General features: G+C 43.5%; 1 protein-coding gene across 1 annotated transcript; it reads right to left on the bottom strand.

Moving 5' to 3' along the window:
• Positions 1–9,742: 9,742 nt before the first annotated feature.
• Positions 9,743–36,240, bottom strand: TNFSF15 (TNF superfamily member 15). Its single transcript, XM_090022391.1, has 4 exons — positions 35,959–36,240; positions 28,550–28,601; positions 25,989–26,030; positions 9,743–18,153 (listed from the first exon to the last, which is right to left on the bottom strand). Exons 1-4 carry the CDS (start codon positions 36,154–36,156, stop codon positions 17,723–17,725), a joined length of 723 nt encoding a protein of 240 aa, XP_089878517.1. The 5' UTR covers positions 36,157–36,240; the 3' UTR covers positions 9,743–17,722.
• Positions 36,241–70,477: the final 34,237 nt, after the last annotated feature.

Raw genomic sequence — 70,477 nt, 5'->3', positions numbered from 1 at the left:
TGTATAGAAATTGATATGGTTGATGTAGGATATGATTTTTCTTGGAACTCAACTAGGCAGGGATTTTACAATAGTGACTCCAGTCCTAACCTGCTTTAGTTAAAGCACCTCTGCCACCATTTTGAAGTGTGGGGCGCTGATACATGACACGTGGAGGCTGGCTGGAGTGCACTAATTGTCATGCTCCAGCAGACTCAGTTAATTGAATCTGCTCTGATGTGCCAAATTACAGCATGTCGTAGCAGCCTTCCCACATGCCTACAGGAACTCTTAGTTTCTGTGTTTAGGTTTTCCGGGGCAGTCCTCCAAGTTTCCATTAGCCACAGCCTTGTAGAGGCATTATAGTTCATTTATGGTGGATTTTTTTACTTGCTTCCAATTACTCACTGGAGTAATAATATTCTCCACTAAACATGAGATGAACTCTGACTTTCCCTGCTTGGAGTCCTGCTTACAGTTGCCAATTATGTTATGTCCCAACATGAAAGGGGAATGAGGGGGAAGGAAATGAGAAATATTTATTCTCATGGACAGGCCAGTTGGGGAATCCCACAGGGGAAAACAGTATTAAGGAAATATCACCCTGGATTAATTCTGTTTTCTTTGTGTTTCACAGATCAGGGGTTAGTTCCATGTGAGAGGTGACTCTTTCTTTCTTTCTTAGCTTAACTATATGAAAAGAGAAAGAATGGAACGAATTTTGAGTCTGTGATGTTTAAGGTAATTCATAAAAGGTTGGGGGAAAAATTAAATACTACTAGAGGGACATAATCTATTTTGGCAAGTTGTACTCAGGGCCCTAACAGGCCCCTTTGTGCCTCTCAGATTCTGACTTCACTTATGGGCTGTTTCAACATCTTGCACTAAATCAACCAGCTGCAAAAGTGTGACAATTTATGTTAGGCTACCCATGACTCTCAAGGGTTGCTTTGGTGGTCAACATGAAACCAAAGGCAACTCCATGCTCACCGCGTCCCATGCAAGCTGAAGGAGGCAAGAAGGCCAGGAGGAAGAAGCGTCGCGTGATTGTCATTGGTGACTCCATCCTGAGAGGTACGGAGGGCCCTATCTGTCGCCGGGACCCCTCGGCACGTGAGGAATACTGCCTACCTGGAGTGAGGATTCAGGATGTGAAAGGGATGCTCCAAACCGTAATCCAGCCCACCGATTATTACCCTGTGGTCCTAGTCCATGTAGGCACTAACGATATGGCCAGGAGGAGCCCTGATCGCCTGATGGAGGACTACCATGCTCTGGGGTGCGTGCTGAAGGAGATGGGCGCACAGGTGGTTTTCTCTTCTATCTTGCCAGTGAGTGGACGAGGCAGACGGCATGAAACATGCATCGTGGAGACCAGCTGGCAGCTGCAGGAATGGTCCTTTGAGGAGGGCTTTGGCTTCCTCAGCCATGACCGGCACATCACGATGAGAGACATGCTGGGATGGGATGGGCTCCACCTTTCCCCTAAAGGTAAGTGTGTGTTCTCTTCTAGGTTGGTGGACCTCCTCCGGCAGGCTTTAAACTAGGCTCATCAGGGGAAGGGGAAGATGAGGGCGGAGGAAACATCAGACTGCCAGACCAAACAGCACCCGCAACTACAGCCCAGCCCAGCCCAATGAGCGAAGCAAATAAACAGGTAAGAGATAGAGGCCAGGGTAACGCTGGGACTAGGAGGTCAGTACACACATCCACAGGAGGCCTCAAATGCCTCTACACAAATGCTCATAGTATGGGTAACAAGCAGGAGGAACTCACCCTCCTGCTGGCTGACACCAGCCCGGACATAGTGGGGATTACGGAAACATGGTGGGACACAACACATGATTGGGCGGTGAATGTCAAGGACTATAGGCTGTATAGGAGGGACAGGATAGGAAAGAGAGGAGGGGGCGTGGCACTCTATATTAAGGAGGAATACACATCCTTGTCAATTAGCAAAGAGTCAGGGGAGGGGCACTCTGAAGTGCTTTCGGTTAGAGTACAAGGCAGTCAAGGGGAAAGAGACTTAATGGTGGGGGTCTACTACAGACCTCCCAACCAGGGAGAAAAGCTTGACCAGGAATTCTTAGGTCAGCTCACAGAGGTAGTGAAGGCTAAGGATGTGGTAGTCATGGGGGACCTGAACTTCCCAGACATCTGCTGGGAAGAACGGTCAGCCAGGTATGAATGCTCACATAGGTTCTTGGCCAGAGTGCAGGACCTCCATCTAACCCAGGAGGTGCACAGCCCCACCAGGGGAGACGCCTTGTTGGACCTAGTGCTGGCCATGGGTGATGACCTGGCGAGGGGGCTGCGGGTGCTCGACCACTTGGGTGACAGTGATCATCGCCTGCTGGAATTCACCATCCAGGGCAAGGCGGCAAAGGCATGCAGTAAGGCAGCGGCCCTAGATTTTAGGAGGGCAAACTTCAACGAGCTAAGGAGGATAGTTGGAGAAGCACTGAGGTCCTGGAGGGGAGGGGAGGGGAGCCAGGTGTCCAAGAAGAGTGGTTGTGCCTTAAGGAGACGATCCTCCAAGCCCAAAGGAAGGTAATCCCAATGAGGATCAAAGGGAGCAGGAGAGCACACAAGCCTCTGTGGCTCACCAAAAGCATCCGGGAATGTCTCCTTGCTAAAAAGGAGGCTTACACCCAATGGAAAGAAGGGGTCATCACCATGGAGGACTATTCTGTAGTTGCTCAGGGATGTAGGGGGGTAGTTAGGAAGGCCAAGGCAGAGATGGAACTGGGACTAGCTTCCCAGATTAAGGACAATAAGAAGTCCTTTTTTAAATACATAGGGGGTAAAAAGAAGGTCCCGGGTAATGTGGGGCCCTTGCAGGATGCATTGGGAAACTTGGTTGTCACACCATACAACAAAGCTAACATGTTTAACGATTTCTTTGCCTCCGTCTTCCTAAGTAGGGACCAGAACAGCCACCTCCCTGCTGGGCCCCCCTCGGGCCCCGGGGGAGGCACACCTGGGCCACGGGTTAGCGAGGATTTAGTTAGGGAGCTTCTGGAGGGGTTGGACGTATTCAAGTCAGCCGGTTCGGATGATCTCCACCCTAGAGTTCTAAAGGAATTGGCACAGGTCATTGCAAGTTCCCTGGCACAGCTTTACGAGCACTCGTGGTGCTCTGGTGAGGTACCGGAGGACTGGAAGAGGGCCAACATGGTCCCCATCTTCAGAAAAGGCAGGAAGGAGGACCCGGGAAACTATAGGCCGGTTAGTCTTACCTCGATCCTAGGCAAGCTGTTCGAGAAAATTATGCTGGCACACATCCAGGAGGGGCCAGCAGGGGACTGCATGCTTAGGGGCAACCAGCACGGGTTCATCAGTGGCAGGTCCTGTCAGACCAACCTGGTGGCCTTTTACGATCAGATCACCAGATCATTAGATGCAGGGGCAGCAGTGGACATAGTCTTCCTGGACTTCCGGAAGGCTTTTGACACTGTCTCTCACCCCGTTCTCATTAAGAAACTGGGGGGCTGTGGTGTCGACACCCACACAGTCAAATGGGTCGCCAACTGGCTGGAGGGCCGCACCCAGAGGGTGGTAGTGGATGGGTCCTTCTCAACCTGGAAGGACGTGGGCAGTGGGGTCCCGCAGGGCTCGGTCCTCGGGCCTGCACTGTTCAACATCTTCATCAGTGATTTGGACGAGGGGGTAAAAAGCACGCTGTTCAAATTTGCTGATGACACTAAGATGTGGGGGATGTGGGCAAACTGGAAGGGTGCAACAGGCTACAGTCAGACCTGGACAGGTTACAAAGGTGGGCAGATGAGAGTAGGATGGGTTTCAACACAGACAAGTGCAAAGTGATGCACCTGGGGAGGAATAACTGGCACCATACCTACAGTTTGGGGAACTCCCCTCTTGTCAGCATGGAGGCGGAAAAGGATCTTGGGGTCATCATTGACTCCAAGATGAACATGGGCCGGCAGTGTGGGGATGCAGTCAGGAAGGCCAACCGCACCTTGTCGTGCATCCACAGATGCATCTCGAGCAGGTCCAAAGAGGTGATCCTCCCCCTCTATGCGGCACTGGTCAGGCCGCAGCTGGAGTACTGAGTCCAGTTCTGGGCACCGCACTTCAGGAGGGCTGTGGACAGCATGGAGAGGGTCCAGAGGAGGGCCACTCGAATGATCAGGGGACAGCAGGGCAGGCCCTATGAGGAGAGGCTATGGGACCTGAACCTGTTCAGCCTCCACAAGGGAAGGCCGAGGGGGGATCTAGTGGCCTGTTACAAACTAGTCAGGGGGGATCAGCAGGCATTGGGGGAGTCACTGTTCCCCCGAGCACCACCAGGAGTGACCAGGAATAATGGTCACAAGCTGGCAGAGGGTAGGTTTCGGCTAGATATCAGGAGGCGCTACTTCACTGTCAGGGCGGCTAGGGCCTGAAACCAGCTTCCATGAGAAGTGGTGCAGGCTCCTACCCTGGGGGTGTTTAAGAGGAGGTTAGATGCACATCTTACTGGGGTCGTTTGACCCCAGTACCCTTTCCTGCCATGGCAGGGGGTCGGACTTGATGATCTGCTCAGGTCCCTTCCGACCCTAGAAACTATGAAACTATATATTTTGGCAATGTCCCCTTGTTCACAGCTGCATTCTTGCATTGAAAGGGGACTAATGGTTGGGTCATAGGTAACACAGGTGGAGCTGGACGGGAAGCAATTGTGCAGTTCACACTGGGACAGAACTGAAATCATTGGAAGTTTCTTTCAAAAAGAGGACTCATTCAAGGATTTTCAGTAATCCAGTGGTCAGGGAAATCCTAGGTGCAGGAGGCCCAGTTTTAATCCCCTGCTTCAGATTAGGCACTCAAGCCTCCATGCGCCATGACCACTGGCCTATAAAAGGCAATTTTCTCTAGTACAGTAAGTAGTTGTTTTCATATTAAATGGAACAGCTCAAGCAGAAGAAATGCAGAGCTGCTTCTTACAGTAGACAATAGTTTGGTGGTTTAAGTGTTTTCCTGGGATGCAAAGACTGGCATTTAAAGTTCTTGATCTGAATGGGGCAAAGTAGGGACCTGAAGCTGCGTGACCTGTTCCTGGCCTGTTGGCTGCTCTGGATCACACAAGTCTCCCTGTGTTACAGGATGGACTTTCTGGTCAAAGCAATCTTCCCCAATAACAGGTTCATTGCAACAGGTAGACTCCTGTAAAAAAATATTGTTTTTGACAAACTGATATTTTCCAAGTGGGAAGGGAACTTTGATCAAATTCCCAACTGTCTCTAGAGAGAGAGCAAGCTCCATGGCTCCACAGTAGCAAGGAGAAATGCAAGGCCCAGATACGAGATCTTTTGAGCTCACAGGCCTTTTGTACTGTCAGAATGCATTTTAGCTCAGTTATAATCGCCTAATCTGAATGTATAATTTTCTACTGAGAGGAGGTGTCTAGACCTGAGCTTTCCAGCTGGCTCCTGAGACTGTGAACAAAATATTTAGGTCCAAGCACCTTTGAACTTCAAGAGTTTAAATCTGGATCAGAACATGAAGCTTTGGGGTATTTTTGTTTGTTTTATTTTATTTTGGGGTTGGTTTTTTTTGTACAGCTGTCACACCTTTGGCTACATCCATATGAACATGGACATTTAGTTCCCTGGGGACAACTAGCAGTGGGACACCTTGTGCCACTGCTAGTTATCCCTGGGGAATGCCCATGGCATGTGCCCTCAGGCACACAGCAGGTTACTTGGGTGGGGTAGGAGAGGCTGGGACCAACAGCCTTACCTGGAGTCCCGGGGGCCAGGGAAGCTGCAGCCGCATCACTTCTGCAGTTTGGAGGCTGGCCAGAAACTGGATCATGGCTCTGGCAAACCAGACTCTGGTTTTGGGCAGTGCGCTCTTCCTTCACATGTACTACCCTGCTTTTTTTCTGTGCATTTTTTTTGACCCCTGAATCTTCATGGGTCAATGTTCCTGCCAGCTGTGCTGCAAGACAGCAGCATAGGAAATGCCTGAATGTGCAGCTTGTGGCACTGCAGACGGGTCTGTGGCACAAAATACCTCACAGCCACACTCATCTAGATGCAGCCTTTGTGTCCAACTAATAAAAAGATTTAAGTACTGGTGGCATTATTCAGATTCATGCCTAATGGAAAAACTACATTTTTTGTTTAAATGCTGCTGCAACAGAATTTCTAGTTTCCTGGACCCAGGTTTTCCCTGATCCAGAATTCACATTTTTCAGAAGTTAAGTCCAGCAGATGATAGGCACACATTCAGCTAGGACCTTGTCCTAACTATCAACAAGTCTCCCTTATCATACACATCCATTTTACTGTCTGTGGCTTATGACATTTTAAATTTTAAAATATTTTAAAACCCTTAAAAAACAAGGAGACACATTTGTACACATCACCTGGAATGCATGTGCCTCAAGGTATTTATACTTTCCTTATCTGAGTAAACAGGGCTCTCTCAGCTGGTCCATTATGGTACTCTTTTAAGAGGAAGTCATCTGAAAAATTCCCAATTGTTAACTGGATATTACTTACCCCAGAAGTATGTTAAATATTTTCTTAAAAACCCAAGCTACAATTCATTCTTTACCACAGGCCTCCTTAAAATACTTTCTATAATGACTGGCTTGGACTCCCCTTCTCAGAAAATAATAAACTGAATATATTATTTAAAAAAAACAGTGAATGTCTTTTTTAGAATTATAGGCAGAGCACCAGGATTTCAGCTGCAGTAAATTGTCATGGCTCCATTGACTTTAGGCACTATTCATCTAATTTGCACCAAACGTATGCTTACGCTTTGCTGAGCAGGAGTGGGTTTGTTCATTTGCTGAAAGTTAAGTGGGTGCTTAAGTTCTATCCTGAACTGAGGTCCTAATCGGGACATTGAAATGTCATGTATGATCTCGGTGTCCAGCCAAAATAGCTTGAATTGTGAGTATTCACAACAGGAGAACATGTGTGAATGGCCACAGACCAAAGCTAAGAGTCTGCTAGTACATGTGTATGAGTGCACTTAATATTCATGTACATGCCCAGAAAAACTCTGCACATAAGCTTAAATGGGAGTTAGTTGCATGATTTGAGGAAATAAATGCTCTTCTACCATGATTTTATTTACAGTAAAAGTTCTGTTATCTGGCGTCTTACAAGCTAGCATGCTCCACTAACTGGCATGCCAGCTTGTAAGATAAAGTGAAACCAGAAGTGCCCACCATGACACTTCTGGTTTCTCCAAGCCCCCATTGCTCGGGGCAAAGCAGCCTGCGCTGTTGAGCCCCCACGGCTCGGGGGCATAACAGGCTGTGCGGGACCTGCCTCCCTGACCTGCGGGGCCCTGTGGGCCCCGTGGGAGCAGCAGTGATGCTGTGGGAGGGGTGGCAATGCTGCGGGAGGGGCAGAGGGATGCCCCAGATGCGGAGTGAGAAGCGGTGGCTGGGGCCACTCAAGTAACCGGCATTTTTTGTTATCTGGTATCCCCCGTTCCTGGAGGATGCTGGATAACAGAGTATGTACTGTATTTGTTTTCAAAAATCACACAAGTATAAAGGAATGGTTTGAATCTATCAGTTTTCAGGTCTAGCAAATGTCAGGGGTCTGGGTTGTGGGGAGATCCCCAGCTGGTGTAAGCTATTGTCTGACTTCAGTGATGCAACACTAATTTATACAAAATGGGGATTTGTCCCAAGGTGTTTCAGCCCTGCTACTTAGGTGCTTAAGTCATCCCCTACCATGAATTTTAAATTCAGTGTTAGCTCTTTACCAGGGGTATTTGATTCAGATTCAGATTCGGCCTGAACCAGGGACAGTGATTTGGATTGCTGTCCCTGATTTGATTCAGCCAAATCTGAATCTGAAGATTTGATGCTGATTTGGAGAGTCAGTGATTCGGACACAGATGCAGCTTTAGAAGTGGGTGCTGCGATTGGCCACAGAGGGACCCTGGATGCCCCTCCAGACCCAGAAGGCACCAGTCACTGAGCCAGGGCAGGGGCATGAGGGGGCCCCCCCGCACACTTCCTGAAGGATGCGAAAGTGGATCAGAAGTGCTACTGTACCACTTTCGGGTCTGCTGCTGAGCACACTGGGAACCCCTCCGTGCTTCTGTGGGACGCTCCATGTGCCCCAGCATTGCAGCACTCATGAGCCATCTGCTACCTAGAGGTATGTAGAAAAAACTTTTAAAACTATGTCTATGTCTGAATTGCTGAATCTTTCCGAATCTCTCCAAATTGATTCGGATGGTTCCGATTTGATTTGGAGAGATTAAAGTGTCCTTTGATTCAATTGAGATTTGCATATTTGGCCACCAAATTGGGCCAAATCTCTGCCAAATTGAATCAGGGACAGAAGCTTAGCACAGCCCTACTCCTTTACCTACCCCCAGATAGTTCAGTAACAATTGGAAACAACTTTATTGCTGTAGCAGTGTGTGAGAATTTCAGTTGTTCCTGCATGGCTGTTTCATATTTTCTTGCCTTAGTCCCAGAAATTCCCCTTGATTTACATGTGGAACTCATGCTTCCCTTTTTTTTTTTTTGGAACAATTACATCATCTTACAACTGGTTTAGGGCACATTTGGTAGTATTGGCGCTACTCCTCTTGGAAAGAACATTGTCTGGCTTCTAATGTCCTTACTCACCCTGCACTCTCAGAAAGTAGTAGGAGTGGTAGATAAGTGATGGGAAATCTAGCTATGGTGGAATAAATACCACGTTTCTACTATGCTAGAATATAACATGCAGAACACAGAACAGTCATAGCCAGCCACAGTATAGCTTAGACGATTTAAGGTCTCGTTCCACTTCTCACTTCGGCATGCAGGATCAAACATGTCTCAAGCTTTCATTCAAATAAATCAATAGGAACTGCACATCTGCATATGTAAAAATTCATCACTAGACTGTTGATCCTTCCTCTTCAATTCAGAAGCACAGTTCTTTCCCACTAGTGCTCAAGAGTAGAAGCAGTACTGGAATAGGATCCTGTTCAAACTTGACTGACTAAAGAAAAGAGGTTAGATGTGCAGAGATTCACAAATTAATTGCATAATCACCTTATACAACACATTCTAATTTTTCATTGAGGATTTTTCCACATTCTAAACACTGACTAATGGAAATGGTCAAACTTTCTGATGTGATACACAAGATAATTTAAGGCTTTTTTTGGTTAGTGAATCCATTTTCAGAGTAATCTTGATGTGCTAGTTAGATATAATCACAATATTACCACTTCCCAGTGTTCAAAACTTGTGAATATGGTCCAAAGAATCACAAGCTGTTAGAGAAGCACCTTTATTCCAAGACTGACTTTTAATTCATTTTCTAACTTAACTATAAGGGTTAGAAATGTTTTTTAAATGGAACCTGAGATTCTAACCAAATCTCATACTTGAAGCAGCTGGGGCATCAAGGCCAAATATTGTATGAGTCACAATGCCATTTGACAACACTGTATTTAAAACTATAAGCCTTTGGAACAGGGGAAAAACACTCATTGCTGAGATGAGACACATTTTAGACACTAAACTAATTTCCAATTTAAAAATCCAGCATATGAAAGTGGTACTTCAGACTTACTGCGTTCTCTCTGGACAAGAGTAAGTTTCTGTCTTTCTGAATTATTTAGGTAAATAATTTTGAAATTATGGGCTTCTAATGAACTGTTTGATTAGTAACTACTCCATATTATAGAGTGGATGAGCAATGTATAATCCTTGTTTTCTCACCTGTTGATATACTTCAGTCATTATAGCAAAGAATATATCCTATACAGTAATTCATGCTAAACTTGATGAAACATTTGATATTTACAGTCTGAGGATTTCAGAATAACAAAACATGATCCCATGAATTATAGTGAATCAAATATATATCTTTTTATTCTTGGAAAAAGTAACAAAATAATTTTTAAAAACTGTTCAACAAACTGTAAATTATATTATCCTGAAGGCATCAAAACTACCTTAAAAGAAATAACGAAATATGATATTCTAAAGTCCCATTTTGTATCATGTTGCCATCGTTAAAATTAATTTTCTACATAAACATTAAAGACATACCAATTGTATGCATAAGCTCTTTATAAATATACAATGTGCACTTTCAGAGGGTTTCTTGATGTTTTAATATAAAACTTTAAGAAAAATGAATGTATACATTTTGATTAGCATAAACATGACAGAAACTGGAATGGTAGCTTAATTTACAAGTCTGAAAGAATAAATATAATATGGTCTATAAATTGCTTATTACGTAATGTCTTTCATGATTTTCCTGGAGTACTTTGCGGTACTGAGTCACAAATTAATGAGTTTGAAACTGACACTTGCCAAAACTAGCTTCCATGCTCCACTCAGCAGTAACTCACACATCACTGTAGGGGAGTAAGTAGGGTCAAGATCTTCAGAAGAACCTAGCTTTTTGGCTGCTTAGCACCTTTAATAGGCATCACTGTGGACACTGCTGGGTGTTGTGTGCATTAAAGGTGGCCTTAGTTGCCTAACCAGAACCTCAGCTTTTCTGACTGAGTATCATAAAGTAGCTGGCCTAAGGGACTCGGTCCTGCTACAGTGGCTTGGGTTCATTCACCTGCCGTTGAAGACAATGAGAGCTGAGGATGATCAGCACCAAGGCCTTGCAAGAGTGAGCTCATGAATTATTTAAATGTAAACTGAGATCCTGGTACTGGGGCTATCTGCTTCTCTTGGAAAAAGTGCCAAGGGGTCTGCCTACCAGGATAGCAACTGAGGGCCAATGAAACAGATTGGTCAAACATTTTAGCTTAGCTTAGCTCATTGGTTAGCGTCCATCATCTTAGTGGACAAAAATGATGGCTCTCCAGCTTTCAAAATTCAGCTTGTGGAGAATGTCCTGCCCTAGTGGGTGAATTCCATGGAATAACGTGTATTCATGGAAACAAAGGCCTTCCCTTCCTTCAAGGTAGTTTTGATACTAAGGACTATGCATAAATACTGCTTAGTTCTGTACTTAACCCTCTTTAAAAAATGAATTTCTAAAGCCTTAGCCTTCAGACAAAGGCTAAGATGATGGTGTTACACAAAGGTAGATGAATGCTTTTTCACAGACTTGAGCAGAGTGGAACAGGATCACACTTGGGTGCCTAAGACTACTTAGATGCCTGATAGGTCAGATAGGATCTTGCTTAAAGTTTTTTTGGTCTTGGTGACCCACCCAGCCCTATTCTACTGAGACTGTCAATTATCAGACCAAAAATAATTTAAGAATGTTACACTAAGGAGAGGAATAACTTGATATCAACTTTCTGTCAAAGAGAATTTCAAGGCAAACCCTTTCCTTATAACAAGCTAATGGAGGTGGGGAGGAGAGCCTCCCCACCTTCATCAACCTTATTTGAAACGGTGTTGAAATAATGAAAATTTTTAAAATCCTAAATATGTCTACTGGGGTTAGCCTTTCTAATCTCAACTGCCTCTCCATCAGCATCTGCATTAATATAAATAGAAATTAGAAATAAGCTTGACCAGAAAATAAGATGAAAACCTAACAAAAGTTGCCATTACATTGAAATGATCTGAAATCTATTGTGTGAGATAGATCTGAACTAAGAACACCTAGAAGAACAAGGCTTGGTTGCCTTCATATAGATATGTAATCTTCTGGTTAAAATTGCATAAGGAAATTTTGTGTAGCCACCCAAAACAGAGCATTTGGAAAACACCCTGTTTCTAGCATCCAATGTACATGAAAGCAACATACATTAAAGCTAGCTGTGATCAAAGCAAACATTTTTCACTTGAGCAACTGACCTAACAGGTGATTTACAGTAATAAGCAGGTTTATATTTGTTCCCACAACACAGCACACATTTTTCTACACTTAAAGAGAAACTCAAATTTTACCAATAGGGGGCTAGCACTATATTATTCAGTTTAAGATCAAAGCAAAAAACAAATATAACTATTGGAATGTGCCCAACTTTGCTAACTAGGCAAAAAATAATTAAAGGATATTGTATTATTAGTCCTGTAGTCATTATAGGTAAATATAAATCTCTTATTCCGATCTGTAAAACAAAACCTAGCCTTCTTGAGCATCTTGACAGTGCCCCCGATACCTCCCTATCATTCATTTCTATGCCTAAGTTAATATTACCATGCCTGAGTTTAGGTTTTTGCATGACTGTGAAATACAAGAGAGACATTACCAGGAATGGCTTACAAAGAGCGAAATTGCAGAAGAAAAGATAATTTGAAGAGTGAAATAGCAAGACCGTTAACATCTGTGTAGGGGGGAGAGATTAACAGGAAAAGGGAGATGATAATGAGCCATGAAGTCAATTGGCTCTCTCAGCACTGTCTGAATAGAAATGCCACTACCCTTCTCAGGTAGTCAGTTTTGAAGTTTGGGTGAAGCAGGAATTTTCTTAACACACAACCCTTCCCCTGCCAAGAAACCCCCCCACAAGAAACCACTGTTTCCTCTGCCTGTAAGTGGAATAAGCGAAACAGAAAAAAAATCTGTTTGACTCTTTCCTGCCCCGCCTTTCAATTCTGATTCAAGAAAGAGGCTAATTTTTCCAAAAAGACAGATCAAGAAGTCTGACTTCTATTTATGCACCTTTTGTTTGGTAGCAAAATGATAAATATTCCCCCTGGGATACTGTAGCTTTATATATTCCAATTTCTTTGTAATGAGTTAACACTTGTTGAGCTCCTTTGCCTTGGTTTTTGCTTTCAGTTGCACATTAAAATGGTATTATTCACACATGGTACATTAAAAATGTTATTTTTCTGAAATATTTTTCTGAAATATTTCACATGTATTAGCCAGTGTAACTGGATTGAATAGATGTTTCAATAGCCAGAGGTGGCTAAGAATTAGTCACATATCATTATCTTGTATTTTTATTACAATAATGTGAAAATGCTACACAAAGTCTATGTTACTGCGAAAGAAGCACAACACTACTCTAGTATAAGACAATACATAGTCACTTATATAAAAATACACTTCTATAGCAAAATGCTATACTCGTTGCTAACACCCAGATTTGGGCAAACATTCTTGACATTCAGAGTCTGATTCTTTTAAAGAATGACATTTTCTTCATTTCACATTTGAAATGATGGGCCACCCAGGACATTTGTAAACCACAGCATGTTGTGCATTGGAGGTTCACACTGTCCAAGTAAAAAATCATATTTCTTAAAGTTTGTCCAAATCTGTTTTGTTAATAACACTTCAGGGAATGACACGTTAATGCCTTAATCAGGCAATTTGATCTGTGCAAATAATTTTTTGCACCTGTTCAGTTTCCCTTTACAACTAGGCATCTGCCTAACAGAATTGTATTTCAGGTTCATAATCTAAAGCATATTAAACACAAAATTATCTTTGCCATTTGTGAAGATAGCTTCCTTTATGCATTTCATTTGTTCATCACTTCCCTTTACGCTTATAGATCCTGATTGTGCAAATGCTTATACTTGGACCAAGGTTTGAATCATCAGTAGGACTACTTCTGTAGTCCATTAGCATCAGTAGGACTGCTCACATTCCAAAACCAAGTATACACAAGTATTTACTGGACTGAGCCACAGTCAGTTTCACTTACTACCGGTAAAGTAAAATATTTTAGTTTGTGTTAAAAACATGCAGTTTTGGAGAGGAAGATGAGTGTGATACTGATGAATATGACCCAAATTCAGGAGGTTGGTTTGCACAGGGTAGGGTTGCACTGTTTCAAGCCCTTGCTTCAGAAAAAAGAACAACAAAACAACTTTTTTTCTTTACAGCCAAAACTGAGTAAAGGGAAGGAGGGGGTTGTTTTTGTTTTTAAAATCAAAGCCTTGATAACAAGACAAACATAAGGGCCAGGTACAGACATTGCACTTTTACTGGTGTAAATGACCAGAAACCAGTTTATATCCATAAGAGAAGTTCAGTACACAAAACCAGTCTATACCCATAACAGTGCAGAAGTTCAGCACTCATAGACTGGTTTAAAAATGTTAAGATGCAAGTCTAAGATTTGCCGTCCCTGGCCCCCACCAAAGGGCAAATGTGTGTTCTGTTAGTTACCTATGCAAACTATGCCACTTCACAGAAAACTGTGCAACTTAGATCGATTCTGTCTCAGACTTTTTGAATGTCTGTACCTAGCCAAGTTTGGACTGGACTTGAAAATTTAGTTAGCTAAACAAAAACAAAAGAGATTTGTCTTGGGACAATGTTAGAAACAAATTTAGTTTCAGATTTGTTCAAGACAACCTCTTTTATTTTCCATTTTGCTGTGCATTTGAACAAACAAATATTCACATAGTTTTAGTTTCCTTGTCTTATTAATTAGAAAAATGCACATGCATTTGGCTTTCCAGAAATGTTGGAATTTTTAAAACTAAAAAAGATTTCTACTGCATTTGAAAACTTACTGCGAAAACGTTCTGTATAGTTTTGGGGGAAAACTAATCTAAAGTTTGGTTTTGAATTACTTGACAGTCTCAACATTTCAATCAACTCTTTATCCTTAATTACATGCTTTTCCATCCCTCCCAAACATTTGTTTGGCATTGTTGCTTTCTAGGCTACATTGGTTCTGCTTTCATTTAACTCTATTTACTTCACAGGATTTATGCCAAACAGAGGCCAGTATAAGTGAGCTCAGAACCTGTTTCTCTTTATATATATGATTTTAAGATCACCCTCCACAGACAACAAAGGACATTTTCACTAGTGACTGTGTATGGGTTAATACATCTGCACCACTCTAAAACAAGTGACACAAGAAAAATTGCTTGCATATATAAAGTGTGACGGCATAAATATATGCACGTGTCAAATAACACATCTAAAGCAATTCTAATGAAAATAATGTTGCATATAACAGATTATACTAAGTAATACTATGATTATAGACTCTTGAAAAGTAAACGTTTGTGCTGTGGATAATTGGGTAAAAGGGACTGGCAACTAATTTGGAGTTGCAGCAGGCAATTTTTTTAGCTGTGAAATGTATGATGAATATGCAGTGGCTAGAAATTGTCTCATGAGAGAAAAGACTTATTATTGCTCTAGAGCTTTTTAAGACATGAACAGAATATACATATCCCATAGGACTCTGCTCTTTATGATGTCCCAAGTACTGCGTGTAACACTCCTTTTCCCTAAACTTGTTTTACCCTGATTTAGTGCACCAGGCATAAAGTCATGATGACTTAGAGATAAAGATATGGAAATCAGGAGTAGAAAGCTAATTTACTGGGACTACATTACAATCAAAGAACAACTCCACAGCACCTCATTATAGAAAGAAAACACTGTGTGAATTTCTAAAACTGTTATGGGACTGCTTGAATCATGGCATTGCCCATCCAATCCTTCTCCAATCATAATCTACATATATTTCATAGATGTGCTAATTTCAGCCTATGGGGAATTGCGTGCTCCCATTACTAGGCCATCAAAAAAGGGGCCAGACTTTTTCAAAAGAATTCAGAATAGTATATGCCAATTTTTAAATCAATTGTCTCATCATTGTTTTTTCCATTCTCTGTTCTTAGCACCACTATAATTCTAAGATGTTTGGTGTTGATCTCAAAAAACACTCCTTCTTTCTATTTCTGCGAGCCTTAATTGAAATTTGCCTCTGGAAGCTATTTCTGTATTTTCCTGCAATGCAATACTTGCATGATATCTGTAGCTACTTGATTTAGGAGGAAAGTCTCTTAGATGTATGGCATTCAGAAAGTACTTTGAGTTCATACATAATGCAGGGTTACTTTCTCTGGACATATGGAAGAAAAAAATGAAAAGGGAGGAAGTTCCTCAGACAAGAGAATTCAGGTTGCAAACTAGGGTGCTTTTAGTAATGGTATTTTTACTTGCCTGATTTTGAAACTTAGACAGTCTTAAGAATATAAACTGTAAGTCTAGTAAACTTGATTAGAGTTATCATTAGTGAAGTATTTACAGTGTGTGGGGAGGGAATGCCAGGGATTTTCCCTCAGAGACATTATGGTATAAAATAGTGGTTTTCAAACTTCCTGAAGACACACAACCCTTTCATATCACTTCTTCTACCAGGGAACCTCTACCTCTATCCTAAATTTTGATACGGAGCCAGGTGACCTGGCCCCACAATGCTGCTGCATTGTCTTCTGGCCCACTCCACCATTACCCCAGTCTCTTTGTGGAAGCCATGATGACCTCTTGTGGAGCCCCAGGGCTCTGTGCAACACAGGTTGAGAACCATGAGCCTAAAACAGTCCATGACACTGGAAATGAAATGTTTCTGAGTAGTGTTCTTGCCCCCCTCCACCCCCACTACTGCCCACAGTAGCCTTGATATTTACTCTTATCTCACTCTGGCACCCAATGGCTCTTGTTCTTTCTCTACAGTCTCAACACCCTAAAGAAAACTGGAGCTTCCTTTGCTTTGATAACCTGGTTTCAGAGGAGGTAAGTCCTTCTTCAAAGTTTAAAAAGAAAAAAAATCATTTTTGTATTCAATGGGTGTCTTTACACATGCTCCAGATGCGGAGGCAAGGGGCACTTTAATTAGAACAGTTCTCAGGAGCCACTCTAATTAAAGTACCCGCAGAGTCTCATGTATTCAGCACCCTGTGCTTCAAAATGGCAGCAGAGGCACTTTCACTCAAGCTTGTTCAATGTGTCAAATTAGAACACTTTGGAGCAGGTGTTGGGCATGTGTATAGGCACCCATTATGTGACACTTCTAAGATATTAGAGTTGTTCCCTTCTCCCATCTACTGTTCCCTTCCTACCCCACCCCGCCACACACATACCCCACCAAAGAAAAATCAGGAATCATTTATGTTGTAGACCAGGTTGACATTCTTAGTATTTGAATTTTTTGCAGAGGTCTTTGCTCAATTTTTATGAAGGATGAGCAGATAAAAGCCAGAGACTATATAAAAAGCTTCTTCTCATATCTCAGTTTTTCAACCAGTGCTAACATTTCTTCTTTTTTTCCTGAGAGGGACTATTAACTTTTGCAAGTAACCATGAACATTTTTCAATAGACAGTTTATAGAAAGAGATACAGCCTAGGTTGCAGATTAGTTCAGAATAAAATAGTAAACAACTTCCTGGAAGAAAAATTTAGGTGATTTTTGTGAGAACTCCAAATGATTTTAATTTACTTCCCACAGCAATTGAGAGGGATTAATTAAACAGATAAGGAGAGGACAGTGCTTTGAAGATTTAAGTGTTATATTATTGCTAAATACTGAGCAAACATATTTATAGGGAACTATCAAATATTAATTCATCTTTTTGAGATCATCATTGTAAAAGGACAAAGCAATATTATACTGGAAACACTGGGGTAGTTAAAAGTGTTTACTTAAGAAAAGGCGGTTGCTTATTGCAGTGGAATCACTTAACATAGATTTGGTTATATTAAGATAATTATTTCCCCCTCACATATAGACTGCCTTTTGTTTGTAGGCATCTATGAAATCCCCAGCTTTAATCTGGGAATGTTTTAACTTCTCTTCTCTGTGTATATTTTAGTATAGTTTGTCACTATTTTTGGTATAATGATAAACTCACATTCAGCCTCTAACTTCACCTTTTCCACAGCGGTCAACTAAATCATGGGCTACCTTAGCCTGCTGGTAACTGAGAATACAGAAACAGAATAACACTGAGAATATAAGATGCTTTTGCACTCACTGAAGAAATTTGTGAAAACTCTCATGTCAGGAATACAGTATCAGGACCCTGAGGAGTCAAAGTCCTTCTTGGCTGTTGCTAGACACCTACAGTAAGAAAGCGCCAAAGAAAGTCTTGTGTTCCTTAGTGTAATCCACCAATCTGATATCACTAACATTCACCATCAGTCTGTCTCCTTCCAGCATGTGAAGCACAGCCCCTAGATAAATATGTTGGACCCACTGGTTTTCTGTATTTTCGCACAGAGTCTTGGTGCCAGTCAGCAGTTGAGTTGGCTCAGGATAGCTGTCTGTGACTTTGGTAATGATCTGAGTTACGGAAGCTGTATTAGAGGGGTCCAGAATGGGCCCTCGGAAAGTGACCTGAGCATAGATGAAATAATCTCCAGCTTCTGGTATCACCAGTGATTTGTTGGTATAATGCAGGTTCTTTTTGGTAAATGCCAAGCCTCGATTGTCTTCCCACTGAAGAACTGGAAACTGGTTTCTTTCAGCAGATTGGCTGTCCTGTTTCTTAACTGAGAAGGGGAAACAAGAAAAGGTAAGAAAGAATCAGTTAGTTTGCTCATTCAGTTTGTGAACATGTAAAAGATAACAGGTGCTTGAGGCTATAGACATGTCAGTCAAACAACATAGATATAATTTTTTTAACGCAACTATCACATCTGTCTTGTTCTGTAGACAATTGCTGCAACCTTTTCATTCAGGGTTAAAGATACAATGATTTAGCACTAATTTGTAGGATCAGAACAATATAATAGTTAATCCTAGCAACTAATGTGCAACAGCATCTCCCCTTCTCCTTGTACAGCAATTAAAAAGTACATTTGTTCATAACTTCACTTCCTCAAAAGGAAATATTCTGACCATCATGCTGTTTGATCTGACCATCTGTGGTTTACTCTGATATGTATTACAGAAGTGTCCTACACAGAGGCCCCAGCTGAAATGAATCGCTTTCAATTTTAAACATTCGGTTCATTGCAAGAAAGGGCCCCTTGGCCAGAAGAATGTAAAAAAAAATGCGGAAGTGCAGGATAAACAAAAGGTGGAAGAAAAGCAAGACTGTTATTTCTCCTTGACCACTGGAGAGCAGAGGCTTGGGGAAATGGAAGCTCTGGCTTTAAAGGGTGAATACTGATTTTGATAAGATTGTCTATTTTCAGAAAGCAAGATCCAGTACAGCATTTCAGTTTGATCACTTGTGAATTGACAGACAAAAAATCATTAGCTGCTTTTAGAAGTCCTGGCCAAAGCAAAGCTGCCTGAAGAGACGCATTAAATATTCGATACATGACATCTTTAAGAATTTGGGAAATGTACATAGACTTCTAAGCCCTGGGCCAGAGCTTTAATGAGACCATTGTTTCTCATGGCATAGCACTGGTCCAACTTTAGTCCAGTGCAGATGGCCCTCCCTACAAGGCTTACTGCACTGTAGGATGTGAAATGCATTAGAAGAAGACAGGGTACAGAGGCACCTTATAGACTAAGTCAGAGTTGCATAAGATTTTGTGAACCCAAGCTTACTTCATCAGTTGCTATAAAAGGATATGCACAGAACAGTCTATCAAAGAGAGAGTTATTATTAGGGCTGTGTGAAGCTTCGGTCCCTGATTCAATTTGGCAGACTTTTGGCCTGATTCGGTGGCTGAATCTCCAAATCTGAATTGAATCACAGGACCCTTTAATCTCTTCAAATCAAATTGGAACCCTTCAAATGGATTCAGAGAGATTCACCGATTCAGACATAGACACAGCTTTAAATATTTTTTTTACATACCTCTAGATAGCAGGTGGCTTGTGTATGCTGTGATGCTGGGGTGCATGGAGTGTCCCACAGAAGCAAGGGGGGCTCCCCAGCGCGCTGGGCAGCAGACCCAGAAGTAGACCAGAAACACTTCCGGTGCACTTTTGGGTCTGCCAGGGAACACGCTAGCCCCCCTGCCCTCCACCCGTCCCCACCCCTGGCTTGGCAACTGGTTCTTCTTGGGTCTGGGGGAGCACTTGGGGTCCCCCCCATGGCTGATTGCACACCCCCTAGTGATTAGGTATTTAATATCTGATAGGGTTCTCTGTGCATAGATAGTTTTTCCCCCACAAAGGATGAACTATTTCAACATTCTGAAAATAAAATGTACCGACTCAAAACTGATTTTTGTTTAGAAATTTTCCTCAATTTTATAAAAGGGTAGATTATTTACACTTGCTTCCCAAATGACACTTTAGTTTCAGGTTGAACAAAATACTTTATTTGATTCCAGAGTCTTGATATTAATCTAGTACCCAAATGTACCTACTGTAATAGTCAAGATTAGTCTGAAATTATGTGGAATCTGGGCAAATAATTTTCTGTATGCTTCATATAAAAATATTTTGGCTTGACTGAGATCAACATATACATGGATAGGATGAAACTTTCTTTGGACTCAGATTTTCCTCTCAGTAAATGGATGACGTGTCCCCAACCTTGGCTTCAGAGAGGCTATACTAAATGGCTACAAGTCTGATTCAATCTGAAAATTTTGTTCTCTGGATAAAGTGTCTGTGGACTGTCCTTCTTTTCTATCCCATTTTCCATGTCTATGTTTCAGCACATACAGTAACCAGGAAACAAGAGCCTTATAATTTATTTATGGGAGTGTTTCTTCATATGGAACAATAGCAGCTAACTCCCCACAGTTGTGCATATTGCACAAAACCTGCCTTTTTGTTTTGGTAATAAAAGGAGATCTATATAGTTACTCATAAACAACAAGGAAGATCAGACACCTGATACTCAGATGGTAATATCCTGTCCTTCACAGGAACTTGAGTTTATAGTTAGTGTGAGTTTTAATTTGACATGTTAGGCCATGCCCACATGAGCATGGATGTTTGTTTCCTCAGGGATAAGAAGCAGTGGCACACCTTGTGCCACTGTAACTTGTCCCTGGAGAACACCTGTGCCATGTGCCCTCCGGTGTGTGGCAGGTTACCCTGGGTGGGGAAGAGAAGGCTGGAGCCAGCACTGTGCTGGCCTCAGCAGCCTTACTTAGGGTCCTGGGGGCCTCCTGGGGCTGCAGCAGCAGCAATCCTGCCTCTTGGATCATGGCCAGCAGCTGGAGAGTGGCTTTGGCCAGCCAGGCTCCAGTTTTGGACGGCACATGCTGCCACCACATGTGCCACTCTGCTTTTTTTTTTGTACAGGTTTTTTTGACCCCAGGATTTCCCAGGGTCAACCCCCCCCTACCCCTCTATGCTGCTACCTTGCAGTGCAGAGAACAGCTGAATGTGCAGTATGTGGTGCCACACTACATACCATACAGATGTGCTTGTCTGGATGTGGCCTAAGTATCTGTATCATAGTTGAATTATGGAGGAAACCTTTCAAATTCCTCCAAAGATAACTGCTGTGTGTGCCCGGTATATGATGAGATGCAGGAAAATTACCAATGGTTCCTGAAAAAGGTCTGTTGATTTTATTGAAAGTAATAGACTTTAGGAGGGCCAGCTTCAATTAGCTCAGGATATTAGTTAGGAAGGGACTGATAGGCAAAAGCATTGGAGAGATGGGAGTCAAGGAAGGGTGGATGTCAAGGGACTGATCCTGCAGGCACAGAAATGGACCATCCCAGTACACATCAAGGAGGGGCAAAAGAACAAAGAAACCCTCTTGGTTCAGCAGGGAAATCAAGGAGAGCTTGGAGGGGAAAAGAGAAGCCTACAGGCTGTGGAGGCAGGGGGCAGCCACCAAGGAGGATTATACCTGCTTGGCTCGAGCTTGCAGGGAAGCAGTGAGGAGAGCCAAAGTGGAAATGGAGCTTAGGCTGGCAGCAAAAATTAAAGATAACAAAAAGTCATTCTTTAAATACACAGAAAGCAAAAAGAAAGTGCAGGGCAACATAGGGCCCCTTCAAGATGAACTAGGGCAACTGGTAACAGATAGGATAGCCGAAGTACAGCTCCTACATGATTTCTTTGCATCTGTGTTCCTAGACATGGATACAAGCATGCATCCCAATAGGACTTTAGGTAAGTGCAAGAAAGATACCAACCCACAAAGAAGCCAACCTAGCAAAGGGGCCCTTGGAGGGGCTGGATGTATTTAAGTCAAGATGATAATGATTTTCATCCTAGGGAACTTATGGAATTAGCTGGAGTCACATCAGAACCAGTGGCACAACTGTTTGCACACTCATGGCGCTCAGGACAGGTCCCAGAGGAACCCTGGAAAAGAGCCGATGTGGTCCCTATTTTCAAGAAGAGAAGGAAGGAGGAACCAGGTAACTATAGGCCAGTTAGCCTCACCTCTATCTGTGGCAAGACCTTTGAGAAAATTGTTAAGGATCAAATTTGTGGGGGACCAGCAGGTAAAACAATGCTAAGGGGCAACCAGCAAGGGTCCATAGCAGGCAGAACTTGCCTGACTAACCTGGTTTCTTTTTATGACTGGGTCACAAAATGCTTGGATGAACGAATAGAGGTAGATGTTATTTACTTAAATTTCTTACCCAATTCTTATAAATAAACTAAACAGTTACAATATAGATTATTACCCAGTCCAGTGGGTGGAAAATTGGCTTAGGGGATGCACCCAGGGGGTGGTGGTGGATGGGCCACTTTCTACCTGGAGAAATGTGGGCAGCAGAGTTCCCCAAGGCTCTATCCTGGGACTGGTACTGTTCAATATCTTCATTAGTGATTTGGTTGAGGGAGTAGAAAGCACTCTGTCCAAGTTTGCAGATGACACCAAACTATGTGGGGAGGTAAATAAACTAGAGGGGAGGGAGTGAATCCAGGTGGATCTGGACAGGCTGGGGAAGTGGGCAAAACAGAACAGGATGCAGTTTAACAAAGATAAGTGCCAGGTGTTGCACCTAGGGAGGAAGATTCATCAACAGTCTTATAGCACCATTCCAAGTAGCACAACTGCGGAAAGGGATCTCAGAGTCATAATCGACTCCAAGATGAACATGAGCCGCCAATGCGATGAAGTAACAAGTAAAGCTAACCGCATTCTTTCTTGCAGAAGTAGGTGCGTCACAAACAGGTCTAGGGAGGTGTTACTTCACCTCTATGCGGCACTGGGCAGGCCACAGCTGGAATATTGTGTCCAGTTTTGGGCACCGCACTTCAAGAGGGATGTAGATAACCTGGAAAGGGTTCAGAGGAGGGCCACCCATCTGGTTAAAGGCCTACAGGAAAAACTCTATGAGGACCGATTGAGGGACCTGAATCTCTTCAGCCTCTGCAAGAGAAGGCTGAGAGGTGATCTTGTGGCTGTCTACAAACTCATCGGTGGGTGGGGGGGGGAGGAAGAGAAACAGTAGGAAATATAGGATACAATGTTTACCAGGGCCCCCATCGGGGTAACTAGAAACAATGGCCATAAACTGGAGGAGAGCAAATTTAGATTGTACATCAGGACAAAAATTCTCATTGTGAGGGTTGCTAAAATACAGAATATGCTTCCAAGGGAGGTGGTGCTGTCCCCTTCCTTGGAGGTATTCAAGAGGAGATTGGACAAACACCTGGCTGGGGTCATTTGAACCCAGCACTCTTTCCTGCCCAAGGCAGGAGGTTGGACTCGATGATCTAATAGGTCCCTTCCCACCCTAAAATCTATGAAATCTATGAACTATGAAATAGATGCTCAGCCTTCTTCATGATCAGGTCTTTATTCTGCATAGCTGCCTTTATTTGGCCTGAATAGTTCCAATTTTCTTTTTGGGTAATAAATAATCAGAATGGCTAGGGACTGAAATTACACATAAACCAGTGTAAGTGATCAGAAACCAGTTCAAATCTGTAACACAACAGAAGTTTAGTGCACATAAACTGCTTTCAAAATGGCCAAAACCAGTTTAGATAAACTTGGATGTAGTATCAGACTTAACTGATTTAGGTTACGCTGGTTTATTGAATTCTGTCCCAGATCCCCTCCAGATTCAAGTTAACTCTCAATGCTCCGGCATCCCAGGATGACTTGCACTTCCCCTGCAAACCTCCCTTCACAGGGTGGGTGGGCTAGCGTTGGCTCAAACTGTCTGCTCGAGGCCCAGCTTCTGCTGGGCCACTGCATTTGCAGAATCAAAAGTGAATGTCTGTTCACTTGCTTATTGGTTCAATCTATGCAGCTTAGACTAACCTGAGAAGATTGAATTGATTCAGCCTTGGGTTTTTTGACTGCCTGTACTTAGCCTAAGAGGACAATGTGATGTGCATTGCCTTGGGTGTTCTATAAGCCGTTTACCAGTATTTTGCCTTGAGTGACCTGCCCAATAATGGAGCTAGGCCAAAATAACCCAGTGCACAGAAGGAGAAAGCTTATATGACCACATACATGTCCTTGTAGGTGTAGATGGAGGAAGACAGGGATTGCAATCGCAGGTGAAGGAAAGAGTTCCAAGAACTCTAAATCCAGCTGAGCTCTGCTTGGTGCAGAAATCTATTGTTAAGAGAGGGAGGAACCAAAACTGTTTGGATTTTATTAGGGCTTCCTGGATCCTTAGGGATTCCTGGACTGGTTTCAATCCTGATACAGATAGCCTGTGCACCATCTGAGAATTAAAGCAGGTCGTAAATACAATGTACACTGCTAGAATTGTGCGCCTCTGTGTTTGTTAAAATCAGGCTCTAAAAGTTTAGTGATTGCTCTTAAAGTCAGAAGCTGCAACTGGTAATGGGAACCAGACTGACACAGATAAATGTTCAGATAGCATCATCATATGGCAATTAATAGTGAATGTATCTAAATGGCAGAGAAGGAGAAACTTGAAATATCACAGGTGTGGATGTTCAGGGTGATCTCCAACTTGTTTTTGCAAACTGAATAGTTTGAAAAAAAATTGATTCAGACTGCTGGTGCTTCACCAAAGCAAACTGATCCTTGTGCAACCTCTTGAAACTCAGTCACCTGTGGTACAGTACAGTTGTTCTTTTTGAGTCAACAGGTTCTCCCAGTTCTATGTCTCTTTTGGTAAGTCAGGAGTATTTAATTAATAAAAGCAGCTTTGTAAATCTGTTTCAGTACAGACATTTTGAAAATTAGGAAAGTCTCTGGCTTATTAGGAAATTGCATGGAAAGGGATCCTAAGACACCTTCAAGTATTAAGCAGGAAACTGGGTATAAACCTAAAAGAGGGTGAAAAATGCAGCCAGGACTCCATGAACTAAAGATACACTTCCTAAGCTACTGAAATACATAAATACATACATATTTTTGCACATGAACTTCAGAGGGGCTACTAATGTGCCCATTTATTCATGGATTTGAATACCTTTTGAATCAGGGCCATATTTTGTGTATGGGGCTTGGCTTATAGCTGAAGAAAAGGAAGATCTTTATGGGACTGGATTTTGGAAGCTATGAGGTTCCTGAGCCATCACAGCTGTGTTCCACATGTTTGCCAGATGCCTGGCAGCAGTGCTGCTGTCATTTCTTCCCAGCTTACCTATGTCCCTCTCATGTCCCCCCGCCCCGCCCCCATCTCATCCCTGTTTTATTCACTGTTAAAATAAACAGTGCCTTGCTGCTCAGCTTTTCTGCAAAGGTCAAACAAATCTGGGTTTCTGCTCTGGGAATTGCTAAGTGCTCCATAAGTACATTGCTGGATGGGTTGGAGAGGGACTTGAGTTCATACAGAAGTTCAGCAGGAGGTGACCTTAAAGTTAGCCTTCGTTACAATCATTATCCCTTAGCTCTTCAAATTGCTGCTCTCTCCAGACTCTTGGGTATAATAATGCTTCAAAGCACTGCTGCTGGGATCAGCCATCTACTTCCTCTTCATAGCTGAGACTTGTAAGGACCACAGATGTTCCTGGTGGTTCTTTTGCTTAAACTAGTGTAAATAATGCTTCAGTCCCCAGAAGCCAATCGATAATACTGGTATGAAAATAGTGTAAGAGAAAAGAAGACTGATATTCAGACTGTCTTCAGACTTAACTATTGACAGTCTATTATTACCTCTGGTATTACATCAGCATGATAACCCAGCTAAGTTACTTCTGATTAATAGTCCAGTAAGTACTGCAGTAGAATAATATTTCAACCACTTATTTAAGTACAAGGGCAATTCTAGCTGTTACCAACTTGTACCAGTCTGACAGATCATTTTGTAGAGAAACCACTTTAAAAAAAAAAAAAGACAGGCTTTGTAGCCCCACTGTATAAACCAGACCTATGTTTCAACTGTTGATTCTAATCAGCTGAAGATCTAGCCAAAGTTAAACAGCAAAAGACTTTCTTTCCTGGATTGCAACATTGGAACAGATTCCGTCAGGTGCCTCCATTTAGATGAGGCAATTTTATGGAGCACAGCATCCATGATATCACCCAAAGAGGACACACAATTTTTAACAGTAAAATTACCTGTTAGGTGTGCTCTTGGCTTTTCGTCAGTGAATACTGTATCTGTAATACAAATAATAAAAGATAATGATTTTTCTCCCAAGTTTAATGGATTTGATTAAAGACAAAGGCTTTTTATTTCTGTCTGGGTTTGTTTTTACAAGTTATTTGCTTAGCCTTTTGTTGACAAAAGGTAGGAGTTGAGTTTCAGACAGAGCTGATAAAAACAGAGCTCTTCTGGACTTCATTTGTGCTGCAGTGCTGTACTTGAAGATTTTTGCAGGTTGACCAGATCAAATCACCAATTCTGACTAGAACACATTGAAAAGAAAAGGCCTTTCTCTTGAATTAGAATATCAAAGTGTTAAAGGTACTTTAACTCCATGCTGTCTCCATATTAACATAGTTGGATCTATCTTACCAAGCTACAGGGTGGGCTTAGCCCTATGCCGGCTGAAAAAAGGAGACAGGCTGCCTATCCACTTGTGGCAGGGCACGGTTGGTGCCTGTCACTTTAAGATTGGAGCTAAGCAGCCAGCAGGTGCTTGATTGTGGTGGCCATGTTAGATCTCTGGCCACATATATAAACAGGGCAGTTTGCAGCTGGTAGGCCAGGCAGTAACATTGCCTGGTTGTAGGGCTCCATGCAACAACCTGGAGGTAAGGGTAGGAGCTGTAGGGGATGGCTTGGAGGCTCCTGGTCCTGGGCATGACCAAAAACTGCACCCTGCCGGGAGTGGGTGGCCTGGTGGGGCTCTCAGTGGTGCGGGAGCCCCCAGGAAATGCCAGGCCAGTTACCACACTGGTGAAAGGTGGGTACCTTAACCCTAGCCCTCATCTTGGGGTGGGTTATATAACATTGGAGGTAGTGGGCCAGGCATAGCTGCGGCCACCTGAGCCCTGTGGGGTACAAGACCCTGAGAAGGAAGATTGGGGGCTAGGCACGGCTGTGGTCACCTGAGCTCTGTCTGGTGTAGGACCCCGAGGAAAGGTAGTTGGGGCCAGGTATGGCCATATGAGCCCACCAGGGAGGGAAGTCCTGTGGCCCCAGTGAGGGGATGGTGTGGAGCTGCAATGAGGGGGGGGCCGAGATGAGGAGCCCCAGTGAGGGGAGTAGGCCAAGGTATGTCTCCAGATGCCTGAGGCTGTAATTTGGGCCAGAGGCCAAGCAAAGGGGGCTCAGTCAGAGGGGCAAGTCCTGACCCCAGTAAGTCCTCCACCACTGGGAGGCTGTGTGTGGGTCAAATGTAAGAGCTATAGCAGAGCACAATGACTTGCTGCTCTGGCGGGGGAGTGAGAGTCCCCACAAGACCCTGGAGCACTAGTTGTGGTGTGGGTTAAGAATGAGTGGAGGCCAGGCACATCTGCGGACACCTGAGCTCCACAGGGGAGGGAAGCCCTGGAGGCCCAGTGAGGGGGTGGAAATGAGGACCACAGTGAAGGGCAGAGATGTGGAGCCCCAATGAGGGGGGCAATGTAAGATGTAGCAACTTGGTGAGGGGGTGGCCCTAATGAGGGGGTGGTGTGGAGCCCTGGTGAGGGGTGGAGATGAGGGGCCCCAGTGAGGGGGAGGAAAACCAGAGAGCTGGGAGCTCAGTATGTCTGAGTGTACAGAGTTGCCCCAGAAGGCGCCAGGACAAGCTTAGACCCAGTTGGGTAATTGGCTGGCCACTACCCCGGTGAGGGTTGTGGGAGAGGCCCAAAAGACATCTGCCACCTGAAGTATGAGCTAGCTAAAACCTATGGCCTAAGGAGCCCACTCCAAGAGGGAGCAAGACAGTACAAGCTGTCGATGTGTGAGAGGCACCCGGTGACAGGGTGGAGTGTGAGAGGCCCTAATGAGAGGAGGGTGGTATGAATGTAAGTGTCTGAGACCTGATAATGAGGCCTACGCTTGGTCTGGCTGCAGGTCAGGAGCTTTATCATCTGAATGCCATCTGCGAGGCTTGGGCTGCAGAGCTGCAGCTAGTGCCCCCTGGCATCGGGGCAGGAATGGGCAGCCTCCTGCCTTAGTCAACAATGAGGTGTGGCAGGTGAGTCAGGTGGGTGGTGTGCCCAAAGGCAAATGGCTAAACTAGCACTGTGGCTAGTTGGGGAGTCCTACTTTGCCACACCACTACTTAGGAATTGCAGGCTTGCTCCAGCTTTTTTTCCTCTATATCCTCTATCTACCTGCTGCTGCCACCATCTAGCCTTGGCTTTGCTGGTGCCTGATGCCTGTAACACCTTCACCTACTCCTTTCCTTTCTCACCTTGCATCCCAACAAGATAACCCCCTCCTACCACAGCACTTGCCCATAGCCTATCCTGACAGCCCCTGCACTGGGGCAAAGGCAGCCTTGGTCAAGAGATAACATAGGCCTGGTATGTGCACCCCCTGTGTAAAAATTGCTGCCAGAAGAAGTGTAAGTGAATCCTTTGGAGGTTTTAGTGGCTTTAAGTACTGGAAGAAAAGGGAAGGGAATCTAATCTACAAAACTAGGAAAGTGCATTTTGGTAGAACTTGTGGAAGCAGCTCCCATTCTCAGCAGACACCCAAGTAAACACGAGCTTCTACAAAAGGAAAGAACTGGCAAACTTACAAGTAGTTGTTGCCTGTTGCTTTAAGGCATTTGGTGCTCTTTCTTCTGCCACCTATGAAAAACATTCACAAGTAGTTAGCTTCCACTTGAATGAGGCAACAAAATTATGGAGAATCATGATGCTCCTATAGATGACTTAATTAAGAAGTCCAAACAAAAATTCTAGGAATGCTTCAAGAGAGAGAATACCTGACGATAACAGTTTGTGTTTAAATAGACACTTTCACAGATCAGCCCCTAAGTAATGCGGGCTGTTCATTTAAGAACCTCTCTCTCTCTCTCTCTCTCTCCCCTTGTTGGTTTGCAAGTACCTGTAATCATGCAGTACGGATGAGAGAACTATGGGGAAGGTCTGGGCCTAATCCTCAGCTCTTCCCAGAGATAATGCTGCTTTATGCCAGCTGACAAATCTGCCCCAATGCATCCTTTCCTTCTGTACTTGTCTACTCTTTATTGCTGGAACCTGTACTTGAGTCACTTACTACTCTCATGCACTTGGGACCAAGTTTGTATAAAAAGCAGATAAAGGTTGTTCATTCTCTCTCTCTCTCTCTCCCTCCCCTCCCCCCCCGCTTTTTCCCCCCTACGCACTTTGTAAATCCTCATCTAAAGCTGAATGCCAGTCTACTTGTGACATGCATTCAGTGTAAACAAAGATGAAACATATTGCAGCATTATATTGATCTGGTCAGTGCCAAATATGCTTGTTGTTTATGTAAAGTAACAGTGGAGAAAGTAGCTGCTTGCCAACTAGATGGCTGCCAATGGCTCTGTTTGTCTTATTCAAACTAGTTCAGCCAAAATGCATGACTTATTTTGGGTCACATTCCTAGCTGGTGTAAGTCAGCATGGCTTCTTAGCCAGTGGAATGCTGCTGATTTACATGGATCTGGCACAAAGCATGTATGAAGGAGCTGGAAAGCAGCACCTTATGAGCAGTACATCAAGGCGTACAATTCAGGCAGTTTTATACACTGAGACAGGCATTACTTGTTGCTGGTCTGTGGAGAGCTAGCTGGTCTTATGGTGCTAAATCAGCTTGTTTCCATCTGCTACACTTGATCAGTGCATTAGACAGACATACCTCTAAAGTTTATTAGTGTAATTAGTGGCAGTCAGTGTTTTAGTGATGGCAAATGGCTTGCCTGTACCGCAACAATTGGGAGAGCAGGACCAGTCAACATGTGGCTGGATCATCAGCTGGTATGAATCACTCTGGTATGCTCCCTCCTAAAAGTTTGAGAACTCCCCATAGTCCTGTATCTGCTCGGAGCATGCTTAGAGTGTATGCCAAAGCACTTGTGGACCAGATCCTCAGCAAGTGAAACATTTCATTGTAAATTGCTTTCAGTTGACTTCTGCCACCTAACCACAGTTGAAGATTTGCTACCTAAATATGATCACAGTTTCACTATTAGTGACTATTAACATGTGAGTGAAATATCGGCCCTTGAGTATTTCATGTATTCAGTGCCTGCTGTTTATGGGGGAAGAGGACTCACTATACATCTGCAAGGCGAATTGCAGAGCAAATCTAACTATCAGCTGAAACTCATGCCCAGTTTCATGGTGGTGGGTGACTCATAGTACATTACTCAAAGTTATGCCACTTACGAAACTGTTTCCCAACATTTAAATTGATTAAACAATCAACGAAGGAAAAGATGTTGTCAGTAGATGCCATCCTCTTCCTTATGTGCATACACTTGCACATCGCTGTCACGACCTCTAGCAGAACAACGTCATCTAAGATGCAACTAAAGACTAGGTAGTGCACAATCTGTAAGACAGGGCAGAGTTATTTCATACACAGGGCCTCAGGCCTGATGTCTGACCTCTGCTCATTATTGAATAGAATAATGCAGGACTGATGGGGACCTCAAGAGATGATTCACTCAGTTTCCTTACTGATTAGCCATCACTGGAACAGTCCCAACAAATATTTCTCTAACCTGTTCCTAACAGACAGCATGGAAGGAGATTCTGCAACATTCCTATGCAGCATGTTTCCGTGTTTTACTACCCTAGGAGTTGGCCAGATTAACTCTTCTTATTTGCAAGTTGATCCAGTTTTCTTCTTGTTCTTCCTCCAGTGGCCATGAAGATCAAATCACCTGGTTATAATTACTTATAAGGGGCAAAATAACAGTTTTCTGTCTTCTCTTTTCTGGACTAAACAAAATCAACGCTTTCATCTTTCCTCTGAGGTTATGTCTTGCACGTAAAAAGTTTGCACGTGATACAAATGTACAAGTTTTTTCCCCCCCCCAAATTCTCATGAGACTTGTTGGGACGTTTGAATATGACTCTCTATTCTTATGATGCAATGTCCAAGAGTCATGGTCAGCTGAACGTGTCATTTTTCCTAAAGGGGAAGCCCAGGATCATAGTGGAGGAGTTCTCAATTCACACTTCTCCCCCAAACCATACTGTATTTGTATATTTTATAGCGTTACTAGATTAGTACCTAATTCAGCAAAGTATTTCAGCCTAACTTTCTATGAAAATATTTATTTAGTCAAACTTGATTTTTTTTTCCGACAAAAAAAAATTTTGATGCAGATTTTCTTTTCTACAGCCCTAAATTTTATCTTGTAATCAGAGTGTTCTTGAATAGAAACTTTATGTCCAGCACCTCCAAGCTTTAAAAAGAAGATCTGGACCTTAACTTGGTAAAGTGACTCAGTTTTAAATATAGAAGGAAAAGAAGTGTGGACTACTGGGTAGACCATTAGATGAACTGGGTCCTATTCCCAGTGCTGTCGCTGATCTGTCAAGTGGTGACCTTAGGCAGTGTCTTGTCTGTGCCTCAGTTTCACTGTCTATAAACTGAGATAATAAGAAGGGCCTCCTTTGTGAGGAGGTTTGAGATCTATGGATGAAAAATGCTATGTGAGACTTGTATTTAATTATGGAAAGCTAGGTTAATATGTGAGAGGTAACAGTAATACTAAATGTATGTGTTGTGTATATACCTCAAAGTATATACATACACCCTTTCACCTGAAAGAAGCTGTTGAAAATGTAAGTTGCGTTATTATACAATATGGAGGGTTTATTTATACAACTCATGATGTACCTATAAACGTTAAGTATGTTTAAAAGGACTAATTTGTGTGTAATTATTGGGTACTTGTTCTATTCCCCTTCCTCGATCAGGTGCAATTTAAAAAAATTCTCAGCTTTGACTTATGTTTGCTTCCACTGAAGACAGTAGAAAAACTCCCACTTGTTACAATGGGAAGAGAGATGTAGACACTGAATGCTTTGAAAATCCCACCATAGATCTGATTTGAAGACGACTGTCTCCTGAAACAGAGACTTTAAATACTGTGAAGCCTGTGGTATGCAAAAAGATGCTACTGTCTCTTAATTCCAAGACTGGCCAAAAGTCCCTAGGACATTTATTTACATTTAACACTGAAAGGAAATAGGCAAAGATTCCCCCGCCCACAGGCTTTTCCTTATTGTGCCTTTTGAAAGGGGGTGTGGGTGTCCATCTGAAAGAAGTCAAACGTAGAAAAGTTAATTGAAACTCTGGCATCATAAGTGTCACAAACAAAGCGGTTCAGATGATACCCTTTGGTTTAACTTTCAGCGCACCGTATTACTTTAGTTTGGCCTTTCTCTCAAGGGCCGTCTCTAACTTCTTGGAAAGTCAATGGAAAGACCCACCCTAATTTTCATGAAAGCTGGTTCAAGATGAAAAGCAATCCATGCTACTTGCATAAAACATGTGCAATAGAGCAGTGCTGTAAAACAGTTGGGGCTTGGGAGGAGATTATCATGGACTTGGGAGAATGATGAAGGACTTCAGCTCAACCCTCCTACAACCATTCTTCCATCCTGTGAACTGTGTCACTTACATAACTGTTTGTGGCTCTGCACAAATGGGATTGGTTAGTCTTCATGCTGGCCAATGCAGGCCTGGAACGGACCCATTTTACAGTGGATAGGAGTTGGAAAGCCCAACTATATGCTGTAGCCTGCTCTAGTAGCACCAAAATGAGTGGTGGGAAAATGCATCCCTTTATGCAGCCTTTCTGTTTGGTTCAGTTTCCGTCTATAGACTTATTATTATCTTGAAGCTACAGAATGCCTCTGACTTAACCCAACCAACATCCCACTGACAGCAGTGGGAATTAAATGCAAACACCATCAATTAATACTTAGCACTTTGTTTTTAAGTGGTTAACTAAGGAAATCAATAGGCAGCAGCAGATACATTCTTGGCTGTTGTGTCAGTCTGGCAGCCACATGACTGAACTCAAACTGTAAAAAGTTAACAAATGGAATTGAGATGCAGAAATAAAAATGTTGGACTTTCAATGTTTCTAGTCTTCCCTAATGCTCCTTAGTTACAGTTGTTGCTGATCATTGTTTAAAACCCCAAGAAGTGGGTCAATTATCTGGACATTCCCATTTTTCCCCATCTGTACTTGATTGAAGCTTCCCAGGGAATCCACCCTGGGACGTGATTCCAGCAACTTATTCCTGAAGCAGATGCAACAGGAGGGGAAAACTCAATGTTTGTATACATGGCCTCAATATTCTCTTCCCTGTCTGACTGGGGAATTTCTAAAGGGAGGAGAATGTGGGAATCTATATGTGTTCAGGGCTATTTAGATATCCATGTGCAGGGAGTGGCATGTACACTTCACCATCCTAGCAATAAATGTCAAGAGAGACATCTCTGCACCACAAAGCCTGTACTGCTTCCCATTTTCTGTAGGAAAATACGCAACAGGAATTTACTAATAATCTATGGCAGCAATAAATTATGACATTCCCCTCCCTATCCCCTGTGCCAGAACACTGTAAGGTGGAAAGAAAGTCCCTTTCATTAACCTGTTCACTTGTCCCTTTCTGCTTCAGGGGTCATCAGCTAGGCATACTGTTTCTCCTGTTTGTCCACCTGCTCTCATGCTTCCTGTGTAGCCCAGTAGAGGTGCCATTTTTCTCCTTTTCTCTGCTGACACTTCCAGTTATAATAGAGCAGGGGGAGGCAACCCTTAGTATGGGTGCTAGAGCACCACATATAAAGGCATTTTCCTTGGCACATGTGTCTGAAGGTGGACAGCGGGGAAGGGGCCGGGGCTGCGCTGCTACAACAAGGATTAGGTCCCTCGTGGATCCCTGCCATCTGCCCCTGGTGCGCCAACATCTTACAAGTTGAGGTTGTGGGTGTTTTGGCACTCTGCCCAAAAATGTTGCTGACCCCTGCGACAGAGGGCTTTGGGAGTAAATAAAATCCGCCTTTAAGTGTGATTTTTAATTTTAAAATTTAAAGGGGAATAAATGCCTTTTTTAATCATTCAGAAAAGATGATTTAACACCGTTATTTGTGAGAATATTCTTCTGGAAATGAATGGGGTTTCTCTTATGAGTAAGGACTGCAGGGCCAGGCCCATACTCTGAATTTGGGATATTGTTCCTTGGAGGAGTGAGAAGAAAGTAATGATGAAAAAAGTCAAATAAACCTATAACTGGTTTTGCTGCTGCCTCTCACTGGTGACAGTCTCAGTTATCAATGGAGCAAGAAGAAGATTTACAGAACATAGTAACTAGCTGAGGAGTGTAATGTTCTACCTACTCTGCTTGGCATAAATTCAAATGGCAAACAGTCAGCTGTGTTGGTTTTATTTTTGCCCACTAGGATTTGCAAATGCTGCAGCTTATTTGATAGCATCATTAAATCATCAGTGCATTATCATGTCACTGTAGTAATTACTGTACATATATTTATAGAACTATAACACGTGACAATATCATCCAGAGTATAGCAATTCTTAATGTTTATGTAGCACTTGCCCTCTGAAGACCTCAAAGCCATTCAGAAATACAACTTTGATGTCCTTCGCATTGCAACTATAAGCCAGTCAAGTAAAAATCCTCCTTGAAGGATTATTATTTTATTATTTCTATTGTAATAGCACTAACAACTAGTGTCCGAATGTCGATGCCGTTGCGTTCAGTGGAATACAAACACACACAGTATGTCTAAGCACGAAATAAAGGTAGTTGTCTGGACAATAGCTGTGCCAGGTCTAGCTGATATGAGTAGCCATATCAGTGAAGACATAACAGGGCATGGACTTCGATCATTAGCACACACTAAATAGTACATATCTAGGCTCCCTGGAGGTAACGTCACAGCCAAAGCTACATTCTGCTGTGCAAACTAAGCCAGACTTGGGCAAAGTCCCTATCTGAAGGAGCTTGAAACATGAGATACCAAAGCCATGACCCTGTACTATACACTATACAGGTGCAGGAATTCACTCATGCAAATTTCAGTGCAGGTTGGGCCCCAAGATACTATTAAATACATGTCAAAAATCTGTTGGCAGAAGCCTGCCAGAAAGGAAACTTGGTTTGGAGTCAGCCTATTATTAGCTCTTTTCAAATGCTTGTGAATGGCAACAATGTTTTATCGTTCACAAATAAAGTCTGGGCTACAAAAGCACTCAATAATGACTTTGAAATGAATTGCTGAAATGGATTAAGGCCTTGATTCTGGAAACGCATTGGCATAGGCTCACCTGCTAGAAGCTGGGCTGTCCCATTGATTTCAGTGACTCGGTGGGAATATGCACTTGCTTAAAGTACCACGGTGTCATAACAAAAACTTACAAGTGTGTAGCTGTGGAGGTCAATGGCCAGCTAACTATTAAAAAGGAACAGTGCAGTCCCTCTGAACTTAGGGAAATTTTTTATTAGGAATCAGATGAGGATTTCATTTCTAGGGCCAGCCTCAGTAATTGGCCCAAATCAGATGCCCATATTAAAAATTTCAAATTTGGGAGAAATTTAAATTTGCTTCCAAATGTGGACATGACCTCCATGCCCTTGACCTGTCTGGTATTTATACACATACAATGATTTTACGCAAGTGCTAGACACACAACGATTTTACACAAGTGTAAAAGAGATAAAGAGATAAAAGAGATGTCTGTGCATAATAGTTAGCAGATGTCTACCTCATGTCTCCTCTCACTCTTTGGTGAGACGCATGGTAAATCTCAGTGTAAACCCAAGAAAGTGGGTAAGGAGGTGTACTGCCCAATCCCTAATTGAATTAATAGATTCATAGATGTTTAATTCAGTGCAATAACACTGATTTGTATCAGTCAAGGGGGTTGACCCATTGAAGAGGGGGAAAATCAAAGAACAGGAGGGGAAAGTTTGTCAGAAAAAGAATGAAAAAACCCTCAGATCTCCTTTTACCTCATCTGCTATATAAAAGGAAAAAGAAAAAGAAGAAAGAGGATAATAGGACATTTCTAACATTTTCCCAAATCACCCACCCATGAAAACACACACAGTCTTTTTCCAAATCAAAAACATTAAGAAAAGAGGAGAGTTTTGTTAAAGTTTGCTTAAATCATAGATAAATGACATGTTCTTACCTGATCCAGGCTAAGTTTGTGGGCTCTGAAACTTCCAACCAGCAGATAGGCTGTGGGTAATGTTAGGACTAGCACAGACAGCATGCAAAAAATCACAGTCCAACGCATTTTCCTGAAATCCTCCTTGATATGCATCCAGGCATCTTGATTGGCCCTTGCAGCTGCTTCCTCTAGGGTTAGTTCAGTTAAACGTTCCATGCCTCTGTGGCACGTAAATGTCTCTCTCTCTATGAAAGCGGGAAACAGGAAAATCTCTTCTGTCTTCTGACCTGCATGGAGACCCCCATTAAATAAGAACTCACTTGAATGTGGGATGGCTCCCTCCCCCCCCCCACACACATACACACCCTCCCTCCCAAGGAATGCACCGCCTACAATAGAAACCTAGCTCAGGGAAAGGAGAGAGCACAACTTTTTTCTGAGCTTGTAGAGGTGCATGTTCAATGCTTACATCTGTTTTTTCCTCACTTTACAGAAGGAAGTTAGGAAAGTCCCCGGGGGGGTGGGGGTAGGGGGTGGAACCAGGATAAATTGAGCAGGAAGGCTGGAGCAGATTAAAAGCTTTTCCACACAGCAAAGGGAACGTGAAACTACTGGAAAGGAAAGTGAGAGATGATAGAGAGCAGCACAAGAAACGACACATAATCTTAACACATACTCAAACTCCACAGTCATAAAGTTTCATTGCAAGCTGGAGAGGAAAAACCTACCCCAGGGCAGTGGCAGGTAATTGTGCAAGGAGGGAGATTCTCCAAGGCTCTGAACAGAAATTACGTATAAATCGGTATAAGTGATCAGAAGCCAGTTTAAATCCGCAAGTGGCTCAGGACTACTTTATGAGAAGTGTTGAGTAGTTTAAGCAAAAGTCAAGGGCAATCTGCATCCCTTTGGATGCTCTCCTAGCTCCAACTGCTCTCAAGTCCAGATCATTGGGGGCTGGACCCGATGACCTGCAAGGTCCCTTCCAGCCCCTCACAATCTATGAATCTATGAAAGAATGGATTTGGATTCATGCTGCCTGTTCACTTTGTGAGCAACAAAAAATGGAAATAGTTTTGTTAACTTTCTGAATATTTATTTTCAGTGTCCATTCACTGAAGCCTGTTGTCACTGCCTAAGAAAGAGAAACCACACTGTTCCTACTACACTCTGGAAACTTTATTGTCACCTGAGTTTCCTGGTGGGTCATTACTCCTGGCTAAGGAGTAAGGGTTAGGGGCCCAATATTCGCCCACTATGTCAGCAGCTAAACAGATGGCCTCAGTTGAAGCAGGATCAGGCCAATTGCTAACAGTCCCAGCAATATTCATTGGAAATCATCTCTGGTGTGACTGACACTTCCTTTGGAATACAGAAAAGAGACTGCTCTGTGTGCCACCTTCCTTCACCAAAGTACACCACGTCCTAAGCTGCATGCCAAAGCATAGTAACTATTAACTGTCCTTTCTTTCTGCTTTGACATGGCTTGTCAGGGAGGAGTCTAAACACTTTTATAAGGGAAGGGATCATCACGTACAGCTGCTCAGGACCGGTTTGATTGGCCAGTATTCCATTACAGCAGCAGTACTGATTCCATTACATAGAAAAACGTGGTTTCCTCAAAACTAAACTTTGAATTTTACTTCCCTTTTTCCCCAAGGAAAAAAAAAAAAGAGTAGGGGATGGTTTTTGTTTTAAAGTAAGAGAAGGTAGACATTTTTTAGATTTATAACATTTCAGATTTTTGTTGAAATATTGTATATCAACATTTTTTCAAAATACAAAAATAAACATTTTCTGAAACGTTATAATTGGAACTCACTTTTAAATGAAAAAAATATTCATTTAACCAGCTCTGGTAATTCATATTTCAGCAAAGACTGCTTGTGGTCCATCCTGTTTTAAGTAGTCCAGTGCTGCTTTCTATTTTTTAGACAACTAAAATTACTGAACTGTATAAAATGCACTATCTGAAGAACTGTGCAAGGTCCAGGTGCTCCCTAAGTAATGAAGAATTAAGGCATAAAATGTTATAGGGGGAAAGTAAAAGAAGAACTTACAATCAGAAAAAAGAGAGGTGGTTTTGTTTAGAGAAATTATATTAATTAGCTAATAAAGCACTGGGATTTGTATATTTTAATTTCAACCCAACCACTTCCTGTGTTTATCTTGTGAAAATCATTTACTTTCTTTTCTTTCCTTCCACCCTTTGTCTTCCTTTTCCATATAGTTCCTAAGGTCTTTGCCATATAGACTTTCTCCAACTATGTGTTTAGTACTTAGTGCCACAAGGACCTGATGTCAGCAGAAGGGGGAGAGCAGCATGAGACTTGGTTCTTTGGATGTTACTATAGTATAAAGAGAATGGGAGAAATACATGAAGTACAACATTTTAATATTGATAATAGTACATTGCATTACTCTTCAGTGAAGATGCTGGCTATAGATATGGACTTCTTATGGGTCATTATTGCAAAAGATTAATCCCCTTGCCATGTGACAGGGCCAGCATTCCATTACAGCAGCAGTTACTGTTAGAGATCCTAGTACCTGCTCTTGGACCCTACAAGTGCTTTACAAATATTTATGGAACAAGCACTTAAACTGTGAAGTAGGTAAATATTTTAAGAAAGCAAAATATGAAGCAGAGATGCCTGGGATAGTTAAACCTTGAAATCCTTATGTACGTGCCCTCTTGGCATAGTTAGATTGATATCAAGGGAGTCATACCAACAAATACAAGATAAGAATCTGAACTTATTTCAGCCCCATGATGCATCTGTGGAAGACAGAAAAGTCTGATCCTCTCTCCGTCTCATGTGGGTGAGTAGGGAATACACAAGGAGCTTGCACACTCATAAGGAGGGGAATTAAGTAAGATGGTAATGGCCATGAAAATATGCTCTGGAGTTTAAAGCAAGTCAATGGTTGCCTGAGAGCTGTTACACTAATATGCCAACTGGTGTCCTCTAGAGGTAAGATCAAGAGCAGCTTCATTGGAACTAAAGAACCAGGCCTGTAAAAAAGACACACATAGCATTTATAAATTGAGCAATGAAGATGGCTTGTCACACCATACTCACTAGTGTATTACACTTGTAGAACTTGGGTCAAAGAACTGTACCCCAAGATCACACAGCAAGTTGGTTTTAGATCTGTCAAAACAATGCTGGTGTGCAGAGACGTTCAATCCAAGCACTAAACTAGATTTTTTTTTTAACACATAATGTAAAAGAAATAAATCGAATAAAAGAACATGGGTAATTAGAAAAAAAATAGGACAAGGATTTAATTGGGTGAGTAGTCACTCATGGTTCTATGGGAAGGGAAATACAAAAAAGATAGAACTAAAGTTTTTGTCTGTGTCAACAATAATACCAAGGATACGTCTGCCTGAAACAGTTTCATGATGAAAGTAGATTTACGTTTATATTTGTCTTGATGATTTTGCACTGCTTGGCACTTTGCTTTGCCTAGAGGAAGGAAATTCAGTCAATCCATTTCACTTTTGTTTCTGGTTAACTTCTGGTTTCCGTTTTCCACTTAGATAATGTAACACTCAGGTCCCAAATTCTGCAGAGGGATGCTGGGCTTAAACATATTTATATTTCCAAAGAAATATGACGGAAATCACAGATCTGCAAGTTCAGAGGAGCTGCATTTAGACCGGAGGCTAAAGAGGAGAGGAATAAGCAAAATCTCCAGCGTCAGGTTGGCCTCCAGTGTTCTTGGTAACAAAGGAATCGCTCTATTGTTTTTCCATAATCAAAACTTCAGAGAAAGTTAGTGGCTGGCACTTTTCTGAGGAATACCTTGTGTCTAACAATGAGGGCTTTGAGTGTAAAAAAGTTTGGGAACCACTGTACTAAACCATAACACCTTATGGTTGGGAGTCAACACTACTTCAAAGAAGATTAATCTGTTGCACCCCAGAGGATGGGGGAAAAAAGACCATATTTTGAAGACCATAACAAGTTAGAATGTATCTGAAACTACAGATTCCTACTTAAAATCTGTTTGTTTTGTGAATCATGTGCAGGAGTTTTCAACCTAATATGCCACAGGACCCTAATTGAGAATTTCTGGTGTAATACCTAGGAGGAGGTTTCTCTGGGCTTGTGTCAGGCATGCCTCCAGCTCCATGAGTGAAACCTGTATTAGTTTCACGACATCAGATCTAAAATCTGTTGGGATTGCTATTCAGTCTTGTGTATGCAAAATCTTGTCTTGGACACACAGCTCATTAGGGCTATGTGAAGGTTTGGTCCCTGATTTGATTCAGCAGACATTCGGCCCGATTCGGTGACCGAATCTCCAAATCCTTTAATCTCTCCAAATCGAATCAGAACCCTCCAAATTGATTCGGAGAGATTCGGAGATTTGGACACAGACACAGCTTTAAATGTTTTCTCTACATACCTCTAGGTAGCAGGGGCTTGTAAATGCTGTGATGCTTTTACATGGAGTGTCCCACAGAAGCGTGGGGGGGCTCCCCAGCATGCTTGGCAGCAGACCTGGAAGTGGACCAGAACCACTTCTGCTCCACTTCTGAGTTTGCTGGGGAGTGCACAGGGGGACTCCCCACATCCCCCCAGCTCAGTGACTGGTGTGTCCTGGGTCTGAAGGGGCACCCAGAGTCCCCCTGTAGCCAATCATCAAGCCGGGGGGGGCGGGCAGTGCATTCCCCGGCAGACTTGGAAGTGGACCGGAATCCAGGTTCATTGCCGAGCATGTGGAGGGCCCTTCGCACTCCTGTGGGACCCCCCGCCATGCACTCTAGCATAGCAGTGATCATAAGCCGTGCTGGTACCTTGAGATATGTAGAAAAAATGTTTAAAGCTGTGTCTATGGCCAAATCGCCGATTCTCTGAATCAGTATTAAATCTTCAGATTTGGATTCAGACAAATTGAATCAGGGACAGTGATCCAAATCAATGAATTGAATCACTGTCCCTGATTCAGGCCGAATCCGAATCTGAATTGAATAGGGCCTGCTTCACACACACCTACAGTGCATCCATCAGCTGGTAATTTTGGATAGCCTCCTGGTCTCCCCACTCCTTCAGTCTGAACAACTTGTTAAGGAGCTTTGCTGGATTTCCTGAAGCCTCTCCTTTGGTCTAGCTCCTGTCGTAAAGGGCCATTTGTATTGTACTCTGGAGGATATGCAATGATTAGTGTATCTGCCACCAGTCATTCCTGGGCATTATCCTCACCTCAAGGCACTGTAGTCCTAAATAACATGCATTATAGTTGTTCAGTAATGGCTTTTTTTGCAATGTTTTCTTATTGTTTGTGACCAGGCTGCACACCTATCTTGTGCCTAAAGGTGAACAAATAGCACCATTTTGTTCCAAAGGGCATAGGGATTAGGCAATAGCTTCTTCGCAACTTGAGCACATCTTTTGGTGTTTATCAGGACTTTACAGGAAATGCTACATGCTATTGCATTGGATCCTTTGCTGCTCCAAGGCCTCTTTCTGAGATATGCTACAGTTGTAATTGCTCTGTAGAGTTCTAGTTCTTTAGGATTTTTGTTTTTGGTTCTCTCTCTATTCCCATACTGGATCACCATGTGTTAACTGCCTCAAGTTTACATGCTTCTGATACTTGTGCACAGACTCTGGTAAGGCAGTTGTGAGCAACATTTTTCCCCCCAATCTGTTATTTCATCAATACTTAGAGCTTTTCTATCACTGTGAAGCTGCTGTTCCATTCTGTGGTGATTCGTGTATGTACTAATACCTTTTCTTTGAGGACTTTTCTAATACATTCTTCACTAGCTCCATCAAGGCTACTGGAACTCTACTTTGTGATTGTCCCACAGGTTGCATGTGGAGGCCTGTTTCTAATCTCAGAATGACTTCTAGGTGTCCTGAAATAAATCCTTGTAGTTTGCTGGAATGCTGAATAGGACTGGTGGTGACCAGGGATCCTGGTTTTCTCTGTTAAAAAAATACAAAATTCTCCAATTAAAACCCCCTGAAATACACATTTTTCCATGATTAAAATGAAATGCAAATATATAAAGAGGTATCAGTTGAACACGATGTTTTATTGACATACTTACAATTTTAAATCAATTTGGAGGTTTACCAGTGCCTCAGTCATTACAATAAATCTATTCTAAATACCTATATATTCTCACCATTGATTTTGGTTTTTTATCATGGAAAATTAGAGCTCCTCCTGTCCCCTTTGCTCCCCAGGATGTGGGTCCAGCTGTGGCTGCACCCCCTGCTGCTTTGTGCTATACAGCAGCCCTGATATGCTGGTGCTCCTCACTTCCAAGCCACAGTCCCTTCAGCTCTGCTGGTGCCCCTCAATTCCAGCTCGCAGCCCCTGCCAACCCTCCAATTGCTCCCTTCCGGCAGCAGCTCCCCCCCGCACCAGGACACGGGTCCAACTGTGGCTGCCCCCTATTGCTTTGTGGCTCTAAGCAATCCTGACATATTGGCACCCTGCCCCTGCCAGTGTCGTTGCCCCTCACACTCAAACCACAGCCCCCCCCAGCACTGGCAGCGTCAGCCCCACTGCCCTGCCAGCTCTCCCCACAGGTAGGGATATAAATATATTTTAAAATAATATCCATTTAACCTCTTGCAATTATATTGGTTAAATAGTTAACAGATAGATCATACTTAGTTTAGTGACCTCCTGCAGGAACAGGCCTGTTGGGCTGGATGGGTGGTGCTCAGACCCTCCATGGGTCAGATCCAGCTGGTGGGCCCAATTTGGTACATGGTAAAGCGAGGGGGGTGGGGGGGTGAGAAAGTCATAGGGGGGAGGAGGGGAAAGCTGGGGGGCCCCAGCCCTGATTAGGCTGTGCAGGGCATGGGAATTTGGTAGCAGGGAAGGGTGGTAGTATTGATTGCTACTGCTCCTCTACCACCAAATCTCCTGACCTGTTGGGAGCCCTGCAGGACACATTTGGCTTGTGGGCCAGAGATTGAGTACCCCTGATTTAGAACTGTTACAGCCAGCTTTGGGGGTGGGCAACATCGATGACCACTCTGGTAAATGCTCCTTTGAAATCCATCATTCATGATGGGCAATTGGCTATTATACCACATAAGAGTCTGAACTTACTTTCTCTGGGAAAGTTGTGCTTCCCATGATGTATCTGTGGAAGAGAGAAAAGCTTGATTCTGTCTCCATCTCATGTGCATAAGTAGGGAATACACGAGGAGCTTGCAAAGCTTTGAAGTGAACAGGAAGTAATCTTTACCAGTATTGGTCAGGAACAAAAAAAATATATGTTTTCATATGAGACTTCATAAGAGAGACCTGGAGAGTCAATGAGGGCAGTATAGTATGCCATAGTTTGATACTGTATGGATTCCTAGTCCATATTCAGGCCCTTCTCAAGATCTAAAGAACTGACCTGCACAGGAAGGGATTTTTACATTAAGCCTGGTTCCCTTGGTTGAAGATACAGGAAGAGGATATTGAGAAATGAGAGAAAGGGCTTGGCAATGGATCAGAGGGAGTATAAATCCATGTGGTTAACTGAGTAAGTCCAGAAATATATGAATAATAAGAGCAGCTGCAATTTCTTTAAGTGAGATGGAGAATAACCATATGCTTCAGGGCATCAGCAAATTATTATCTGGGATCTGAAAGAAGTATCACTCTATTATTTTATATTGCATCACTGGGTGTAGTTTGAGAGTCCTACATCCTCTTCCTCAGCATCTCATGTAGGCCACTGTCAGATACAGGAAATGATGAGAACATGAAACAAATAAACACCAAGTGCATAAATGGCATTACCCAGTCACTTAGGGTTGGTGATTCAATTCTGGGCACAGTCAATATGGGCTATAGGAATTTCCATTGTGCTATGCTGTACTTATATTAAGCTATAGTAAACTATGTTGCTGAAAAGCAGCATGGGACAATGAGGCTTCCTGACAGCTGGATGACCCACTAAGAAAGAAAAAAAAAATAAAGACACACTAATGAGCAAAAAGACACTGAATGGAGTATGAAAACAAAAGGTAAAAAAACCACAAGGACAAATGTAAGTGGGAACCTACCAATGAGACAGAGAGAACAAGCGCAGGCATGTATTCTTTGCAAACAAAACAAGTAGAGATGAACATCTAGACAAAGAGAAAGATAAGCATTGGCATCTAGAACATCTAGACAAAGAGAAAGATAAGAATTGGCACGGGGGTGGGGGGGTGGGGAGAGGGAGTCAGTACACAAGTAGAAATACAGGGGTTTGGAGACCTGTCCCTCATAGAGACCTAAGGGAGTATGCATAACCTATGGTGTCTAAGCCTGTCCAGGGCAAGCCTTGCTAAGTTGGACTGATGGTTAATCAAGCCAACTAGTGCGCTGTCCAACAATGATAAGCCTTTCTGAACTTTCACCACTGAGCATACATTTGAGTTGTGTTTTCTGAGTCATCTTCAGGATTTGAAAAATGGCTTGCTATTGTCAGCTTTCCAGAAAATACAGACTCCAGCACTCTGTATATCTAAAGTGACAGCAATCAAACACCACCCAGAAAAAACCACAACATTCTGCACACCTCAGAACAACGCCAGCTGGCAGCCATGTGCCCACTGAGCATGCTCAGCAGATGCATGTATGTGGCACCATACACTCACCAAAATATACACTTGAGGCTAAGCGTCAAAATCGTAGTTGGCAAAATCCTGTGATTAGCACGTGTTAGATATCAGAGAAGGAGGAGTAGGAGGGTGGCTGTATCCTGGTCTCTTGCATAGTCAACAGAAGGCAGTATTTAGGGCCAGAAGGAAAAGAAGGAGTCAGAGAGTATGTGGCTCAGTAAGATGGATGTTGTCTGGAAGGAAGAGAGCCCTGCATTTTGGGTTGGGCCTTTTCTTCCAGTAGGGCAGAAACTTCCCCACGGTTCTCCATACATTTGATACACAATGACTATCAAATACAAGGTGCAGTGGGTCAGTCCTAAGAAGAGGGTTGGTGTTGGAACTTGATAATGCCTAATCTGTAGCCTGATGGTTAACACTGTGATGGGAAGTAGGAGGTGAAAGCTCAGTCTATCTCCGAGTCTCCTGTTTCCTGCGTGGGTACTAGACTATCAACCTAAAGTGCCCTTCTCCTGCTGCCACTTTCTAAGTGAGTGAGACATGTGATGGCCCTGTAATGGGGTCTCACCCCCAGGGGTGGCCACAAAGTCCCTGGAAGCCCTTGTCACCTCTGCTCTATTTTGGGGCCAGCTCCCCTTCATCTCTCCTACCACACCTTATGTCTTTGTAAGAAAGGAGGCTGCCCCAGGGCTCCCCAAGAAAGATTTTACACTGATGAGCCCAGGTGTCACTACTCATCACCTTATTTCTCAATATCCTCTTCCTGTATCTTCAACCAAGGGAACCAGGCTTAATGTGAAAATCTCTTCCTGTGCAGGTCAGTTCTTGAGATCTTAAGGGCTTATTATATGGCCTCATCTCCCCTTTGAGCCATGCCTAAGCCTCACAGATGTTACTGGTTACTCACTAGCTCAGGCCTGCATCCTCTGCCCCTCCTGGGCTCTGGTCTCTGTCTCTTCCTACCCATGCCCAAGCACTTTGCCCATCTTGGCTACTCCTGGGGCACAGCCCTGGATCCCTGACCCTGTTTCCACTTCTCAGATACAGTGGGTCCCTAGGCCTGTCTCTGCCCTCCCTGGGCTCTGTGTCCCTGACCCTGATAATCTCTGGCTGTGGTCCTCCTCAGCCTTTGAACCCTCTGCTGGGCCTTGGTCCCACTCATAGGCCAGTTGAGATCCCTGGGCTCGTTGGCCCTGACAGTCTCCAGCTGTGACTCTCCTTGGCCTCTGACCCCTCTTCCTGGGCCCTGGACTCACTGCTAGGCCAGTTGAGACCTCCCAGGCTATGGGCTCCCTGGCCCTACTTGGTCTTGCCCCTTGTGTGCTGTGGGTCCCAGACCATGGTTTTCACTCCTTGTGGATTTGGGTCCCAGACCTTTGTTTTTGCCCCTTGAAGTCTGTTGCCCCCAAACCTTGGTTCTTGCCTCTTGTGGGCTGTGGGTCCCCCAACCCTGGCTGTGGTCCTGCTCCTGGGCCTTGGCCCCTTGTCCTCAGGCCTTGGCCCTACTCCTGGGCCAGTTGAGACCTCCACCCCCCCCACAGTCTCAATCTCTAAACCTCCAGTTTTTCTTACTCCAGCTCAGGTGTTAGTGAGGAGCCTTACTGCAGACCTTCTACTCACAAGTTTGTCTGTCTATGGCTCACCAGGCCAGACTGTCTGCCTAGCTCAGGTCCTGGGCTTATATACTACAAGGTCAGCTCCATCCTGGGTCATGTGATTTCTGATTGCCGTCTGCCACACCTGCAGCTTTCTTCATCTGTGGCCTGCCTGCTCTTAAATTAGCAGGAGCACCAAGCCTTCTGTTATAGCCCCGCTCTCTTCCTTCTTGAGTAGCTGGGTAACTGCCATTTAGGCGTACAAACAAGTGAAATATATTTGTCTTTTGTGTTTCCAATGCATTCCTGTGCATTTCAGCATAGGTTTCCAAGAATACCTAATGACCACGTCCCAATATTCACCTAGTTTCTCTACAACTTTTCTATTGTTTTTTGTAAGGTACTTGACATTCATGTTCCTCCTCAACCTTCCTTGCCTACACATTTGTTATTCAAGAACAGCCTGTTCTTTTTCATACTGCTTAATAAATGGCTTTTAAATTTGCACTAATGTTCTTTTTTGTTCTTCCCTTTCCATGACAAATAAATGTACACGGGACTTAATTCTGGGCATATTTGTTCTTGTACATATTAGGAATAATTCCAGAGAAGCCAGTGTGATATTTGTTGTAGAATCATACTACCAGTAATGAGCAGACCCCCTCCAGATTTCCTATTGTTTTTTATGTTCCAGTATTAACATGCTCGCAATAATTTCTGCAATAATTCTGAAGTGGTCACTAAGCACCAGCATATACAGGAAGCATATGCAATCTAAAAATTAATAATTATACAAGAAACTTCCCCAGTTTTTAATGCCTGTTTACCCAAAGATCTAGGTGTCAAATAGGCTTCAGTGTCATTTCCTTCTCAAATTACCCTAAACCATATTTCTCTGTTGATTTAAGTTCTACTCTTATTGCAGTGTAGACCTCTCCTTATACCAGTAGGCCCCAAAACAGTGAAGGCTTTAAAGATTTTCCCTAAACTCTTAGTAGGACCTGGGATTAGATGGGCTGCTAATTATGCATTCTTAAGATAACTTGTTGTCAGTGGGTGCATCTACCTGTGAAATTAAAGTAATAAGCTCTGGAGCTGTTCATGCTGGAGTTAACTGCTCCTGGGCATGTCTATACATGCACCTGGGACCACAGCAGTTTGATCCAGGGTAGAGCATCCCCAGGCGGGCAAGGGGTATGGGTGGCATTCAGTGGCATCAGGGCTGGTGGGATATGAGGGTGCAGAAACTGTGGAGCCATGTGGCTAGGTGGGAGGTAGCCCCTGCATTTTAACACCTTTATGCCCTAACCAGCCTTGTCACCATGTATAAGTGCGTTTGACTGCAATTACTTACTCTGCCATAAGAGAGTACTATCCCTGACAGTACTATCTCACAGCAGAGTTAATTAATGTACTGCACCCTAATACTGGTGCACGTGTAGTCAGTGACATAGTGAGTCAGTTTACTGAGGAGCTAATTAGTCAATTCCACAGTACAGTGCACATGTAGATGTACCCAATGAAGCCAATGCCCATATTTTACTCTATACAGAGAAGTAAGCAGAGCTCTAACTAGTTTGGATATGAAGAAAGGTTAGAGGAGGTGGGAAAAATTAATGGAGGAGATAAGATAATGGAAAGGGGAGTTCTGGCTCTTCAGTTCCAATGTGAGATATGTGGTGCTAAGTATGTGGTACCTAGGTTGTAGTGGAGAGGGGAGGGTGTTTGGCTATCCATGCTTCTGGTCTTTGCTGGTTGCCACCTGGGGCTCAGAAGGATTTTTTTCCCCCCCATCCTATTGTTATGGGTTCATGTTTTTTCTTTTCTTTTTTCCCCCCTCCGCCTTCCTTGTAAGTATTGGATGTTAGCTACACCCTATTCTGGGGATGTTGATTGGGGTGCACCAATATTCCTTCTGGGACTGAAAACCCCAGAGATTCCTGGCTAGAGGGTCTTGCTTTTCCCCTCAGGGTCAGCCTGATGGTCACATTTGGGATCAGGAAGGAGTTTTACTCCATGGTCACATTGTCATGGGCTGTGGGTGGTTTTGCCTTCTTCTGTAGTGGGGGCATGGTCCTCTTTGGAATCTCTGACCCTGAAACTGAAATATATGAGTTGCTTTGTTGAAACAATGAATGAAAGAATGCACAGTCCAGAAGTCAGGACATACAAAACACATGAACTTTGGGTCGTAAGGTCTCATGATCCATCGTCGTTCACTGACAAATGATACATATAGGTAGCCAAGAAATCATCAACTCATAGCATGCCTTGAGGTAAGGCAGGGTAGGGGAAAAGAAAAAAAAAAACGAAAATGAGAGGCAACAAATTATTTCTGTGCTGCGTAAAATATGTTGTCATGGTTTCAAATGCAGAAGTGAAACAAGTGCTTAAAAGAGGGTATTGGCCTTTCAGAACATGAGTCAAGCCTTCTTAACTCATTTAGACATCTATTTTTAGTTCTTGAGTAAATACACATTTATCTTGCATTCAGACAAGATCCATATGTATTAGGGCTATGGTGTGTTCAGAGCTGGATAGCACCAAGCTCAGAGAGAAGCCTTTGTTAACATTGGCACAGAACCCAATAGGTTAAATACCTTAGTAACACTTAGTACTAACATGGATGCTAACATTGGCAGGACTGAAAGTGTTCTGGGCCTCATAGCACCCATGAGATGTATCCTGCACCGTACCACCCATCACTACTAGGAATACATTGTTTTAAATTATAGCCTGATTTTGGACACATGAATGAGACATGCTGGTAAAATCCAAGTTGCTGCGAAAACAAAAGTAAAGTGGCACCCACAAGGTACAACCTGTTGAAGTGAGAAAAATCTGCCTTAATCCAGGACATTTTATTTTGATTCTAATACAGGGTGTCTTTTTCTCCTCTGGGACAAAGTAGTGTCTTCTCAGGACCAATGTTCGGTTTTCATGCCGTTAGCCCCAAACCAATTACAACCAGGCTTCTGTTTCTCTTCGTAAAGAAAAAAGACACTTATGATTTTGGATTATTAGCTGCATTACATTAGCCTTCACAGACTCAAAATGAGATTCTTCTTCTGCGTTGGGACCTGTGAGGAAGGTGGTTCTCAAGGTGTTCCAAATAGCTTCTGCATCTGCCTGTAAAGGTTTAAAACATCCCAGCTCTGGCCTGCATCATAACTGTATGATGCCCCTAGCATGATTTCCCCACTCAGTACTAGAATTACGAGGTCAGAATGATGGTGGCATGACTGGATGGGGAAATGGCGACTCCTTCCTCATCACATTTCTTAGATGCTAAAGTTAACTGTGGAGTTGAAGAATCTGCTTCCTGATCTGAGCTATGAAATGATAATGAAAATAATTATGACACAAAGACTCGTGACTTTGGGTCTACCGAGCCTGAACTCATGATGCCAGGTGCTTGATGAGTGGAAAAAATACTGAGTTCTAACATCATTAGAATTCAGTATTTTTTCTGCAGACTGGAGCTGGGGTATGAAGAGTTTCTTCACCTGGGGGTGTGGGCTATTGCATTTGGGTTCAGACTGGCAGCATAATACAGAGAACTTTTTTTCATACTTCTTACCTGCCACATTCTTATCACATTGTCTAGTATAAACCCATCCTTCTGTTAACTCTATGTAATTATACAGTGAACTGAGAGAACGGCAGTAAATTTACACTGATGTAAGTGCAATAAAACATGGGCTAGTCAAGCCGGGAATCTCTATCTAGCTTTCAAGGAAGCAAACTATTTGCTAGAAAGTAAATCATTATTATGTGTTGTTTCCTCCTTGCATTTACTGTTAAATAAAAAAGCAGTGTGCCATAGTCTATGAAATCCCCTTTATTCTATTCTACTGAATCAATGTAACAGACAAATTATTTTGAGCCCCTTTCTTGATTGCCCATTAATAAAAGAAGGGTGATCACAAGCTCTGAAACTGATTGTGCCCCCTTTGCAGAGGCCATTATACTGTTCTCTTGTATTTCATATTCACTCTTTTCCCAATATTTTTGTTTTCTGGTTCTGCTTTGTTTCCTCGGAGACACACCTCCCTTTCACTCCATTCTCCTTCCTTTCCCTCCCTCCAACAAGATGTTCTGGGTCATTCCAGGTGTTTTTTAAAACTACCTTTAATATCCTAGCCCTTTCAGTTCTTACACATGCTGAATTTCCATTGCATGTACAAGTACATATACAAGGACATATGCATGTATATGTACAAGGGTGCATGCAGGTACAAGAACAGAAGCACTGGGCCATGTGGATTTATTTACTTTTCCTGATCACTGGTTTCCTTTGATTCAATTCTGGAGGCCTCAGTGTTTCATCAGAGGTGCCAAAAATCACTTGGAACCTTATCATGCCTTTGTAAGGGACCCATCACTATCACTGTACTCAGGGGGAACTGGAATCCAGTGGCAGAAAACTCTAGGATGTAATTCAAAGTAGAATCTACCTTTCTTTCCTTCTTTCTTTTACTGCTTCTTCACATCACCTCTTTGTAAGCCTTGATTCATGAACCAATATGCTCCATCACTGCTTGGTTGTCCCTATTCTACATCATTCACATGTCTTCCCCACCTATATGAATGGAAAGAGGAATGCGTGTTTGATCAGGTAGAGAAAGAGCAGCTGGGTCAGTTCCTCAGGCAACAAATTCAACAGCTAAACAAGGTTAGACAACTGCTATACAAAAACGAGACAAATACGATAAACAGAGTTAAACCTACGTGTTTTCCAAAGAAAGTCATGTGACAAATGAGTAATAACAGCACTTGTGTAACAATTTGAAACCCTGTCATTCCAAAAAGGAAGATAAGTATCATCTTACAGGTGAAGAAACTGGGATACAGAAAGGGAAAAGATCATACAGCTGCATCAGTATGTGCAGACTTCCCTGTTCCTAGATTTTTTTGCAACTCTGTACAATATTGACAGTCTCAGAGGCAAGTTTTGTTTTCACTCACATAGTACTCCTTCAGATCAGCAGAAGGAGCTCCTCCCTTCTCTCTAAGGTATTCAGTGCTAATTCTTACCAGTATGCATATGTAACAGGGGCCTGGGTCCATTAGCTGGCCAGTAACAAGCCATCCACCTAAGGGGCCTCTACTGGCTCAAGCAATCTGCCAACAATGAGGGGAAAATAATTGGCTGACAGGGAATAAAGGAACAGGAAGAGGAAGTGAGGAGAGGAAGTGGAAATGGTCGTGTGGAGAGAGAGGACTTCTCCCAGGAAAAAAAGGAAAGCTACAGGGCGAGAACTGAGTCAGCCTGGTGGGGGTTCACTTTGGATTGTTGAGCTGTGTGGTGCAGATTAACCCAGGGCTTTAAAACTTTGTGTTGTGGAGCCTAAAGAAAGACTCTGTTGCTGGAACCAGATTAAAGGAGAAGGAAAAAGGGTCCAAGGACTGATTTGAGCTTGATGGAGCCAGGCTGACTCAGACCCCACCCCAGCATGTCTCATGGATGCCTCCACTCTTAGGTATTACTTTTAGAAAAATATTTTTTCATCAACTTTGTATGAAAGATATTGCACAAAATAACAGTGTACCGGATTGTGCTGTATTATTTTGGGGCCTTCAAGTCAAGGAGAACAAATGCAACCAGAAAGGTAACCACTTTGTTTAAAGGCTTGGAAAAAACACAAACAATATGAAGTTAAAATTAAATTGATCAAATGTGCACTTTTTGACTAAAAGAAAATCAAGGGATTTTATTTTAATTAATTTTTCTAATTGGCTACAACGTTTAGAAGGAAGGTCTTAAAGACGAGGCAGGAAATGGTTTTAGGATTTAGAAGATCTGTGTTTTATTTCCAAGTTAACAGTGTCTTTGCATTTGCAGATCCATTTAAATTAATCATCATTACATTTAAACTTATGTAGGTTACCAGTGACTGCACCCCACCGCAGCAGCGGCCACCACCGTGACCACCGCCATGGTCTGAAATGGCGGAGGGGAATGGCCTCAGACCCATCACGAAGGAGAGGAGGGAAATGGAATCCTGGCCCCAGGATGAAGCGGTCGGAGGAGGCAGGGAATGGCCCAGGCCCCAGCCTGAAGTGGCAGAAGCAAAGTGGGAAGGAGCCCTGGCTTGAAGGGGAGGGGGGGAACAGCTCAAAGGGGTGGAGGGGAGGTGGGGAACGGCCCGGCTCCGGCCCCAGCCTGAAGTGGTAGGGGGGAGGCGGGGAGCGGCCCTGGCCCAAAGTGGCAGGGAGAGGCCAGGAGTAGCTCCAGCCCTGACCCGAGGCGGGGGGACAGACACAGGCCTCTGTGCCTGCTCGATTCCCTGTCCCCATCATTCTTGACAGGCAATTTGCTAGTAGTTAAATATTATGGGTGTGCAAAATGAGCCGTATGCAATTTGGATATGGCCTGAATAGGGGACAGGGATTTGATTAGTTGATTCAGATCACTGTCCCCGATTTGGTTGGGCTGAATCTGAATCTGAAGATTTGATGCTGATTCTGAGAATCAGCAATTTAGCCATAGACACAGGTTTAAATGTTTTTCTACATACCTTGAGGTACCAGGCATGGCTTGTGAACATTGCAATGCTAGGGTGGGTGGAGCATCCCACAGGAGCATGGGGAGGTGGGGAGGGGCGGCTGCATGCTTGGCAGTGAACCCAGAAGTACTTCCAGTCCACTTCTGGATCCATCGGGGAGGCTGTGGGGCCCCACCCCTGCACTCCCCCAGCTCAGTGATCAGCTGCAGGAGGTTCTGGGTGCCCCCCAGACCCAGGAGGCACCAGTCGCTGAGCCGGGAGGGGCATGGGGGGGCCCCCAGCGCTTTCTCCGGTGGACCCGGAAGTGGACTGGAAGTGCTTCTGATCCACTTCTGGGTCTGCTGCCAAGCATGCTGGGGAGCCCCCTGCACTCCTCTGGGATGCTCCATCCACCTCAGCATTGCAGCATTCATGAGCCACCTGCTACCTTGAGGTATGTAGAAAAAACATTTAAAGCTGCGTCTATGTCCGAATTGCCAAATCTTTCCAAATCTCTCTGAATCAATTCAGAGGGTCCTCTGATTCAGTTTGGATATGGAGATTCAGCCACTGAATCTGGTTGAATCTCTGCCGAATCGAATCAGGGACTGAAGCTTCACACAGCCCTATTAAATATCAGCTTTAAGTAGAGAGGAAAATCTAAAATAGAGGAATGATTTTTAGTACAAAGGAAATGGAGGCTGGCTGCACATCATGGGAAATTTCTTGGTAATTTGAGGCCAATTAAATCATGAGATCATTTTATTTGGAAACACTGGGATATCTATTACTATTTTTATTCAAATAAAGTCTTAATCCAATTCTTATAGGTCATTGTCCAGATCACAAGATCACCTTGCTTTGCGCTGATCTATCCATCTTCCTGGAAGTCTAAGCCAGAAACAGGAAATGGCAGCGGAAATGAAAAATTAAACCACCAAATCTTTCATTCTTAGCAATCTGCTTTAGAGGTTTATTTACTGCTGTGCTGTAATGAATCAGTTTTGTTCCACACAGTTTTAATCCCATTTTGTAGAAGACTGCATACTACTTTCTGTAAGATTATTACGTAAATAGGACTCTAATTATATTTAATCACAGTCTCTGATTTTTAGAGCTGCAAAGAGAAGCCACGCTTATCTGATCTATATTTTAATAGTAACTTCTATTTTGTTGGCAGAAGTCGAAGTAGAATGGCATTGCAAATGATACATGTGTTTTTTACATGTATGGCATGCATCAGTGGGAGGCCATTGCAGTGCTTTTTAATTAGAACTGGGTTAAGAACTTTTTTGGTTGATGTTTTGGACAATTTTTTAAAATAACTTGTTATCCAGAAATGAAGGAAGGATGGAGCTCTTAAATAATCTTGGGTAGAAATAACCTAAAAAGAGTTTTAGGAGTTAAAATCTTTTAAAATGGCAATGGAGTGCTATTTTTTCCATAAAATTAAAATTTGGCAAACATTTCTATTTAGTTGAAAATAGAATTTATGTATAAATAATAACAATATATGTCCCAAAAAGAAGAAAAAAAGATACAAACATTTTGAGCAGCCAGACTTCTGATACTCTTTTCCCCATTTTATAGAAGGTTCAACCAATCTAAAAAGCTGGGATCTTAAACTTTATTTATCAAGCAGAAGAGGATATCAATTGTTCTGTACAGAAGATTGCATTTGGTTAATTGATGTTGATGTTGCTTAAATAAATTAAGTTTGCTTTACTAAGAACTGGCAGAGACATCTGACAAATATCAGACAAAAGTATATTGAGAGCCAGAGTAGAAGAGGAAGCTCAACAAATGCGGACTAGAAATGAGGCTTTTTTTTGTTAACAGCGAAGGGAATAAATCATTGAAATATTTTATACTTTCACTTGAAGTCCTTAAAACAAGATTACAAATTAGTGGTATGTCTACATGTGCATTAATGCACCTTTTCTAATGCACATTAAATTTATTATGTTCAATGTGAAGGCATTTTATATGTGTGCTCTGGAAGTGTGCTTGAATTAGAGCAACTCTGAGAGCTGCACCAATTGAAGTGCCCAGAGCGTTTCATGTATCAGTGTCCCCAACCTTCAAAATGGCAGCAGGGGTGCTTTGTCTAAAGCTTGTCAAATGAGCTTTAGATAAAGCACCCCTGCTGCCATTTTGAAGTGTGGGAACATAGATACACAAGACACAGGAGCCTGCTGAACCACAGTAACTGCTACAATCCAGCAGACTTGATTAAGTCTGCTCTGATGTGCTGGAATTATAACATGTAAGAGCATCCTCCCTGCTCATGTATCTGCACGCTGAGGTACTAAACTATTGCACACTAAACTGCACTACTGTGCAGTAGTGCATTTGCACTTTTTTTTAGTGATGCTTAATGCATAGTAGACTATTTTACTGCACATTGGTGTAATGTTACAATTTTTTGTGTGACACTATAATGCACAGTAACATAGCATACTGCACATTAAAGTGAGCATCTAGTGTGACCTACTGAAGGAAGCTATATACTAGAGCTCAGCAATATCCTCTGTTGTACTTCTCAGTGATGCTGAGCAAGGCATTTCACCTCCTTGTGCTTAGTCTCGCTGTATATAAAACAGAGATGAGGACGCTGTCCCCCTTGTAAAACCTTTTGAGGTTTCTGGATTATGAGTGCTGTTATAAAAGCTAGGTAATATTATTTCTAAAAGATATTGTGCACAACAGATAGAAGTTATGGACTTAGTGAAGGAGTTTTTCAGCAATGTCCTGTGACATTTGTTATACAGGAGTCAAACTACATGATCAAGGTGGTTCCTTCTGGCCTTGAAGTCTATGGATGAATCCAGACATGCAGGCACATGTGGCTTGTGGCACCACAAACCTCTCTGTGCACCACAAACTGCACGTGTTGCACGTCAAACCATGTGCAGCACTGCTAATTAGCAGCACTGGGGCAAAATTTGCTACTGGGATTTCCCAGGAGAGAAACCACCCCTCGGGGAAAAAAGGTGACACAGACCACACCAAAGTGCTATGTGCTGAGATAAACATGGAGATGGGGGAGCAAGCAGCCCAGGGCTACCTGTTCCCCCAACTCTGTGTGCTGCAGAGCCCCCACATTGAGGCACCCTGTACCCCAGCCAGCTGTTTCCTGGCTGGTTGGGGCACAATGTGCCTTGAGACAGGGCAGCAGGCTGTTCCCCCCACTAAGGCACATTGAGCCCCCATCTTGAAGTACACTCTGCCCCAGGCAGCCATGGAGTGGGGTGCAGGGTGTCTCAGTGTGGGGGCTCTGCAGTGCACATAGGTGTGGGAGCAGGCAGGCCTGGGCTGCTTGCTCCCACATCTCCATGCTTATCCCAGCACAGCACTTTGGTGTGCCCTGTGTCACTTTTTTTCCCCAAGGAGAGGTTTCTACTGGGAGGACAGGCCCTGGGCTGCCTGCTCACCCCATCTCCTTGTGCTGCCCCCCAGCTGGCTGGGGCACAGGGTGCCTCGGTGTGGGAGCTGCCTGCTGGCTAGCCCCACACTGAGGCACCCTGCACCCCAGCTATCTCCCTCTGCAACACATGAAGCAGCAGGACAATGAGTCCCACTGCAAACCGCACAAGCAGGGGCATGCACTGCAACAAATATTTGTGCCACTACTAGTTGTGCTGCTTCAAATGCCCACCCCCTGGTTGTGTGGATGTGGACTATGAGTTGAAAGGTATGGCGAGGTAGAGAGTCTTCTAAAAATGACTGTATTTTATTTTTTAAATGATTTTAGAAATAATGTGATCAGAAGGGTCTAAGTGTAAAAGGAATGGAGCTGAAACATGTAATTCTTACATTGTCATTCTTGATTTGGAATGGCACTGTTGTAAACCAAAGATGAAATTGTGACCACATATATTTTATGTTTTCTCTTGCAGAAACTTCCCAGTTCGCTTTACATAATTGACAGCTATGTTTTAGGCATGAATACTGCATTGAATTAACAGGAATAATTAAATGAATGCTGGGATTTATTAGGCATAGCTGGATGCAGCTCTTCATCTGCTATTCAAAATGGGCCAAAACTTCCAATCTCCTAATTTGACACATCATTTCCTTCTGTGTCCAATTCAGATGAGTAGATCTGGTTAAAACAATTCCGAGATATAGCTTTCCATTAAAAAAATTCTGGTGAAGTGAAATTGAAACATTTCATAGGAATATATTAATTTTGTTGAAGATGTTGCTTTAAACAATCTCAGAACATTATTTCAATAAAGTTCTGGGGGTTTTGGCTTTATCATCAAAATGAGAAAACTGAAATGACCCGATTGAAAAGAAATGTGTTGATAAGGTTGTTGAAATATTTCCAAAATAATATATATATTTTTAAATTTTGTTTAGTGAGAGATTTTTAATTTTAAACTTTCTGTTCTATCTTAGGTGAAATGAAATTTCAAAATCTCAGACTTTCGCATGGGATGGAAATTCTGAGTTGCACCCAGCTATGGTAGGAAGAAAAGGAAGTACGAGGGTGTCTTAAAATAGCGGTTTACAAAGGACAAGAGAGAGTGCTTTTGAAATAGGCATTTTGCACAAGTTGTTTCAGATGGATGCTTCACATACCTTGATGCTGTTGCCTCAGAGACAGCTGTTGCGTTGTTCTAGTCCTTAGAAAAGGGAACATGTTAAAATTAAAATAAATTGCTCAAGGCTTTCCATGACATGAACATGAATAGGTAGGGTACTATATGAAAGAAACTAGACAATCTTGGCACGTTTATTTTGGTTAGGCTATTATATTTTACCCAAGACAATTATGATTTCCCACTGGCATTTATTCCATGCAAGTCTGCTTTCTTTGACAAGTTAGAACAGCCTCAAGGATTCCTTTAATTGTACCACCTGCTAAAAGCCACAAAACGGTGGAAGGATAGAAACAGTTACTACAAGGAAGCTTCAACTGTACACTTCATTCTTTCCAACACTAGAACATCTTTCTCAGCATGGACAAGTTGTTTCTGTGATAGATGTACATCCGCTCAGCTGTGTAAATCTGTCTAAAATTAACAGAAGATCTCAGCTCCAGACTGGAAATCTGAGGTCAGATTCACATGGTCTCAGACGAGCACTTAGCTCACACTTAAAATTGGGTGGGACAGTGTGAAACTGTAGAGTGCCTGTTTCATGAGGTCTATTGAAAGTGATGCAGTTAGATGTCAAGCCTTATTCACGGAGTCTGTGGAACATTTAAAAGGAAGTATCTTGTAGTGATTCAGGTTTATGCATCTAGGTGCTCTGTACAGAGTGAGGAGTGGTAGGAGCCCCCCCAAAGAGTTATACAGAAAGCTAGAAGGTAGCTAACTGGAAATGCTGATGACTGTCTTCTATCCATCTTCATTTCCTTGTAGTTCAGAACATCTGCCTACACTTCTGAGATTGCAGCATACTGCTTCTGAAGACGCTTAGAGTGGTGGTAGCAGCCTCTTTCCCCCTAGTAGTGTAGTACTTAAAGCATTTGCACAGGACGTGGGAGACCTGGGCTGTGTAGGCCCCATTCTTACTGTTAGGGGATTTGAACTTAGATCTCTGAGGGTGCTTGTACACTTGACTGGGTTTTAGTTCTTACGGTTGCATTCTATGCCCCCTAAATTGAAATAGTGCATTTTTAATTGAAACGGTGGGTTCTATTTTTCCATCACTGTATATATATTATTGTCCTGGCAGTCACAGGCATCTGCTGAAAGCAGAAGTGGTAAGGGGCCCAATCTTCACCCTCCCCCTCTCTGCCCCCCCATGAAGCCTGCCCATGGGGGAGTGGGGGAAGGCATTCATTTGTGCCATTAATCTGTCAGTTCACCCCCGACTGCAGAGAGGCGGGCAGGCTCCGCAGAGAAAAAGGATTGGGCCCCTTGCCGCTTCTGCCTTCCACAGGCTCCAGGGGCTAGCAGGATGCCTGGGGCCACCCAGGAATGTGCCGATTTGCCCCTAGGGCAGCATAGGGAGGTGGCAGGAGGGTGGCTGGGTGTGCTGACAGCCAGAGAAAACAGCGGAGATGGTGCATGGGGCACTGGAAGCCCAGGTGGCAGCACACCGAGCTGTCCTTCTGCTGCCTCCCTGCACTAGCCCAGGGGAAAGCCAGCCCATTCCTGGGCAGCTCCAGGTGTCCTGCTGACTACAGGAGCCTGCAAAAGGCAGAAGCGGTGAGGGCCCCAATCCTCTATTTTCTGCAGAGCCTGCCCACCTCTCCCATGACCAGGGGGCAAGCTGACTAATGGCTGCAACGTTCCACGTTGCAATGTTGCAAACGAAACTACATTGGGATGTAGTTCAGTTTTGCAACAGTACAAACTTATTTTAAACACCCCAAAACTTGCATATGTGTAATGTGTGATGCCATTAAGCCACACAAAAGGAAGTTTTTGTCACGTGTATATCATGACATAATCGTGTACAAGCACCCTGACTTCCCAGGACACAAGTCCTGCTCACCAGATTATTAGAATAAACAAGGGGAGGTGCCACACCACCTCTCCCCTTGAAGCTGGGTCATAGGGCAGACAAAAATTCAAGATGTATGAGTCCAGGAAAGGAAGAAACAAGAAGCACCCTGCCTTTTCAGAAAGAGTGATGGGAAGCAACAAGAACCCAGGACTCCCCTCTTTCAGAAAGTGCTCTAACCACTAGGCTGCAGTCAGGCTTTTTATTGCTTATTCCCAGCACCATTTATGCATTTGACATTAAATAACCACTGTTTAAAACAGAGAAATAAGCCTGGCAGCAGAGACTGTGAACGAGGGCTCCCCTCCTTAAGGAGAGCTCCTTAACTACTCGGCTGGAGAGGCAGGCTTCATCACACTTGTCATGAGGCTGGGCTCATGACACTTGCATTCGCATCTGTCCAGTGGCTTATCTTTAACAGAAGTGTGCCAAGTTTTTTCATATAGCCTATTCATATGCTGGTTATTAAGATACTTTTCTTGGAAGTGTCGAGATCTGAATGTAAATCCCCTCTGAGGCAGGTGTACTTAAAGTCAAGGTATCTCTGACTAGGCAAGTGTCTTAATCATCAAATTATGGACAAAATGTGGGCAACCAATGCAAGGCTAAATTAATTTTTGTGGATGTGGTGTAGCTGTATTTTTTTCCTGTTTACCAGGATGGTCTTTTCTAGCAGACTTAAGCAGAGTGGGGTTGACTCTGAGGACCAGTATGAATCACAATATGAATTTGGGAGTCAGCTGGAAAAGTACATGGTCACTTCCATGCAGACAGGGACACCTAAGTGTGCCTGACTAGGGTACTGGTACAAACCCAACTTGAACCCTTTCTAAAGACAGGGGCATCTAACTCCCATCTAAGTCCCACTTCAGTAACTGCTAAAAAAGACTGTATTTGCCCCATAATTTTAACTACAAACAGAATCACATTTTGACCTGAGGTATATAGTTGAGTTTCATACAGCTTGTGTATGTGTCTTCCCCCATTTCAAGACAGGAAGTGAAATCTTACAAAGCTCATGTTAATAATCTATATACAATGGTCATCAATAAAAACAAGTCAGTATTTACCAATCATCATCAATTGCCATTTACGAACCGGTAATTAGAAACTATGGTCTCTCAGGTACATTTATTCATATGTTTGAAATGTGTACTATTTTTAAAAGCACCTGGGGGATGGGTCAGAGAGAAAGGTGTGGAATAACACCAAATTAAAAAATAAAATAAAATCAGGGTTGACATTTTTATCAAGGATTTGCATGTTTGGGAAAAAAAAATCTTTTTGATCTCTCCCCTTCCCTCTCCTCCTATTTTCGTATTTCCACAACTTTTTTTTCTTTCCCCTCTACTTCCACCCCTTCATTTTCCTTCTACTACTAGGGAAAAAGTGAGGAAAAAAGTGGTGGCATTAAAAAAGACAAAAAAAGATACATGAAAAGTTGTGAAGGGAACAAAAGAAAAACAGGCTTTTCCCGATGAAAAAATTGATTAAAAAGCAATTATTGGTTTGAAGACTTTTGATTCTGAAATGAGGCCACTTTGCTAAGAAAGTGCCATTAAAAGTGTTGAAAAACAGATTTGTGCTGCTAACAAGCAACATGGAATTTGCATATTAGGAAAAGGTAGGTTTTTATGGACTGTGCAAGGACATACAAGAAAACGGAGAGTGAATTTAACATGAAATTTCCTTTAATGTTAAGAAAGGGAAATGAAAGTTTTATATCTCTCTTGTCACTCCCTCTTTCAATTACTTTCCCCCAACCTTCTGCCTGTGCTAAGAAATGGGCCAACTGAATAGTTTTACACACAGAAACTGCTGTATAACTCAAAACTAATTAAATTAGCCAGGCATTTTGTACGTGTCATAACCTGTATATTATTTGAAGCTGCCAAGAAACCTGGAATGTTAAAATAAACTTCCTGCCAAGTATCTTATTTGTAAAGTAAGGCATGAGAGGTGATTGCCAATGTCATCAAGAGTGGAAGAGTGGATAATTGTGTTAGATAAAGACAAAGAAAAAACAAACATCCTGTGAGTTCCTATGGCCAAGTATGAACCTAGCTTTGACAGGCAGGTCAGAGGGGCAATCTGGTGTTTGAACTGGGCTTTTATGAAATTGAAATAAAGACTCTGTGTGTGTGTATGTACACAGGTCAATGAGTATAAAAATTGACTCCAGTGACATTCATACTCCTTGAGATAATGAGTCAAGTTCATTGGGATTGATTCCAAAACTATGATTCACAGTCCTTTGGCAGTCTATGAGATGAAGTAGTCCACAGCTGGTATAAGGACCACAGTGGGCCTTGCCTGGTCTTATAGTACTTTCATTTAAAAAAAAAAAAAAAGACAGAGTAATAATGAATAGTGATCTGAGACAAATGTTGAGGGCCTTATGATCCACTGGACCAGCACATTTGGTAATGCCACATATAAAGGATAGTATTATTGCTATTACCTCGAAAAAGGCTCTTAGGAGCCATATTTGCAGGCCAGGTTCCCATAAGGTTAGGGGTTGTACATACACAGAATAATGATCCTTATTCCAAGAAATATCCACACTTAAATTAACATCTCACAAGTTAGCTCATCTTGAGGGAGAGTAGCAATATTGCAAAATAATACTTGAGCTTTACAGAGTGATTAGACTAACAGTACAGGATAACTATGTCCCTACTTCATTACCAAGTTCAGCTTCAGCATAAAACCCTGATGAGCCAGCTAATTTTGGGTGAAAGTGCCTCTGTTCCTGAGCTAGGGATTTTTGTGTGTGGGTGGGAGCCAGATGAAGCAAGAGACTTGAGTCATAGCCCAAGCAAACTTCTATTGAGACAATTTCCAAGTTTAAGATAACGGATGGATACAGATGGAAAAGTGCAAGGAAACAATGAGGAAAATATTAATCATCATAATAGGCAATGAGATGCATTACTATGTGAAGCATTATTTATTAATTGCTAATTAAATTACATGCATGCATAGAAATAGAAAAAGCAGACTTAAAATGAATAATGGCTAACAATGACATGTATTCTAACATGGCCACATCACCAGGTGGTATCAAAGAGACTGGCCTGTCCACCTGAGGCTGCCGATGTGCCCTGTAGCTGTAAGTTTGTTCATGAAGCTTTTCTGATGTGCCAACTCTTGAGCACGTCAGTGAATTTAGGTGGGAAGAACACGTTCAACTCCATCCTTCACATGACCCACTGACAAGGTGGTATAGGCAAGGCCCTAATGGACATCTGGGAGCTGCAGGTGAGGGGTTGCAACACTGCTAAACTGAAGCTTTGAGGATCATGAAAAGATTCTAAGCATTCTGCAGTTGGCATGCTGGCATGGGATTATCTTGCATGCTGTTGACCACATCCTACCTGCAGGACTGGTTTATACGATGTATACAAAGCTAATTACAGTTAGAATGTACTGAAACTCCATGACGCTGATTTTTACCTCTACTGGAAAGCTAAAAACTTCCAGTTACCACTGACTGTTCAACAGATGGGCAGAAAGGGGTTGCAGAACAAGACACTGAAATAAAAGATGTTTGTAGACTGAAATACCTTGGTTTTTTCTGTAGACTGAAATACCTTGGCTACCTTGATGTAATGCAACTATTTTGCTGCTGCTGTCCTATTCTATTAGCTACATATATCAGAGTGTGTAATTAACTATGTAATGCCATCCAAATATCATTGTGACCCATGTTCTAGTCTATGCCATGCTACTTCTTTCACTGTTTGAAAAATGTATTGGGCCAAATCTTGTTCCACTGAAGTCAAGAGTACCACTGACTTCTAGAAGGACAAAAACAGGGCCAATATCTGGCTCCACTGAAGCCTACAGCAAGTACCACATTAATTACAGTAGATACAACAAAGTCTGACCCATCATTTTTAAATGAGCATCACTGACACAGTGATGGTTGGAAAATGAGGCCATGTATAGGTAGGGACCTACTTAATAGGCCTGTGTGAACAGGGAAGTATTCAATTCAGATTCAGATTTGGCTGATTCGGAGGACAGTCATTCGATTCAGAGATTCAGATCACTGTCCCGCATTAATTCGGCTGAATCAGCTTTGGAAGATACGGCGCTGATTCGGAGAGATTCGATTACTCGGATCGGCTGAGGAAAGGCAGTTACAGCCAGGTGGCTGCAGGTTATTCATGGCTTCTCCAGTTGTGCCTGCCTCTCCCCAAGTGTGGGGAGCCAAGAGAGAAGCCCCCATGGCTGCCCTGCCTGGACCCATCCCCATCCCCATCCCCATCCCCCACCTGGCCCCAGCCTAGTCCTGGCACTTTAAAAAAAGACCCACACTCACTGGCTGCAGCAGCAGCAATTGGGGCCTCTGGGTGCTCATGGTAGAGTCCCCCCATGCAGTGCAGGGCAGTAGGAGGCAGTAGGGATCTCCCCCGCGGCACATGTGCAGCAGCTGCCCCACGGCATGAGTGCGGCGTGGCTCAGCAGGGCACCGCACACTGTTTAGGAACTGGGGCCGCTGGGGGTGAGTGCTGCCAGTCCCTGGCTGACACATGGAGCTGCCCCAGCTCCCAGGCAGTGTGTGGTACTTTGCTGAGCCGTGCCACACACACGCGATGCAACAGCTGCCGCGTGGGTGCCAAGCAGGGGGAGGTGATCCCTGATGCTCCCCACTGCCTTGTGCTGCATGGGGGGGCTCTGCCATGAGTGCCCAGAGGCCCCAATCTCTGCTCCTGCAGCCAGTGACTGCGGAGCTTTAAAATACAGAACAAAAGTCCCACATTCACCAGTGTTACCTCTCAGCTCCATGTTCTTGGGGAACCCTGACACAGGACACAGACTGCCTGACTCACAAAGAATCGCCATCCTTCCCCACCCCCAAACAGAAACTGATTAAGATGCAGTGAGAGACACACCAAAACCCCTCCAGATAAGGGTGACAAAAATGCAACAAGTGCCCTAGGTCTCATTTGCATCTGAGATGGGAACAGATGACCATTCATTTACATGAGAGATGGAGAACAGAAAACCTGAAGCAGAGACTGCAGTGAATTCTGGGATCAGCAAAGCAGGGGAGCGCTGCATGATGGGGAAGCTGTGCTCCAAATGCTAATCAACCCCCACACCCAGCTCAGCACTTATCAGACCAGTTGTAATCTGGATTTACAAAGGACTTTTCCTCCCCCCGCCCCCACACACCTCTAAGCAAAAGTAAGTTTATTAGGCATCTCGGGCCGTACATTCCCCGGTCCCACTATGGGAGGCCGATGTAAACTTAATTGGCTACAACTCGGTTGCCGGGTTAGGGAGTGCTGAGGCAATAGACCGAGTCAGAGGGGGTATGGGCAACATTTGAACAAAGGTACAGGGTTCATCACAGCGTCCAGCCCGTTGGAGCCCTGTCCACAAGTGTTGTCATACTTTTCCCGAGACGACTGGTGGAAGTCCTCTCCACAACAGGTTATGAACACTCCAATAATTGCCTTAAGTCTGTTAAAAGACTATAATAAGATCTGGAAAAGTCATGCTAAGCTGAGGCTTGTTCACAGCAAGTAAAAATCAAAAAAACCCTGATGCTGCAATCTATTGTTTCTGAAGACACCAAGAGAGATCCCATCAAGTATATCTGCTATCCATAGGAATGTCAAGCTGGCTCCCAAGCAGGTGTTTCCTGAGTATCAATCAAGTTCGTGAGATGTTCCACCCAGATAACCCCTTGTCAATAGAAAAGACAATTTGATTTACAATATTGAGAATGCTTGAAAGAAACTGAGCTGGGGGTATAAAAATCTGTAAAAGAAGCAGCAGTGTGTGTGCTGACACCACTCGCTTTCTTCTGGAGAGGCGGCAGGAGGCAGATCATCTCCCTTCAAGGATCGTGCTGAGAACTTTGACCTGTCAGCTTTGCCGCCCTAGTGCCTTGGACTGGTGAGATCCCAGCTCTCTCCCTCTTTTCTCTTCTCTCTCTCTAAGCATAGATTTCTGAACTTGAACTGTATTAGTTAAGCTTGAGCTAAGTTTCCCCAAATACTTAGTGAAACCAGGGTATACTGTGACTGTTTGTGTTTGTTTTTCCTTTGCATGTCTATCACTACTAGTGTCAATATATATTTCATCTACTTAGCAATAAATAACTTTTATAGTCAAACTGGTGGTAACTGGGTATATTTTGCCTTCTTTACTTCTCTTTCCCCACTTGCTCTGTAGCAATGCCCCTCTTACCTAAGCTAAAGATCCCTGTGAAGCCTAGAAATACTGTGGGGTCTGCTCATCAAGAGACTAAAAGATTGGGACGTGCTGAGTTCGAAACACATAAGGGGATCAGCTTGTACAGGCTGATTGACCCAGTTTGGCTCAGATGTGCCCTAATGAACTGAATGCTGGCCCATGAGGGTGTCATCTGGACACCCAGCCAGATTCAGAGGTATTCTGTTTAACTGTGTGCTTGTGTCTGACTGTGGTTATTGTTGCTCTGATGAACTGATTCTTGGCATATGAGGGTGTCAGCCTGTCCATGCTGATCAACCCAGCCAGGTCAGGCATGTCACATTAATCTGTGTGTGTTTGTGTGTATGACTGATTTGGGGACTGGAGGAACCCAGCCCCACTGAACTGAGTCCTGCAAGATAGCTCCACTGGGGGTGAGGGCTTGCAGAAGGGAGAGATACAGCTCCATAATAGAAACACAAGTAACACAAGCAGCACATTGATAGAATTACCAAGACCCTAGCCCTAATAAATGAGCACACCCCAAAGTAGCGGGCAAATCTGGTAACACCAGCTTTGGCACCGGCTTTTGGCAATCGGGCACCTCTGAGGGATCGTGGCAAAGCCTCCTGCATAGCCTGGGGCAGTGGGGGGCAGCGGGGATCATGCCACCACTTGGCACCTGCCCCATGCTGTGGGCACAGTGCGGCTTGTCAGGGTGCCATGCACTGTCTGGGACCTGGGGCCACTGGGGCTGAGTGCTGCTGGGCTCCGTCTGACACATGGAGCCGCCCCAGTTCCCAGGCAGTGCAACGCACCCTGCCAAGCCGCGCTGCACCCATGCCATGGGGCAACTGCTGTGCAGGTGCCAAGTGGGGGGGCAATCCCTGCTGCCCCCTGCTGCACAGGGGGGCTCTTCTAGAGCTCTCAGAGGTCCCCAGTTGCTGCTGGCAGAGCCAGTGAGTATGGGGCTTTTTAAAAAATAAAGTATTTTAAGACATGGGAGGCTGGGCTGGATGGGGGCTGGGCTGGGCAGGGCAGCCATGGGGACTTCTCCTGTGGCTCCTATGGCTGTGTCTGCCACTGCTCTGGCGGGGGGAGCCATAGGGGCTATGCCCTGCTGTCACTTGCCCAGCTGGCATGGGTGGGGAGGCATGATGCAGGCACAGCTCACTCTGAGCAGGTGCAGGGCATAGCCCCACTCCCAGAGCTACTGGGCCTGCATCAGCACTGGGAGCGGGGGCTCTGCCCTGCCACTGCTTGTCCAGTCAGTGTGGGGGATGCAGGATGCGGGTGCAGCAACGCAGGGAGCAGGGGCTATGCCCTGCTGTCACTTGCCCTCTTGCACCTGGAGTGAGCCACACCCGAATCCCACCCCCCTGCCCTGGCTGGGCAAGTGGCAGCAGGGCAGACCCCCATGATCTCAGAGCTGCTGCGCCTGCATCCCTCCCCTGCCCACCCCCTTCCCTGAGTGAAGCGTATCCCAGCTGGGCAGCTAGTTCCAGCCCCAGCCCCAATCCCTCCCTCCACTACACCCCTTCCCTCCTCCCTCCCCCAACCCCAACAGCCTTACCAGCTGGAGGCAGCTGTCAGCTGCCTGTTTTCTATGGCCGGATATCCGAATTGGCCAAGTCTTTTCTGAAGCTTTTCCGAATAAATTTGGATGCTTCAAATCAATTCAGAGCTTTTACTTGGTCTCCTGATTCGATTCAGATTCAGAGATTCAGTCCCCGAATTGGGCTGAACTTCCTCTGAATGGAATCAGCTATCAAAGCTTCGCACAGCCCAATTACTTACCTTGCAGCAAGACAAAGCCAAAGCCTTTTTTGCAGCTTGCTTATGGCACAAAGGCCTGATTTCATGGGCATTTCCTAGAGGCCCTGCCATCCCCACAGACAGTCATTAAATCTCAAGCATGTGAGAGTGGCTGCAGGGATTGTCTCATTGTCTAAGTATCGCAGTAAGGATTGGGAGGTTCTAAAGTGGTGCATTATACGAATAATATGTTGTTTGGTTTGTTTTTTTGGCGGGGCATTGATCTCACGGAAAATTGTGACTGATGGAATATTTCCTGGTACTTGTGGATACTGCTGGTTTTCATGGTTTCAGGAAAAAACAGAAAACCACAGAATAAGTGGGTCTCTACTCATGTATAATAGGGATGAGTAAATAAGAACCCAGATTACTGTGCATGCTACAGATTTCAGCCAAAATGACAGGCTGAGAGCCATGGGACTCTTTAGCCTGGAAAAGCGCAGGCTCAGGGGTGATCTGATGGCCACCTATAAGTTTATCAGGGTGACCACCAGGATCTGGTGGAACGTCTGTTCACCAGAGCGCCCCAAGGGATGACGAGGTCGAACGGTCACGAACTCCTGCAAGACCGTTTCAGGCTGGACATAAGGAAGAATTTCTTTACTGTCCGAGCCCCCAAGGTCTGGAACAGTCTGCCAGCGGAAGTGGTTCAAGCACCTACATTGAACACCTTCAAGAGCAAATTGGATGCTTATCTTGCTGGGACCCTATGACCCCAGCTGACTCCCTGCCCTTTGGGCAGGGGGCTGGACTCGATGATCTCCCGAGGTCCCTTCCAGCCCTAATGTCTATGAAATCTATGAAACAAGCACAATATCTGATGCAACCTTTGTGTCTTTACTTTAATTTTAATGAAAATTTATCATCATTAAGGAACGCTAACTGAAGGCTTTGTTATTCCTCTAGGCCTTTGGATTAAGATGTAGGGTTGTATCCATTTAATATTTCATACAGCCTTGAAAGGTGGCAGAAAGCTAGCTCATGACTTACAGCATGGGTGCACTTTGAGATGGAGATGGAATACAGTAGGACCCTGATATTGTACATCCTCATCATATCTAAGCACAAGCTGAAAAGAGCTGATCAAGACCTTCTGTATTGTGAGAGCTTTGCTACATGGTTATGAGAATATATGGAATGTTTCTTAAAATTTGTAGCAGAAGGAAGTGTCGACATCTGTGATTCTGCACCATTGCCATGTACTGAACTATGCTTGCATGGAGTGAGGCTTAAAAAAGAGAATGCAGTTAAGGAACTCATTAGCATACTGAGGATTGTGCTTTTGCTTCTGCCCCCTCAGTCACATGTCCTCCTGACTCCCTTTTGGTTTTGTGAGCGAGTAGACATGCACTGTATAGTTCAGGGCTCTGCACAGTGATTTACCTTACTGGCATCTGGATACTGCTTTCTCTCGCATTTGTCTGGGGTCACAACAGCCTTACACAGCTCTCTGCTCACTGCTTGCAGGAATAAAGCTTTGATGAGTCCCATCTCAAACTGCTTCCGTCTTACGATCCAAGATATAACAAGTCCCCATAGACATCCCTCTGTTAAAGTCCAAATACTGAAAGTGCCTTTATACTCTGAACAGAGTTTGCAAAAAATACAAAAAGGAATCCACATTCATTAACCTGCTTCCCTTCCACATCTGGTATGCTCGCTTTACAAATCAAAGGCTGGCTTTCAAGCCTGCAAGAATCAGAAACTGAACTGGACATCTGAAAAATCTACCTGAGCCTCTTGAATTGTCAGCACCAAAAATGAAAATTCTCCAATGTGATCTTACTTCTGGCATGGATTCATGCAAGAGACAGAGAGTTCTCCACCCTGCACTCCATGCCAGTGGCAACTGCAGGCCTTGTGCAATGATCAGTTCTTTGTGTACCCTGGATGAAAGTATCTATCCCATGGTGAAAGAGGAAGACAGGGATATAGGCTTGGATTCGCTTCATATTAAGATATCAGACCATGACTTAATTGGGCTGACATAACCGGTGCAGAATACAGCCAAGAAATAAATGAGTCTCTTGAGTTCTTTTGCAATGATTTAACAGAAAACTACTCATAGGTATAACTTTACAGATCACTTTACTATGCACAATGCAGAAACATAATACAAATGAAGTTCCAGAATTCTCCTCCTGATGAGACATTTGCCTTCCCTGGATGAGACAGACTGGGAAGGTTCCTGTAGGAAATAATAAAAAAAAAGAAAATAGTTACATAGAAGCGTCGAGAATTAGGGTTGGAAGGCAACTGAGGCATCTAATCCAACTCTGTGCTCAAATCAGGACTATCCCCAACTCTGTCATTCCAGCCAAGCTTTGTGTAGATGGATCTTAAAAGCCTCCAAGGATAGAGATTTCACAACCTCTGTAGGTAACCTGTTCTAGTGCTTTACTACTCTTTTAGTGAGAGAGATGTTTCCTGATATCTAACCTAAACTTCCCTTGCTGCAACTTGAGACCAGTGCTCCTTAGTCTGTCACCACTGAGAATAGCCTGGCTCTGTCCATTGTGGAACCACCCTACAGGGAGTTGATGGGTGCTATTAAATTCCCCTTCAGTCTTATCTTCTCCACACTCAATAAGTTGAGTTCCCCCAGCCTTTCCTCAGAAGTTATGTATTCCAGCCCCTAACCATTTTTGTTGCCCTCTGCTGAGCTGCCTCCAATTTTTCCACTTCCTTTCTGCAGCTGGGAGCCCGAAAACTGGACACAAAACTCCAGATGTGGCCTCATCAGTGCTGAATAGAGGGGAAGAACCACTTCCCTCGATCTGTTGGCAATGCTCCTACTAATGCAGCCTCGTATGCTATTAGTCTTTTAGGCAACAAGGGCAAACTGTTGGCTTATGTCAAGTTACTGTCCACTTTAATCCCCAGGTCCTTTCCTGCAAAGCTGACATTTAGCCAGTTGATCCCCTACCTATACTAGTGCATGGGATTGCTCCATCCTAAGTACAAGAGTTTGTAGTTGTCCTAACTGAACCTCATGAGATTTCTTTTGGTCCAGTCTTCCAATTTGTCAAGGTCTTTCTACATCCTGGCCTCCTTGTCTACGATTTATGTTAATTGAAACACGGAGGTAAGAAATTATTTATACAGTTGTGTATTTAAAATGTGTGAAGACCTAAAGCAAAGGATAAGTTCCTGTTTTTTGCATTGTGTGGATAAATAAATATGTCAAATGGTAATTACAAGATACAGGATGTGATTCCATTGAAGCTGAAGGGAGTTACTTCCCTATTTTTGACTGCATAAGATCTTTCTTTAACTTTTATTATTTAATGTCCTTTATCTCAGTAACAAGAGGAAAATATTTTTTGTTGTATCTTTAGGAAATTGTGCAGGACTTTCCAATCTAAATTGTGTTGTTTTTGTTTTCTATTAGGCTTCCCTTCTGAAT

This window comes from Crocodylus siamensis, chromosome 11, assembly GCF_052110815.1.
Source record: "Crocodylus siamensis isolate JL-2025a chromosome 11, ASM5211081v1, whole genome shotgun sequence".
Lineage (NCBI taxonomy): Eukaryota > Metazoa > Chordata > Crocodylia > Crocodylidae > Crocodylus > Crocodylus siamensis.
Note: the sequence above shows the minus strand (reverse complement) of the source record. Positions and strands in the feature narration are given on the sequence as shown.

Bases quoted from the DNA above. Each gene is read 5' to 3' on its own strand.
- TNFSF15 (XM_090022391.1), bottom strand. From the start codon at position 36,156: ATGGAACGTTTAACTGAACTAACCCTAGAGGAAGCAGCTGCAAGGGCC. The intron at 28,602-35,958 runs GTAAGAACATGT...TGTTTTTCATAG, and splicing joins ACAAACTTAGCCTGGATCAG to GTGGCAGAAGAAAGAGCACC. The intron at 18,154-25,988 runs GTAATTTTACTG...TCCCCTTCTCAG, and splicing joins GCCAAGAGCACACCTAACAG to TTAAGAAACAGGACAGCCAA.